General features: G+C 42.4%; 3 protein-coding genes and 1 long non-coding RNA gene across 6 annotated transcripts in view; all 4 read right to left on the bottom strand.

Annotated features, from left to right (window-relative positions):
- Positions 1-11,958: 11,958 nt before the first annotated feature.
- Positions 11,959-15,965, bottom strand: cdkn1bb (cyclin dependent kinase inhibitor 1Bb). Its single transcript, XM_079163611.1, has 3 exons — positions 15,212-15,965; positions 14,852-14,978; positions 11,959-13,492 (listed from the first exon to the last, which is right to left on the bottom strand). The coding sequence occupies exons 1-2, from the start codon at positions 15,651-15,653 to the stop codon at positions 14,863-14,865; spliced, it is 558 nt and encodes a 185-aa protein (XP_079019737.1). The 5' UTR covers positions 15,654-15,965; the 3' UTR covers positions 11,959-13,492; positions 14,852-14,862.
- Positions 15,966-17,326: 1,361 nt separating this feature from the next.
- Positions 17,327-21,141, bottom strand: yars2 (tyrosyl-tRNA synthetase 2, mitochondrial; the record flags this gene model as incomplete). 2 transcript variants are annotated; one of them, XR_013767161.1, is made up of 6 exons in its annotated part: positions 17,327-17,575; positions 17,737-17,951; positions 18,799-18,969; positions 19,192-19,347; positions 19,473-19,640; positions 20,354-21,141. XR_013767161.1 is itself a non-coding variant. In XM_079163608.1 (5 exons), the coding sequence occupies 5 exons, from the start codon at positions 21,139-21,141 to the stop codon at positions 17,792-17,794; spliced, it is 1,443 nt and encodes a 480-aa protein (XP_079019734.1). In that variant the 3' UTR covers positions 17,585-17,791. The 2 variants fall into 2 exon arrangements, 1 of the variants encoding a protein (XP_079019734.1); XM_079163608.1 differs by lacking the exon at positions 17,327-17,575 and having other exon boundaries at positions 17,585-17,951.
- Positions 21,142-21,808: 667 nt separating this feature from the next.
- pparab (peroxisome proliferator-activated receptor alpha b) lies at positions 21,809-52,457 on the bottom strand. Of its 2 annotated transcripts, none has more exons than XM_079162974.1 (7): positions 52,273-52,457; positions 39,515-39,763; positions 37,629-37,792; positions 34,817-34,955; positions 30,661-30,860; positions 25,886-26,339; positions 21,809-25,643 (listed from the first exon to the last, which is right to left on the bottom strand). In XM_079162974.1, exons 2-7 carry the CDS (start codon positions 39,720-39,722, stop codon positions 25,399-25,401), a joined length of 1,410 nt encoding a protein of 469 aa, XP_079019100.1. In that variant the 5' UTR covers positions 39,723-39,763; positions 52,273-52,457; the 3' UTR covers positions 21,809-25,398. The 2 variants fall into 2 exon arrangements, with proteins under 2 accessions (XP_079019100.1, XP_079019101.1); XM_079162975.1 differs by lacking the exon at positions 52,273-52,457 and adding an exon at positions 38,551-39,019 and having other exon boundaries at positions 39,515-39,652.
- A 7,055-nt stretch (positions 52,458-59,512) lies between these two features.
- LOC306698601 overlaps positions 59,513-64,614 on the bottom strand; it is a 14,306-nt gene continuing 9,204 nt past the window's right edge. Inside the window, exon 3 of the long non-coding RNA XR_013767149.1 lies at positions 59,513-60,061. This is a non-coding gene — a long non-coding RNA (uncharacterized lncRNA). The remainder of the gene's footprint in view (positions 60,062-64,614) is intronic.

The raw sequence follows: 64,614 nt of genomic DNA, 5'->3' as shown, positions 1-64,614 counted from the left end.
CCTTCCTTCTGACGATTTGTGCCCCTTTATGGGTCTTTTTCATGTCGACTAAATGTTGCGTTCTCTTCTACACCAGCATTGTGGGCCCTGAGTCTTCCACTGCAGGACACGGTCATTCAAGCAGCGACAGGCTACATGGATTTATTTCCCTACATTAGCCTCATAATCACACTCGTCAGATAATGTTAATTTATGTGTGGCCTGTCACTGAGCTGCATTCCTCGACTCCAAATATTATTCCAAAGCTAACTAACCCAGTAATGAAGTCATAATGCAATCAAAGCACCCGGTTCCCCAAAGACACAGAGAAAAAGTAGAGAGTCCAGCCATGGCCGAGGCATTCCTCGAATCCTTCTGATTATCTTGGCACCATCCGCACGCAGTACACAACAGGGTTATTTCCATAGCCACATATCCATCAGGACTAACTGTACTTAGGCTGCCGTGGGTGTTTGTTTGTAGTGATCGAATAACACAAGGAGGGAAGGGACGATTATCTGTTGACTTCGAAAGAAAGAAATGTGTCCGGGGTGAGTGGCTAACATGGTGCTGATTTACTGCTACATTGCAGCTAATGAAAATAAGCAAACTGCCATGACAGGGCTGGTGCCTCGTTACAGGAAAAAAAGTCTAAAGTTAAGGCAGTTTGCTTCAAGATTTTCACTGAGAGGTTTCATGCATATATCCAGTCTCAAACACTTTTAGCAGCACCACTACTCACTCCACCCTGCTTAATATCCTCTATTACCCTCTTCAGGGGGCTCACGCTGCTGTGTGCAATTTGAAATAAATTTGCCCCATTAAAGCTCTGATTATTTTTGCTCTGCAGAGCTAATTAAGTGCTGAATTCCTGGTAAGGGGAGATTACTCACTGTGAGCGACTAATGAAAAGAAACACTGGAAAATGTGCAGAATTTAAACAGTAAGCTTTAAGGAGCAGGCGCACTAATTCTGTGTGAAAGGTTTGGAAATATCAGGATACCACTGAGAGCACACGTTTGAAATGAAAAGACAATGCGCTCACTTGTTCCCATACTATTTATCTGACGGGACGCCGAGACATGTAGGAAGTAGAAAATAGAGAATAACTCAACTATGTAGCTACTGTATGAAAGGCCTCCCATAATTATAGCATGCACACTCCCGAAGAGACGGATGCTCACACAAAATAAGGGTGAAGAGGGACATGGGGAAAGAAGACGGGCATTCTCTCTCTGCACTAGTATACAGTATATTTTCATATTTTTGCCGTGGTTGAAAAAATTAAGCTATTATCTTTCTCACATTGAATAAAATTGTATTTCAAAGGCACTCTAGTTTTGTGACACTCCTGTACAGTTTTATAAGAGTTGTAAATAGAAACATTGCCTTATTGTACTGTATTTATTACCTCGTGGAAAGATCAACCTGGAACATCTCTGCTTGTTGGAGCAATGAGAAAGACAGAGCAAGGCTCCTGTTGTACAGATGGATGGAAATTATTGCAAACGATATTGACACACACCCTCTGCACTGTAGCTCTTCTGTAAATAATAAAAAAAATCAATTTCATTATGCTCCGGTCTGCTCTCTTGGCTTGGGAGGAATTTGATTACCAGCTCATCTATTCCATGATTTGCTTTCGTTGGAGGGTGAAACCTGTCTTATAGATTTTTCGGGGGCCGTTCGTTCCCAAGCTCAAGCCGAGCTGGGTCAAGGTAAGCCATGGGCCGGAGTTTCCATCCAACTAAAATCTCCTTATTTCACTAAATTCCTTTCACACTGCAATCACCACGAAGGGGGAAGAGTAAGGAAAAATAACACGTTCACCGCACCTACTTTGAACTTCAATATTCCAGAACCCATTGAGGGAGGCATGCAGAGGAAAAAGAGAATACATCTCATATTACCACTCAATTATATTTGCCTTCAAAGGCCAAAAAATACTGGGGATGTCCCAAGATCAGCACGGTCCAGCGCAGAGAGAAGAGGGAGAGAGAGCGGGGAGGAAGGAGGGAGGGTCGTCCCCGGGGGAGGGGTGGACAGGCGGGGGGAGAAAGAAAGAAAAGGGGGAGAGGCAGGAGGAGGACAGCAGGAGCATAAGTGAGGGGAAGAGAGCAAAGGGGAGAGCAAAGCCATTTTCAATTAGCCAGAGAGACTACATGGGCCGGAGGGCCGCAGTGCTCCGCTGCCTTTTGTCCTCCTCTGGTTTCTATCACTGCTCGGGGATTTTGGCAGGGAGATAGAGAGAGAGAGAGAGAGAGGGGAGAAACAGAGACCCTATGGCTACCTCCGTCTGCGGAGGCCACTCTGTGTCACCCCGTGCTCCTCTTTCATCTCGAGACTAGACGGCGAGAAGAGAGAGAGAGAGAGTACCACTTCAAAAGGCAGTTTGATCTCAGAAGTACACAGAAGCACAAGCTAAAAAAAATCTGAGGAAGCAGTTGAAAGGAGAATATAAGGGGCACACTGTCACAGACGCTGGACTCTCAGAGTACATGCAGAGATTGGACTCCGCGAGGTCATGAAAGGCTTGACTCACTGAGCTTTGTCGATCATCCGTATCGTCATCTTTGATTCTGCCACCTGAGCCACGCTCAAAATAGAACAGAACTTCTCTATGCTGCTGAAAATAGGCTCGTAGAACATAGAAATCACACAGATGTATTGTATGGTACTTTTACAGCTTACACATCAGATTATGAAAATGGCCAGCTATCATTCAAAAACATGACCCTTTTAGTATCGGCTGTATTAGAATAAAATGCATCAGAATCAAAGCAATATGTTCTGTAGAATCCTGTTTCTGTTGAATCTAAATCTTCACTCATGTTAAGATGAGTTTGGTTCCCCAACTCCTGAGTTTCTTCACTGTCCTTACCACTCACTTGAGCACTTCAACTGTCTGCTATTTTTTTATTGGGCAGGTGGTGTTCAACTAGCTCATGTGAAGTTTCGGGCTGCCGGCCAATGGTTTTATGTGACTTGCCATTGGGTTGGTTTATTGTTGTTTTGGTTTGTAAAGCAAAGAAAAGACCTGCATCCTGACGTGTTCTCTATAACTGGATTGTGAGGTAAGAATAGCAGCCTTTTTACATTACGGACTCATATAATTTAATGTTAATTAAAAAACAGAATTACAGCTCAAATCAACAGAGAATTATCATCTGACCCTGCGATTTCCTTCTGTTTTGCATTTCAGAGTATTTTAACTCTTTGTTTTGGGTATACGACCGTCAACAGAACTGTTTGGGGTTACTCTCACTGCTCTCAGCAGTATCGTTTTCAGACGCAGCAGCTGTTTTCAGTGAAAAAGCTCTGATAAAACCAATGTACACTAACTGACCAACACTAGACCGCACACAGGCAAAGTTAACGACTAGCTGGTGAACATAATGGAGCATCTGGCAGCTAAAGGGCCAGATATTTCTTTCCCTCAGGAGTTGGTGGAGAACAAAACAAAGCTACAAGTGGAGGGAATATCGGACTTGTCAGCTGGATGCAAACACAAGTCCACTTGAATGCTAATTTTGCTCTGTCTGTTCAATGTGTAATTAAGCCACTGTTTGCTAACACATACACCTTATCAAAGTTAGAAGGTCATAATGTCAGTGCTGTGACTACAGCTTGTTGCCCATAAGTGTAAAAATATATCAATAAATGTCATTTTAAATCCATAAATAAATTCATCTTTCAAATTACTCCGAGCAAAAAATTAGTACTGTAGTAAAAACCTTTATTATAATATGTCAAAATAAATCATAGAAAAGTCATTTTAATGTATGTCATGAAAAGTCATGGTAAAGTTTGTTATAAAAAGCTATAGTATATCATGTTAAAAATGTCACGAAAAAGTTATAAAATAGTATGTCATAAATAATATAAAAGCCATATTCTTGGAGAAAGTCATAAAAAAGTAAATTAAAAAAGCCATAATATAGTGTGTCATAAAACTGTCATAGTATAGTTTATAAATAAGCCATTGTGTAGTATAGCATTAAAAAGCCAATGTATGGTACATCATAGAAAACCATAGTAAAGTATGTCAAGAAAGTCAATAAAAAGTCATAGTATAGTATATCCTAAAAAAATCATATAAAAGCCATCGTATCATATGTCATTAAAAACCCTGAGTAAAGTATATAAAAAAGGCATAAAAAGGCATAGTATAGCATGTTGTAAAAAAGTCATAGTATAGTCAATAAAAGGTTGTTGTAAAATATTTAATAAATAACTATATATATATAATAAGCCTTAAAATAGAATGTCAAAAACGTCTTTCAAAGAGTATAGAATAGGATGTCATTAAAAGACTAAATAAGGTCATACCATAGTATGTCATATGTCATAAAAAGTCAGTGTAGTATGTTGTTAAAACAGCCATAGTATAGTATGCCAAATAAAACGTTACAGTGTCATATCTGGTAAAAAAAGGTATAGTATATATTATGCCATAAAAAGGCATGGTAAATTATTTTGTAAAAATGTCATAGTATAGTGTGCCATACAAATTCACAATATAATATATCATAAAATTCAATGTTTATTATGTCATTAAAAAAGTCATGGAATAGTGAGACATCATTTTTACAATACAGAGGTTGTAAAAAATTCATAGGATACTATGTTGTGATAAAGTCATAGTCTAGTATGTTGTGATAAAGTCAGAGTCTAGTATGCCATAAAGAAGTCATATTATGTTATGTCATAAAATAAGCCATAATACAGTTTGTCATATCAAGGTAATAATATGTCACAAAACCTGTCAGGAATAGTATAGCATGCCATAAAAATGTCATCAAAAAGTCATAGTATAATAGGTCATAAAATGTCCCTGTATACTATGTGATACAAAGTCATAGAATGGTTTGTTATAGAAAAGGTCATGGTATAGTATACCATACAAATCTCATATATATGGTATACCATAAAAACTGACTAGAAAATAAGCAACAACAGTTGTTTACCTTCCTGAGCCGACTCCTAATAGTCATATAACAGTTGTGGATGGAAACGCACATTTGCATTTTCTGGAAAATCTTTTTGAATTTGCAGCTTTAAGATTACTTAATATTGTAATGATAAAATTCAATAATGTATCTTGAAATAACGTGTGTTTCTTTATTGGTGGATATCTAATTTTGAAATTAAACATTTTACATATTAAGCCATAAAAAAAAGATGTTTTCAAAGGAGCTATGACAAGTTCAGAAATTCACAAAGCCATATGTGGCATGAGTGTTGTTCGGCTGGAAATCCAGCAGACTAGTGATTATTGTTGAAACCCACAAAAAAGGTCCCTTGTCAAAAAAGCTGCCAAACAGGCTCAGCTGGGAGGCTGTGGCCGGTGAGTGGGTGGTAGTTGTCAGGCAGTGAGGCCGTGCCTGGCCACCATGGGGGTGCTTGGAGGCCACCTGTCTAGAGAGGCCCAGGCATGGAGGCCCAGCAGTGCTATATGAAAGCAGATATGGGTCAACAGGTGTGTGTGCATGTGTGTGTGTGTGTATCGTATCAACCAGGATTGTGACAAACAATGTCAGCAGCAGCTGATGCCAGCCACTCTGTCAGGAGTTGTCCCTAAATAGCTGAGGCCAGCAGTTGTCTGGAGGACAGTTGGTGCAGCTCCTTGCCCTCCCATGCACCTCTATACCATAGAATATTTGACCATCCCATTTTTGGTCTTCAAGCATAAATTATACTGTTCCAGTTTATTATAGACAGGCTGGCTCAAAGCCATCCTAAAACATCCAATAAACACACACCTGTGATCCTAATAGTGTTAAGTAGTACTGTGCTACCACATAAAAAAAAAAAAAGAGAATACCCAGCTCATACGGGAACTGAAGGGGAGTTGCTTGGAAGAAAAACATTTGTATTGTAGAATTATTGTTGGCTTACGTAAATGTTTGTGTGTAGGCAGTTTGGTGTGAAAGCAGGTCTACCAAGGTCAAGATTAAGTAACAAGAGACACGAGACACCGCTATTCATGTTGAGCCTAACATGAAAAAAATCCCTGTTAAGCCCTATCGTTACTTAAGTATTGACTACATGCCTGTGGGAAATGCAGCAGTGGTTAAGTTCCTCATCTTAAATGGAGCTAGAGTAGTTAAAGCTTTGTTTTCAGGGCCCTCTGCATCCACTTATCCCTATCTAAGAAAAATGGGTTTCTCTGCAACCTTTCACAACAGATACAGTACGCCCTTTGACCCCTCCTCTGTTCGGCCTGAGCAGGGCGACATCACCCCATGGGATTATAAATCAACCAGAGGCCAGGAGGTTAGGTTGACCCCTTGTGACCTTTGACCTTACGCGGTTTCCCTCAGCCATATGTCTGTGGCTCACCGTGCCTCATCCCTCCCTGCGTCCGGAGGAAAGCTCAGCATCCAAGAGCAACAGAACAAACCGGCACTGATCAGATCCAAAGATCCGTCTGAGCTGCTCAGTTTCACATTCTGGTTCCAGGCAGCCACGGAAACCCCGCCGAGGACCGGCTATGCGAAGTGAGACTGCTGCTAATGTGTTGTCAGGAGCGCTGCAGAGGTGCGGTAGGGCGTGCAAAGGAAAGCTGGGGGCTATATAGGTCATATTATTGGGGACTTTTCCCCCAGACAGAAAGAGAATTCCTAGCTAGAAACTGGAAGGACTTCAGTGGTGCGCCAGTTTGGCCAGCCGAGGCAGAATGTTAGGCATGGTGGACAGCTGCACCATGGAGCTACTGTAAGACAGAAAGGGAGGAAGGGGGGGGGTTACTGTAAAACAACACAGAAGTCAATACAGTACAAGCTTTGACTGTCAGTCTGGAGATATGTATAGATTTGTTAAAGTATTTTTAATAGAAAAAGGGAAGTGAAAACAGAACATGAGCATAATGCTTGAGGATTACTAGAAAAAGGTTGTCGTGCAATTCTGTGGAACATGGTTTCATTATTTCACACTTCTTTATACACACAACACAAATTCTCAGAAGAATGAGGTTTATTGGGGAGGAGATGCGGTAGACGCTGATTTCTATCCAACCATCAACTATTCCTAATCCTGATCAACCTCTGTCTAGTCTGTTATTTAGAGCAGTTTTTTTAGAGTAATATGCACAGCTTGGACAGCAAGGTGGCTCAAAACCCCCCAAAACAGCAACACTGCACTGTGCAGTGAGTGAAAATTGAAAACAAAGTGAAAAATTGAATATTGGGAAGCCAGTGGACCACATCCACGGCTGTCCAAAAGCAGAGGTGGGTTTCATATGGAGAAGAGTCTGTTTTTCTCATCAAGTCCTGTGTTAGAGAACATGTTCACTCATTCTTATGGCAGGAATCTTTTCAACACCAGAGCTGAAGACCCAGCAGCACAGAGGCCTCACGGGCCTCCTGATGAGGGCAGCAGAAGCAGGACAGGGAGAAAAAAAAAGACCCATTAGAGAGAAGTCAGGGTATATTCATATGAAATGTGGACCACTTTATTGCTCATGAAAAGTGGAAAGTTTATGCATTTCTGGTACCGATCCAAAAAAACGCTAAAGACAGTTTTCCATTCGGTGTCATTTTTAACCAACAGTGTTCCCATGTCATTGGTTTAGACATTATGGCAAGGCCGGCTGGGTGGATGGGATGTCATTTGATGTGTACTGTGGTCAGGGTTGTGAGATCTATTTTGACTGAATGGAATTATTGCCACATACACTTCTGCAAATGTTACAAAAAGTTGCATCATATGGAAATATTTGGCTTCACGTCAAACTGGCATCACTTCCTAACACACCCGTGCTGTCGTCATCATTTGTGTGGAAAAGCCATTCTGCTATAGTTTACACACATTATGCAGACGGTTACACCACACAAATACATCTGTAGCACAATATTTAAGATAAGAGCTACATTTGATCATGCATTAGTCAAAATCATTATGCAGATATAAGTCGACATAACATAACACTCACACACAAATTAACTTAATATGAAGCCCTGTGTCTCCACCCCAGTGAACTGCTATGTATCACTACAGTTACACACTCACACAAAATCCCCCTGCCAATGAAATGATTTATCCGTGACTTCCACCCTTACTGTTATTAACATTGTATGTTGGAACCTGGCCCTAACAGGTCAAATAAGTCAGGGTATGTATTAATGAATATATTTGAATGCTGAAATGATTGGTCAATTAATTGTTTAGTCAGTCAACAACTAAATGCTAAATTGATTAAAAGGAGGAAATAAAATCCACATTTTTATTAATAATGAAAGTAATCATTAGTTGCAGTTTTTTGCAGATTTTATTGAAACAAGTAATCTCATTGAGATCAAAAGAGAATATATGATCATGCACAAAAACACAGAAATTCACACCAAACACACAGTTGACATACACAGAGTAGTACACATTAAGAAGAGCAATTACAAGTAGCATCCAAAGTGCTTTAGAATGATATTCTAAAATCTTCGAAGGAAATAAGAGACTTTATTTTATTTTTTTTAAGTATTTCAAACCAGTGTATCCAAGTTTTGTTTGAGGATGCAGTATAGCAAAGTTAAAGCGTCCTGTGACCTGATATCATGACTGTATTTAGACATGATCAGAGTGCACATATAGTTGCAGTAGAGCCTCATACATAGATAATCTACGGTGTGACTCCCTCCTGTTGGCTAAAGATATCACAGTGAGATTCTCCGCACAGATGTTCCAGCTGGAAGCTCTGCCTCTATTTCTCGGCCAAATGCATCTAAACGCATCCTCGCGCATTCCTCACAGGATTAACGGGGCCAGGTACCATCCCCTGGTCAGGAGACGCACAGAGAGAATGAGTCAGACTGAGCGTGCAGCACGGCCTGCTTCTTTTCACGTCTCTCGCGCTGCGTGCTTGAGCAGATTTGCCTTGATAAAAGATAAAGGCTCTTTGATAGGCTGCAGGTGCGCTGCTTTAATGAGCATTACCCCCCCCCCCTCCCCCTCTTCTTCCCTGCGAAAACGCAGCACAGACGCACATCTGCACATCTGTCATTCGATGCTCCGCAGCATCTCCCTCTAACCTCGCCTCCCCCTCCTCTGCCTGTCACTCATCCCCCGGAGTCTCTCGCACGCTCCGCACATCACACACTGCAGCACATTTGAGAAACCAAAGCGAGGTCAGAGATTCGCTGTTCAATGAAATTGTTTTTTTTTTTATTTATTTTTTACTGTATTGATACAGCTTTCCTGGCTCACTGAATCCAATTGAGCACCACCCACTCCGGGCATTCTAAAACAAACGCTCGGAGAAGCGGAAAATAAAATAGAGAATTTGAAATGCAATTTGGCCTGCTAGACGCACGACGGAGAGATAATGGAACAGAGGGAACAGAGGGAAGAGAGAGAGAGAGAGAGCGAGAGAGAGAGAGAGAGAGAGAGAGAGAGAGAGAGAGAGAGAGAGAGAGAGAGAGAGAGAGAGAGAGAGACGTTAGGGGTTTGTTTGTGGGCACTTGCTTTCTCCACATTCAGAGCGTGGGGTGCCAAGGGAATAACTTGGTGACGTGGGTTGTGGCCTAGGCAGGAAGCACGGGGAGGAACTTGTGACTTTATATTAAGTGCCGGGGCGGTTAACAGGAAAAGATATAACCTGTTACTGTTGATACAGCAAGGAAGTGTGAATTCTTGGCACATGCGACGATGCCTTCTACGTTCTCTGATTGACTGGCTCACTGGAATTTCCTCGAGCTCACTTGTGGTCGTGTTTGGGTGGCTGCGATGGAGTGTCGGAGTGTTACAGGAATGCTTTCAGGGACATTCCTGCTGTGACAGCAAAGAAAAAGGTGTTTCTTATGCAAGGAGAGGTTGTTGCGTCATAGTGTATCAATGCCCTGCTGAATAACTGACCCTCTTGAAATGTGGTGCTTACAATAAACTGTTTAGTTTAAGCAGACATCATCTACAGGGAGCTGCTCAGCAATGACTCGGTGCCGATGAACCGCTTGAAGAGAATGGAATGATAAGGCATTATCTGTCAATGCACGTGCAGGACAGAAATATATGATAAATGCTATTTAATAATGCTATTAATAAGGACATCTGTCAGACTCTGACAAACAATAAAACATGTTGCAGTAACTGTAGGTATTACATCAGTGTGATGAGATTGCACCTCCCACTGCCTGAAGAAATAAGATAATGGTCGTGTTGAACTTGAGTAATAACAGGTGTTGACGCCACTGATTGCCATACATGCACGTGCTCACTGAATAAATAGATACAAAAATGATGCTTTGTTAATATGCTGTACCTGTAGCATATAAGGCTCTCTGTAGACATGCAATTCTCCAACTCAACCACACACATACACACACACTTTTCTCAAACACACATTTTTTTATTGTGAAAAAAACCCACAGTAATTGTTATAATTACACAAAAAATACTACATTCAAAAGCAAAGGTGCACGTACATTTTCACCATTATAAAAAAATATATTTGTATTGAACGCTTATTATCCAAAATTTGTCAACACACACTTCCCCCTTTTCTGTCTCCATCCGATCAATCAGTCAACCATTCAGTCAGTCAGTTAGTCAGCCAGCGAGCCACCTAGTCAAGCAGTCAGTCAGACACCCAGACACCCAGTCAGTCAGTCAGTCTTCTGTTTGGGCAGGGTGGAGGCTCCTAGACGGGCTCTTTGTCTGAGCAGAGAAGCCCCAGACACAACAGTGACCGGCCCCGGCCCCTCACAATGGCCCTTCACACAAAAGCCCACACACTGGGACAATGGGCCGGGCTCAGAGTGGGGGTGGACGGCTGAGCTGAGGTTACCCACCTGCACACTTCAGGACCAGCGCTGCTGCAGGTGTCTTCCTGTGTCGGTGGCACAGGGAGGAAGCGAGGAGATGCCGTGCAGTGAAAGCATTCTTTTGGGTTTTACAGCAGAAGATGTGCCATGACAGAAACCGAGACACGTGAAGTATAGAGTTACTTCAGGTCAAAGAGCGTCTCGCCACGGATTAGGGCTCTGCTGTTGGCATGTTGACAATGACTAGAAATTCATATGTAAGATAAAACAAAATATTTTAACAATTTTACAAGTTGCATTGGTGCAAACATGATTTTGTTTAAGCAGTTAAGTGACTACAAGGTTGGGTTTCTATTTAAAAAGGTGTTTTTTTCAGTTTTATAATGCGAGTCTATCACTAAATATTAGAACAAAATCAATAATTATATTAACATATTTGAAATAGAAGATGGATTTTTTTATCATTAATTCCCAATTTTAGATTTAAATAAGAGGTACAAAAATACACTTCCCATGAGCACTACTAAGCATAGCACATTCTACAAACATTTTGTTTTCTTCAAAATTTTAATAATGTGATAATCTTATTAATGGTACAAACAATTCAAAAATTAAGATATATAATAATAAAATATATAATAATTTAAAACACACTACAAAAGATTTAAAAGGGAGAGCAGTCTATCCTGCTCTGCTCTTCTCTCTCTCACACACACACACACACACACACACACACACTCACAGAATTAAAGATGCTACTGAGGCCAGTGAACAAGTAAAAAAAGAATTCAACTTGCAGCATTTCACCTTAGAGTTGAGGATCGTATTCTGAGCTCAAAGCACTTACATTTATTTTCCACGGAAGCCATTCCCATGATAAGTCACTAAATATTACTGGCTGCAACAAGTGGTCTGCTTTCCACACTCTTTTTTCATTGGATGACCAAGGTGTCAATCATCAGCCCACTCAAATAACTGGCAGATTCATATTGGGAGTGTCACTACATTGAACCAGGATGCCTCCATGCACAGCAATGCACTCACAGCTGCTGCCAATGCTCTGCACTTCGGACTTTAATAGTGTAACAACATTTTGATGCTATATTTTTTTCTGCATTGGCCAAGCTAACCCACAAAGAGACCCATAGGGTGAGTTTAGCGAATGCAAAGTTTTAATAGATTAAACCAAACAAGCTGCAGCAGGTTTAAAAAGTAACCAAAAGTCAGATAGATTGAATTTTCTCTTTTAATTGATTGCAACACATTTTATAACCACACATTACAAAATGCACATCAAATATTTTATCAGGCTCAGTTTGCAACCTTATTGATAAAAAAAAAAAAAAACTACCAAAAATATGCTTTTACAAAATAAGACAATTATAATAAAGTAAATGCCACTTTGGATAACCGTAATCAAAAACCCATTTTTTTTTTTATTCTACATAAAAAAAAAGCTTGACATAAATAAGTTAGTATAATTTCTCAGTGTTTTTACAAAATTATGTACATAGGTACATTGCAAAGTTGAACACAAATACACAGGCATGGTGACTGCATTTCTGAGAAAAGCTGCTCTCTCTCTCTCTCTCCATCCAGGTGTACACTGGTCTCTTTGAACATAAGCCACACTTTAGGCAAATAAAGGGAAGCTTTTAGACGCTCACGTTTGCATCCTCAGCAGGCTAACAACATTGGTGAAACAAGTACAAACAAATGAAAATTTAAGTCTAGGTTTTCACACAAAAATGTGAAGTCAATTAAGGGGCACAGGCAACCATTCTGAAGCAACCATGTATTTGGTATTGTAGGACATTCAACCCTTTTCAGAAAACCTCTCTGGAGGCTGATGAAACAAAAAGATTATAGTCAAGGAGAGGATGACTTTTTACGCAACCTGTGCAGTTTGTACGGTCTTTGTCCTTCAATATCTGAGTACCTCACAACTCCAAATCAAAACACACCCCCACAATGTGGCCGAGGTGTGCAGGAGAACTTGAGAAAAAAAAAAAAAGTTGATCATATTCCAGGAACCAACCGATGCTAAAAGCAACTCAAAAATAAATAGTGGGCGATGTAAAAGGAAACGCGAGCAGAAATATTACTCTTTTTTTTTCCTGTGGGAAACGGATCTTATAGGAGAACCTGCAATTGGTGACACTGAAGTGACCAGAGGAAGGAAAAATAAACAACAGATGAGCTACATTTGTACCGTTCTTCACTGCGGAGTTGGGAAGATGACGGAGTGAAGATACACTGGTAAGAAACTGTAAGAAGCCATGATTTTGTTTTAAATGTAGCATTCTGGGACTGTGTCAAGAGTCACACTGCTTTTCATAAAATAAAATAAAAACACAACAGCATTTTGGAAACACGTATCAAACTACACTGCAATTCTTCAAGTCAAATCAAAATTCACACCTTTTTACATAAAGGATTGGTGTTCAAATCATAATGTTTTCTTATGTGCTACATATGGAAAGAAATATAATAGAATATGCATATTTATTTACACAGGTAGTAAAAAAAAAAAGGAGCAAAAAAGGAAATCAAACCTAATTGCACACTGCTACATTGACTGCTTTTAGAGGCAGTAACTTTTTAATTGAGTGCCACAACTTTAGTGTTTCTATTCAGTGCTTCAACAGCGTCCTCCCCCGTCTTCAGGAGACCTGATATGTTTCTGATGCTGTGTAGTTCCTCCTCCAATGTCGACCAACACTGAGGTTTTCCCACTTGAAAGGGGAAACGCATCTCCGGCTCTGTGGGGGAAAATTGGATGAAAAAAAAATAATAAATAAGAGCGGGCATGGTTGAGACACTGACTGTCATGCATTACTTGCAGAAAACGTTTGCGAATCAGTGAGAATAGACAGAACGCTTTGTGCAAAGTTTTCAGTTAAACATAAAAAACTACGTCCTCTTGCACTTTGACAAACAGGGAGGATTATCTTCAACACAACAAGACAGCATCCAAAAATACAGTGCGAAAAAAACAAAAAAGCATTGCAGCTTCCACTGAGTTACTAAACTGATGCAAGCATTCATAAGACACTTCGCAAAAAAAATATAGGTTCAAAAATAGCAGAAGGTGTGATTAAACAGCAGCACTTGCACCAATTTCACACTTATAATTTATAACAATAATTTTTAGAAGGTGGCTATCATAAGGCCAAAAACTCTTGATATTTTTCAGAGAACTATAAACTCGTGTTTCTTCTTCAAAAACGCCATGTTTTGGAGACATATTTGAGTGGACTAAAGGAAAATGTTAGCCATCCCCCAAAAACACTTTCTACCAATTTAAAAAAAAACTAAAATATATTCAAAAAAAAAGGGGCAAGATTAGGTGCTTTATCCTGCACTCGCAGCCTTTGACAGTTCACGTCCTGCCACGGCAATGACACATTTCATGCCTGTTCTCCCTCCGCTTTGGCCAACAAGCGCACTAGATTTCAGAAAGCTGCGCGGCTCTTCTGCACACACACACTCTGCGCCGGCAGCAGAGACAGATGTGTGTGTTGTAACATTAGTGTGCACCACACACACACGCGCGTACACACACGGAGAGAGAGAGCGAGAGAGACCTGCCCCTTCCCGTCCCTGCTCTGCTCTGAGGGCAGTGGCTGCTGACGTGTTACTACTACGCTGTTGTTCAGCACACTTGTTGTTTACAGTTTAGTCGGAAACTCAGGCAGCCAGCGGCTGTAGTAGTAAAAAAAAAAAAAAGAAAGAAAAGTGAAGCCACTCATAACTCTTCTTGGATCGATCCTATTGAATCGAGACACGTTTGAGTGCAAACACACCACTGTTACTCACACTATCACTACAACACTCAATGAACTCGACAGCACCGCCAAATTAAATCCAAATGAATTACTATTATGCAAACTACACTGCACATTGGGTTGCATTAAGGACACCGCCTGATTCCATTGGGATATTAAAATAAATATGTTTTTTAAAGTGTGTTTTGTTCAAATTGCAGCTATAGAGCTGGGAGAGGGGGGGGGGGGGGGGGGGTGTGACTCGAATATACCACTAACTGTAGTTACACCATGCAGAAGCACATTAAAAAACACATTAAAAAGTTGCCTCAAAGCAGAAAGTTGCCCCCTTACCGTGCTCGTCCTCACGTCTGCCTCTTGGGACTGGTCTTTCTGGGTGTGTGTTCTGTAGAGTGGCTCAGGCTCGGGTAAGTCACCTCATCTGAGCTGCTGTGTGATCTCTTATTTTGGGTTGAGGGGTCTGCAAAAAAAACAAAACAGCAGTGAGTATTAAAAAATAAATACAAAAAAAAAATACCGAGAAGAAATCTATCATAACATGATCGTCTAATTGAACTCTCGTGCTGAATGTTAGCACACGCCTTTTAGGATGCACATGTTTAAAGGATAGTTAAGTATCTCCAGTGCGTAATGAGCGTAACACAACTGATCTGTGATGTGCCATACGCACCGGTCCGGCTACCAGTAACTCACCGCGACACGCTGGTCTTTTCCTCAGTCCGGTGCACTGTTCCGTGCATTCCATCTGTCCGTCGGAGCGGTCGGTGTCCTCGCTCGAAGCCACCACAACACAGCTATGATTCCCGTTTAGATCCACATTGTTATTCCCGGCGGAGCAGACGCCCTTCTCCCTCCGCGGCTGCTTGTTGTAGAAACTCGGGACGTCTCTGCAATCCACTAATTCCCACTCGAGCCTGGCGTTGACCAGCGGCGTGTGATTGGCGAAGTCGAAGCCCCACTTGGCGGAGGCAGCCTCTTCCATCTCCCGCAAATGTCCCTTTAAATCCCTCTTTAACTCTTCGTGATCCACGAAGCCGAAGAGGCTCCTGCAAGCCGACGGTTTCGGGTGATCCGACACCCGGGAGTCCGTCCGCTCCAACGTCGGGCTCCCGTTTGATAGTCGAACATCTGACATTTTCCCCCGAAAAAAGAAAGACAGGATTTTTGCAAACAGCCGGGAGCGTCCAGTTTAAAAAAAGAAAAAGAAAAACACACACACACCGATCAAAAACAACGGGTATCTCCTCGACGCTGAGCTGGATCCAAAACGAGCGTAAAAAAAGGACTTATGCCATGCGTAAGTCGGGCTGGAAACGGTAACGGTCGCCGTGTTTTTGAAGCCGAAAGTAGTCTCCGCGGATCATCTAGTCAAAAGGTGCCCAGGGAACCGAAGCCGCTCTGTCAATTTCGTCCCGTAGTGAGAGCAATTGCGGACAAACCTCAGTACCCAATATGGCGATTGAGAGATGTAGCGTTACTCGGGATTGAGAGTGGAGCCTGACTAAAGGGAGAGGGGGGGGGGGGGGGGGGGAATGGTGATTGACACACAGAGCTATTTAAATGCGAAGAAGACCGCTCATTGGTCAAGCTGCTTAAACCCGCCCACTTCTCTTAAGGTGGACCAGCTAGTTGCGGCAGGCTTGCAACATATTACACCACCCGCTGATTTGGCAACTAAAATATTATAAATTGAAACAGTCAGCACGTCCTCAAAACCGCTTCAGCACATCACTGCTTTGAGTAGTGTTCCACCTAATCTTTTTGAAAATAATGCATTTAAAATTTTGTCCAAGAAAATATGTTCTCATTAGTTTACTTTTTTTGTTTATTTCAACTGTAAACTGAAAGAAACATTATCTTTGCTAACATGTGAATATTCACTGGTAGGTATGTTTAATGCAATTTAAAAAAAAACTGCATCCTTATGGCAAAACTAGGCTAAACTTCAGGCTAGAGTTTGAGACATTATGTCTTTGTTTTAAATTAAAAAAGACATAACTACATACATCTACTTAAACCTCAACCAAAGATATCTTAAATACATATACAAATCATAAAATACACATTTATATAGAGATTTAAAAAAACAAGTCAAACGGCTGACAAAACAATTAGCATTAACATTTAGAAAAATAAGTAATGGAGGCAGTTTCCAATAAAAATCAGTGAAATGGAAATGCTTATAAATGTTCCTACCTTAAAATAAATTACATTTCTGAATAGACATGGCCTACAACTTCAATATGTCGGCCCTCTGTTGCAGTAGGTATACCCCCTCAATGTCAAAACTATCAAGCAATGGCCGAAAATTTCATCTGTAAATTGGGTAACTGTGTGACCATATGGCAAGGTATTTCCACCGATTCTCTGGAGCTAGAAGTATAAGTCAAGGTTCAGCACACAGCAGACCCCTGTCCTCATGTCCACCAGCCCCCAGGACAGAAAGAGATGAGCAGATGTACAAGACATAGATAGCTACGCACATCTTCACTTTTAGAAGTCTGCAAATGCAAAAAAAATAAATAAACTAAGAATGACAGGCAAAGGCCCTGCATGCTGAAAGTTATGAAATTATTTACACCACAGTGAGAAGAAGTCGGTACCGTGGTGGAAAACCAATGTGGATATTGCAAAAAAATATTCTGCTAATGATAATATCAAATTGATGGAATCTGACAAAAATCTACAAGCAAGATTAGTTCATTTCAGAAATCATCCAAAACCTAGTTTGTTTCTTTCTGGTACAATTTACACCTTTCACCACTAAAGACAGAAAAAAAACTGCCACACCGAGACAGATGTTGGCCTCATGTTCACATTAAATAAAACAAAAAAAAACAAAACAGGATGTGCTTAAGATAGAACTATCACCTATTTGCGAGAAATGATGCAATTTAATTTTACTGTGAGCTATTATTTACCGATGGGGGTCACAGCAGGATATGTGGTGCAGCTGTGGGCGTCTGTAGCATCACCGTCATGACTGGGACAATGCTGCCCTCTAGTGTTCGCTGTCCAAGCTCTCTGTAGCAGCACAAAGTCAGCAGGCGACACAATCTGTATCATCAAAACGCCTTTTAATACCATAGCTTTGGATTCAGTACACATACATATTTATATTTACAACCACAGGCACAAATCCCTACGCCACAAACCCAGTATGTTCCAAAACATCAGTCCATCCACGTCTCCTCCACTGACCCCTGCTGGTCGCCTACCTTTCCAGCCAGTCCATCATTGGTCGAACTGGTCCCCTTGCGAGAGCAGAGAGCCTCAGAGAGCGAGCCACTTGATGATGTAGAAGTTCCTCTTGCCCACTCGGAGCAAGGTGAGTCCGTTCAACAGGATATGGAGTTTGGGGATCAGCAGCTGCTCCGGTTTGTCCGTCCGCTGGTGGTTGATCCACACGGCTCCCTCTGAAACCATCTGATACCTGCACACAAACACGTCAACGGTCCGTTAGTACAGCGTCTCCTCTACATCACCTGTCGGATATAGTCACGACATCACCTTGCATTGCAAGACACATCGTGAACATGCACATGTATCCGATTGTCACCCATCTTTATATATTATACTGTGATCACACTAGACACAGGGTTCATACACATTCTCCAAGTTTAAATTCCATACTTTTACAGACTCAAACATCCAGACCTCTCTGTAGATTTTTTTGTGTGGAACGATTTTACACACAGTTTGAATCTAGCTTTTGTATTCCCATTTCAGATCCTTAGCCAAACAGGCTTTATATTTGGGATTGTCAAGCCAGCTCTCATGCACCCATTGTGGCGATTCAGTCCACACGGCTACGCAGAACGATGGGACGACATTCTACAGTCAAACATCTCGCAGAGCTGTTTTGCAGGCTGCGACGTAATCGAAAGACCCGTTTCTCTAAATCTTGTGTTTACCGGAGGTGTGCTCATTAGTTTCTCGGACATAAGCCATTCAGCATGAAAAAGATTAAAGAATTACTAATCGACTAAGACCAAAGCGACAGAGTAGTCCACTGATCGGCCAAGAAGGGACAGCCCTGATGTCAACGACATCAAGCTCGCTCTGGCTCACGTTCTCTCACACAGCATGTACACGCAATGTTGTGCTGCTCTTCTCTGTTTTATATAATTGGAAATTGAATAAAAGTTGGACCGTTGGTCGGACAAAACAAGCAATTTGGCACAGAGTTTTAACAGCCGCAGCAACAAAGGTGACTGCGGCGCATTTCCTAACGCAGATGTTACTGTTTTGGACCGAAGCGTTAAACCGAGAGCACCTACCCTCTGGGGCCCTCTGGGAGGGCGTTGACCCTGCGACAGGCGTCGATCACGGTGGTGCCCGGCTCCAACAGCAGCTCGTGGAACGGTGCCTCCCCGAAGAGCTCCTGAAGCTCGTCGTCACTCATTTCCTCCAAGGCCTGCACGCTGCTGTGGTACAGTGCGTTGGTACATCTGCAGCAAAAACACACAGTATGACTTTCCTTGTCTGAATAGGTAGATTATCCCCTCTGCACGGAGGTCAGAGGTCAGGGCCAGCTACAGGACAAGGACCCTAGTGGGAGTTCCTTTCTCAGTTAACCCAAATAAAACACAGCATTTAGAAAACTTTAACCGTATTGGATAAAATATCAGTAAATACCTCATACAGAGCAAACGCACGCAGCATGTTCTGACCTCTTTGCGCTCTCGAGGCCCTCCTTTCCGTGCACCAGCTTCGTCACCTCTGCTGCCAGCCGTTTGTGTGCGAGGCGTTTACCTGGGTCCTCCCTCTGCTGCTCCATCAGCCTCTCCACCTCCGCCAGAGGCAGGAAGGTGAACAGCTTCAGGTACCTACAGAAAAAACAAACACACACGCAATAGGTCTCAGCCTCCTGTTACAGTGCACCGAATACCTACACTTTCAGGCCTTGCACTGGTCATCGTGTCTTTCATCACCAGGCTTCATCTTCACCCACCTTTCCACGCTGTTGTCAGGCTGCCTGAGAAAGAACTGGTAGAGCTCAAAGGGAGACGTCTTGTCTCGGTTGAGCCACACTGCGTTGCCTGCCGTCTTCCCCAGCTTGTCCCCGGCAGAGCTGGTCACCAACGGGATGGTCAGGCCGTACACCTGTTCACCGCCCACTCTGCAGAGGAATTAGGATTCAGTAACAAAGTAACAAAAAAAAAAACGGAGTGGTATTATTGGTCTACATTGGTGAATAATTCAATGTTCAGTGGAATCAAATAGGGATATGATTATATTGTGATATTGTTTTACTAAACAATGTTTGATTTCAAGCAAATTCTAACTAAAACCTTCATGTATGAAGAGTTTGCCTGATCTGCTTAATAGCGAAACGCAGTTCTAAACGTCATTATGGTTATTAATAGAGGATTTTGGATACATTTTCCATTTGTGATATATAGAGTCTCATTAATATAGTGATAGACACATAGAAAGACATTTTCACTTTTAGTTCAAGGGGGAAGAAGCTTGATGCTGATTAAAAGAAGATGGCGTCCAGTTCAAACACTACAGAAAGCTATAAATATATATATCAGGGGTGGGAGTCAGGGCTTTCTGAAGACTTAGGTGACATTCTCCACTTCTCTTAGTTTCTGTGAAGAACAGCTGCTTTGGTAGTTTATAAGAATGCAGAATTGAAGAGCGACTCCTTACAAGTCACACAAGACTTTAAGTTAAATATGTTGGTGTGCACGCTATTACCAAGGATCAATGATATGTTATGTTCACATCATTTTCAACGAGGTTTGGAACGATGCCCTCTGACCATACTAAAGGTACTGCCGCTGATATAACCCGTTGTACTCTTGTTTAAGTAGGATGGACATTTACTTGTGAATGTACTCATGGCCAGACATCAAATTGCCCAGCTGGTCGGTGCCCCCGAGCTGAATCTTGCAGCCGTATATTTGGTTCAGGTGGTGGAAGTCATAAGCTTGGAACACCTGGTAGGTGAACTCTGTCAGGCTCATACCGTCTGCGCTCTTCAGCCGGGACTGCACGCTGTGGCGGCTGAGCATGGTGCCCATCCTGAAGTGCCTTCCGGCCTCCGACAGAAAGTCCACCACGCCCCAGTTCTTGTACCAGCTCAGGTTGTTCAGCACGGTCACCGTGCCCAGCTTTCTGGTAGTGTCCTGAAAGTGCAGCTCGTGGTTGGTGAAGATCCTCTGGATGCTCTCGCGGATGCCGCGGGTGTTCGCCTCCACAACGTCCGCGGGCATCCGCTCTCGCTCGCTCGTTTTCCCGCTCGGGTCTCCGATCTGCGCCGTGGCCCCCCCGAGCACGGTGAGGACATGGTGCCCGGCGCTACGGAAGTGCAGCAGGCCGATGATCGCGAGCAAGTTGCCCACGTGGAGGCTGTCGGCCGTGGGGTCAAAGCCGCAGTACACGGTCTGAGCACCGGACTGGAGCAACCGAGGGAGCTGGTCCTGAGCTGCGTCTTCTGGGAAAGAGTCCTTCAGGACACCGCGTTTATTTAGAGAAGAGAGCAGTCCGTTGTGTGCCGGTGAAGAACAGTGCAGTTTAGACCCGAGAGCGAGGCAGAGACTCGTTCGTCTACGCAGAATACACGCTCCATGCCGCGATACATGACAGCAGGTCCTCGCCATGGACGCAGCCATGTTGGACAAATGCGACAGGAACACGGAGGCGGCGTTGAGAATCACGGACAGTTTGTGAGGAGTATAGCGCCTCTAGTGCACTGGTTCAACCGTCTGAGACCATCAACTTTAGATTTACTGGATGTCATTTAGCCACTTGGGGGGCCCTGGGTAAAAAAACAACAACTAAATATATAGGAATTTGCATGTTGTAGGTTTTACCTACACAATAGGTGTTGTGGATGTTACAACTAGTGTTATGGACCCTTATCAAGGATAGAAGCACCTGGCCCTTTCAGTTTAATTTGATGTTGTCATTTAGTGGTGCACACTCTTAATAAACATTCTTTCCCCAGATCTTGGGAGCAAGCTGCAGTGCATTACCCTTGTACACATGCAAGATGTATTTTATTCTATACATTTATTTCTACCCTCCATGGACATTGAAGTAAAATGCAGTATGTGCACTTATTAGTTCACTCAATTGTACAAAGAGAATATACTGATATATGTATTTATATGGCAAAGTTGCATTAGGTCCAGCTGACCAGCCTAAAGATGACTAAGCATTTTAATATTAGTTTGATACATCTTTACTAGAAACCTAGCTAAGGTGTGAGAGGAAAAGGAGGCACGGGAGATATATTAACGCTATTATTGTCCATTTCAATTCAAACAAACAAATATGCATGGATTTAAAAATCATTTTATTTTTCAATGTCAACTTGTTCCATTGTTTAAATGACTAGATATACATTCATCAAACATTTACAGCATTGTTACCAAGCCACATTACACATGAACAACACACCCAAAGACAGTCTGTTGTCTCTTTGCATGACACTATAGCCACAAAAACAAACTCCAGGAAATCCAGGAAGAAAAAAAATCAAATACCTAGTTGCTATGACTGCTGCCCCCCTGGTAACATTGTTTTCTGTCAGTTTTGTAAAATAAAAAATAAAAGGCAATATCAATATTCCTTTAATCACTTTTGTTGTTGGTGTTTGTGTGCTGTAAGGCAGAGCACTATAAGCTTCCTCTTGAGAGAAAAAGACTGAGAACAAGAAGGAACAAAACAGTTTCTTTCTATGTCCTGAGCTAGTTCAACAAAGGAAGACTAGGTTTCCCTGATACAAGTTAAGTCCCTTGTCAATTCAACACAAAACAGACTTCCCTAAGGGTAAGCAAGACATCACAATTTACCCGACTTTTCCTCTAGGGCTCTAGCGTTTCAACCGTTTAGTTTTTAGGTTTTCTTTAACTGTAAAATTAAGCTTTAATATAACGTTTGAGCCTCTCTCTTGCTGTACATTGGATAGTTTCCTAAATCTGCTGTGACATGATTTTCTGTCTGCGTGGCCCTATTGTGTCCTAAACAGCTAATTCTAGCTGACGACACACATAGTTTACAAGTCTAAAAGTGTGTGTGTGTGTGAGCACAAGTCAAGTTTTTTTTCTTCTGAATCTCTAGTGTTTTATGGCATGGGAACACGCCAAGGCACAGATTGTTTATGGTTAATCCCGAAGCGTGCCTGGGAACTACAAGTCCCTGGAATCTTGCGAGGGGAAAAACCGAGCTGCGTCGCATGAATTCTGCATGTGGGACTGACATTCTGTGAGAAGTTGTGAGAAGTAAGTAGAGGCAGCTTGAAGGTCAGTAATCTACTCATGGCATAAGAAAGGTTTGGTGAGTTAGTAGAATATAGCAGCGAGTATGGAGAGGAAAGTCAGACAAAAAGCGTGACAGAAACAGGATTATAAAACAGTACATACTGCATCTTCTTTACTGCATCTTCTTTACTAATAGCATGTGATGTGATGAAAATTACGAGTGCATATCAACAGAGACGTGATGTGTAATAAAATTAAAAAAAACAAGTTTGTTTGTTCAACAACAGGAGGCAACTATGGATGATTTCTGATAATAAGAAGAACATTCTGTGCATATATTACCCTTACTTTCTATATGCAACCTGAGAACAGAGTATAAAAAGAGGAGATCAATATTCTATGATCAGTGCTGGGCTGTAGCTTGATTTTTAAAAATGACAAAAGTCACAGAGGTCAGGTTTTAATCAACCATTTAAAGTTGTGAGCTAGCACAGCCCTGTGCAGCCCACATATGCTTTCACTTTAAAATCACAACAGCTTAATTGAACAAATACAAGAGTGTTGAAATGAACTGAATGCATTGATGGTTCTCTATCTAAAAATAGCAATCAACAAAAGGAATGTCCCCAGAGGGATTCAGATCTATCTATTTAGATTACCAGTTGTCCTGTTACCCTTAAGTCTATTTACACTGCACTCTTCGATCGTGCCATTTCAAATACACAACTATATGATTTAGTCATACATATATACTTTAGTATAAAAATATGATCCAATTCAATTAAAACACAGGTATGTGGCATTTAAGCAAAAAAAGAACATACGGTTGCTGTAAAATTTCAAATGCTATTTTCCAAACGGAGAAATACAAAAAGTTGATCATCATTAGTACCTTGTATACCTCAAGAGTTAAAAAGTGGGGCGAGCAGTCAATGTGATCATTTCAGCTATGTACAGTACACTCTGTTTATACAATGATGATGTATTTATAAAAACTTCTTGTGGCTGAATTTAAATTATTCATGATGATTGTAGGATTTGGGTTGGGGGGGGGGGGGGGGGGGGGGGGGGTCACAGATTTACATATATATAATCCATCCAAAGTATTAGCAATGCATTTCTTTTACCATTTCCTTATCAACATTCCCTTACTGTAGGTCTTCTGTGTAGCATGTTCATTTTCTACAAAAGGCAACATGACAACAAAATACAGGAGTGGCCTCTTCACATGCACAGTCATCGTCATAGATAGGAGGACAAAAACAACTTGTGGAAATGTATTTGGTCTTCATCAATCCCCGGCAACTAGTTAAACCATGCTAAATTGTCAAAGTATCCGTTTAATCTATGAGGGCATCACTTTATGATTTTTCTCTATGAAAAAAAGAGCAATGGTTTTCATTTGCCATCATGTAAAAATGGGCACGTAAGACCCCTGAATCTTAATAATTGCATGTGTTATGAGGACCAAAGAAAGCCTGAGAAATACACTAGAAGGCAGGTAGGAGGAGAGACCAAGCACGACTAACTGGGAGAAACACAATAATGAGACATATTCTGGAGTAAACAGGGCTTCACTGAGTGATAAATTAAGAAACAGATGTATGAATTTCTGGCAAATCTGCTTAAAGTCTGCCTGTATAAAGGTTGCAATGCGGTTTATCTGGGTGTTAACCCTTCAACACCAGGATGCAAAACAGGATGGAGTGCCAAATGTCTGTGCATGTGTTTTGTGAAAAAGGCATTCAACAGAGGTCCAGTATAAAATGGTGTCATATTAACATATCACGGGCGTGTTCATGCTGCGGACGTGCATTGTGGTGCGTGTACACAGTGAATCTCTGCCTCTGATTATTTCAGTCTTGAGAACATTTCTTACAAACTAAGATTTCGCTATCTTACTGTGAAGTTTAAAAATACTATTGCCTGTACAGTTGGTGGACAAATTGAGCAATACGTGATGATAATCCACACCAACAATGTTGCCAACAACCAACAATATTCCGATGTTAGGAAGAGAAAGGAATATGAAAGACATTGTTAATTTCCGGTATCATTACAAACGCAGTATGGCTTAGAAGACTTACAGTACAGCTGGTGCAATTTGGCAGAAGCTGCCCTTCTTGAAAACGGTATCATGTTGCTGCCCACTGCAGTCATTTGGGTGTTGTTAGCTTTGAATGTATAATATGGCTCTTTGACATCGGTACAAAAATCTTCTTTCAAGCATACTGCTGGAGTGGTGACTGTCGAGTTCACTTTCTTTCCTCATTTTTAGGGCTTGTTAAGGGTCAGGATAGGGATAACCATTGAGATCACCTCCGATACTTCAAATTAGCAGTTAGCGTTTGGTCAGTGATTGCATGCACTGGTTTCTAGCTCGGGGCTCAATCAGCTGTACATCACGTCTTTGCATTCGTGACTTTTCTGCCGATGAAGGTCCACACAATGGAGTGGAGAGCACTGTGCCAAACCAAGAGAACCATTGGCCTCTTGCCAGGGCCTTAACTGGACCCGATGTGCTAAACCAGAAGCCAAACTCTTGCTGCATTATGGGGGGGGGTTAGGTGGTTCAACCTAGTTTATGGAGGACTCCTCTTCTGTCCCTGAAATAGAGGAGATGATTTGTAAAGTGCCTCTCCTGGTTATTCCTCCATAAACCCCTCAGTACATGTCTCTGTAGATCTCCTGCAGGAGTGGGTGCAGTGAAGTGTCCTCTGTCTTTTTGATCTCCTGCACCAGCTGGGCATGCTCAGTGACTAGCTGCCGGAGGTCAGCCAGTTTCTGCAGCAGCTTGGGGAAGAGGAAAGAGTTGTCGGGGTGATTGGCCAGCAGATGGAGCTGTAGCACCTGCACAATGCTCTCCTGCATTCGCTCGATGTGCGCCACATTCACCAGGCCTGGGCGGTCTGATCACAAGGGAAGCAAAATAAACTTGAGTGAGACCACCTAACCATAATCTCCCATTGGAATACAAATATTCAGTAGCAAGGTAGTACCAGAACGCTTTCACAATTGCTGCAATTTGTGTAGTATGGAAGCATTTGCTTTGAGATAGATTACAAGTCCTCAAAGAGCAAAAGGAGAAAGAACAGATCAATACAGCAAATTAATAGTTTAATCTTAAACAACGTTTTTCCTGCATCCTCACCTCCACAGCAGATGATAGCGGCCACAAACAGAGCCAGGTCACTGTCGTCCAGCTCCAATGCGTTAAACTTCATTGCAAACTGGAACTTTGGCTCCATCATGTCACTGAACGGCCGCCGCAGGCTCTTGAGGAACTCCCGGGTGATGAAGCCTGAGCCGTACGCTACAAGAAGTCCATCCTTGTTCATACTGGAGGCGAGCATGGCAAAGAGGGCCTCGTACACGCCGTATTTCAAAAGAGTCACCTGATCGTTGAGGTCCAGGCTCGAGAACCCGGGGACGGACTTTGCAAACTCTGTCAGCTCGGTGACGGTTTCCACCGACGTGCACTGGCAGCAGTGGAAAATCCGAGCTTCTGCCTCCCGGTCCTTCAGCGTCCCCACTGAGCCCACCATCTTTGCCACCAGCGTCTGCTCTGCCAGCTTGAGGGTCTCCATGTCATGGATGACGAAAGGCTGTGGGGACAAGGACAAACTTATGTGAGCAATATGTGTAAGGCAAAGCTAAAAATGGGTTCCCACTTGAAATGCAACACAGTCAGTACAGTGCGTGGGCCTACTATTTGGGCATACATTACATAAATAACCCTGCCCTGACTACATAAATATGGAAAAGCTGAGTCCGCAAACCTCTCATCATGAAAAACCATAGTGTATGTGGTGTTTACCCATAATCCTTACTGAAAGGAGAGGCTAAGCCCAGAACAGTCATACCCCTACAGCTACATAGTTGTGGGTCATTTAACACTCACCAGAGGTTTGAGACGCAAATCATTTCCCTATAGGAACAGAGTTAAAGTTGGCGCTGTTGAGACTTGTACTTAATGTTGACAAAGCCAGAATTATGTGCTTCTCATAGTCAGAAAAGAGACAGCTGATGAGGTATTTCAGATTCTTACTGTAAATAATAAGGTGATTGAGCCTTCACTTATAAAGTTTTTCCCCCTAGAAGATCTTATACACATTATATCCAGTGCTTTACTTTCTATTCTAGAAATAAAAATAAAAAACGTTAACTCAAGCAATGCTTCTGTCAGGAATTGATTATGGTGATTTATAATTGCATGCAAGTTCATCTTCTTTGAAAACGTCAGATTCAGCACATCATGCATGTATGATTTATGTCAGATTCGGGTTTCCGCACACATCATTGCAGTTTGTATGAGAAAGTTGTCTCGCCCTCCTTATACAACTGTAGAATAGAACATCGATACATTTTTCTCTATCAGGCCATTTTACACAAATTGCCTCCTTCGCTATGTTCTCTCAGTAGCTGCAACCTCCGATCATACAGATAAATTAAAACCCCAAATTTGGTGAAGCATTTTTAAAGTTTTTTGGACCCTCATCTTGGTGTGAGAGTAAGAGACATTTTAAACTAGATTATTTTATAAGCATGCAAAGATTTTTCAAGGGCATCACTGCTATGGTAGCAGTGATGCCCTTGATTCTACCTAACAAGTGTTTTTAGCTGCGTCACTGTTCCCACCGTGGATACGTTACACCACCCGATGAGCAGCTCCACCTGCTGCTTCCCATCATATCGGAGCTCTGTCTCAGAGTGCTGTGCTAAATGTGTGCTCGAGTAGCAGGATATGGTATTTCTACATCAACACGACACTTGATCACCAGTTGTGACAGATCATTTATAATAAACAAGTTATAACAATCATAATGTTCTTCTGAACAAATTGTTCATGCACATTTGTATAAAGCAACAATCTAAGTTTTGGCCTTGAAATAGTAATCTCCAACTCAGAATGCCTTGAAACAATGTTATGCATACACATTGTGTACTGTAAATATCTTCAGGTTTTCAAAAGGATATGCTTTGCCTCATTTGCCTCATCGACCACTGCGTAATTTGATGCTTTGTGACCTCGCAGAAGCAAAGAAGCCGTCATCTTATTGTCACAACAACCTCAGCCGTTGGTTCTTCAGTGGGTAGAGAAAGGAACAAAGCCCACAGCCCTTGTTGAGTCTTTCAAGATTTCCATGAGGACATAATTACTCTCCTTGACCCTGCAGCTACAACCTTATGGATGCTCAGAAAGGCTTTGCAGACCATTCTTTTGCTACACTTTACCTGACTAACAGCTGCAACACAAATGAGAAAGCAAAGTCCCTTTAGGCTTATCATAACACTGTGTGTGCTGCAGAAGCTGTCAGATGAAAACACTGCAACGTCTCCACAAGACTACAGCTCTTTAACAAGGTTTAAAGACAGCTACAGTTGGCTAAACAAGTATAAAAGAGTATACAGCCATGCTATAGCGACTTTGTGAGTCTGCACAATAATGCTTTGCGCTAAAGGCTAACACCATGGCTAACACCATCTTCAGTATCTATCATGTTAGCATGCTAGCATTTGATAAGCTGTTGCTGATGGAAATGTCTTTAGTTTTGTACAGGTATTTGGTCATAAACCAAAGTTTTAGGTCTAATATTTCTGACTTTCTGACTTCATAACAATACTTTTGACCAAATGCCAGTGCTAGATGAAAAGTCAGGAGATCATCAAAGTAGACTTCATCCTCTGTGGATTTGTATACAAAATATCATGGCAATCCATCAGTATAGTTGTTGAGATATCTCAGTGTGGACCAAAGTGTTGGACCAACCAATGACCAACTGACCAACATAACCATCCTGAGAGCCAAGCTGCTAAATATGAACAATGCATAGCCTTCCTCAGTTATGATTTGCTATTCTGAACTTCCTCATAGAACTCAATAGGAGGATTAGCTGGCGGAAGAATCAATAATGAAAATAATCGTTATGCCCTAGTGATAATAGTTACCAATTCTAAAAGGGCTTCTCACTCTTGTATTATCCAATAAATTCACTGGATCATACCCAGTGAACAGTATAGCCCAGAGCAGCAGCTTGACATTTCTGTAGCCGTTTGTTTTTTTAGGACACCCAGTCAAAACTGTATGTACTGTTAGTACGAATCATAGCTCAGCGAAACCAGTTCAGTCAGACAACAAAACGGATAATCACTGTTCAGAAATCAGAGCCAACAGTGACACAATTATGGCTCAGTATTCCTGCCAGACGTTGAGACGGTCGAGTCTAACCTGACGGAACAATCCTGACTCAGCGCCAAAGAAGTTGATGATGGAGCGTTGACATTCAATACAATAATTAAGTTGAATGTTTTCTATGTCAACCGTCTTCTTGCAACATTATCTTCTGTAGTATTTATCTGTTTACTTAAATAAGACTTAAAATAATGTGAGATGCAACAATATTAGGAAGCCATTCTTTCATGTTCACACCCTGGACACAAGCTGTTCCAGCTGTAAAACAGTGTATGTAAATTCAGAGCGGAGTGGAAACCGGAGACAAATTCCATGTATGCATACGCATACATGGCCAATAAAGCCGATTCTGATTCTGATTCTGATGTTAAACTGTTCACAAACAATCCCAGAATCAAATGTTTGAGACATGTCGGAATCTGTACAGAGCTGTGGGAAACTGTACAATATGACTTTCATGGGAGTAAGGCTGGGCGATATGGCCAAAATCTTCCATCCCGATATAGGCAATTTACTATCTCGACAGCGATATCACAATATAGCATATTTTCTGGTAGGTCAATAAATAAACAGTCTATATGAAAGAACCACATGGTAACTACACATGGTTTTTGTATACTCCTGTGTAAATTAAATACTAAACAAATGAAAAGTTCTAAATGAACATAACTGTTCCAAGTGAAATTATAGAGAAATATATATTTCCAGCTACGCACCAGCTATGTTTAGCTGCAAGCACACAAATACAGAGGAATTAGATTAGACAATAGTTTGATTCAACTGAGTTTGAAACTAAGAAAGTTAGTTAGTATGTGCTCATGATTATCAACTTGGATGATGGAATTGTGTATCACAATATATCAATATATGATTTTATCACGATAAGATTCCATTGAAAGACGATAAATCATCATATTGAATTATCGCCAAGCCCTATTGTGAAGCTCCACGTTGTATACAAGTGCTATGAGTGAGCACTAAAATCAAGGGGTGGATCAAACACCATGTGCATTTCAACCGACTGCTTTCCAACTGACAGCAAAACCCGACTCCCTCTGGACTCTAAATGGAGACTTATCCATCTGAAATCTTTGATCTCCAGAAGCAGAGGGGGAGGTCGGTGTTTGAACATTGAAGTGCACATGGACTGACCTGTCCCTCTTGACCGTATTCACACCTACACACATCCATCCATGGTATTCACAACAACTCTGGGCCGCAGTTCACGACTCTCCGCTTTTCTGATCAAAGGAAAATTAAAGAAACGAGGCTGCGAGGGAATGTTTTCGGTGAGATTGGCGACGGGTGATGAAAAGAGTGCAGGCATGGAGGTAAACCGGCAGTGGAGGGATAAGTGATGGGCTCATACACTGGCTCTTTATACAGATACAGATGTTTCCTTGTCCTTATACAGATACAGATGTTTCCTTGTCCAGCTTGTGTGCTGGCTTGCACTACCGATTGAGCAAGTTATTTCCGTCATTGGCTGGCTGCACATAATCTCTGAGGGGCAGGCTGCCAGGTCATATTGAGACATTTGTTCGATTGCAAATTTTAAATGTGCTCAAAATCAGATTCAAATCACTCCAATGGGGAGGAAATAAACTAAAAACATTGCAAGACAACATGACCTTGACCTGTGAGGAAATTCTGGTGAGGAGAAGAGCCGTGAACGCGCAATCCACACAAGCGACACCTTTCACTCACCAACCCACTACTTTTAATCAACGTACAGGTGTGGTGGTCTTGCCGGTGAGTATGGTTCGAGCCTTGGCCTTGTTCATGTTGAAGTTCTTGAGGTAGGCCTCATAAATCTGCCGGGCCAGCGTCTTCTGGTCGGCCACCTGGGGGTCTCCCACCTCCCTGTCCCCCGTTACCATCTCCGCCTTCAGCTTTAGCTTCTCCGACTGGGGCATCCGGCCAAAGCGGATGGCTGTAAGCAAAGCAGGTAGAAAGTCAGATGATGATTACAGAATTTGTGCAAGTATAAATCTGTCAAGTCACAGATTCATTTTACAGTGTGACAGACATTGCAGAAAATGCAATAAATGCAATGTGAATATTAGATCAATAAAACACTGAGAAAACAACTGTGTAAGAATAAAAAGAGGCCACGGAGTACTTTAAAACAAACACAGTTTAGGAAAATGTAAAATAGCTTGACATCCACAAAACCACAATTATCACATATTTAAGATGCTGACATCTGGAGGAATCATTTTCAAAATCTCTAAAAAGACACCCGGTTATGTCAAATGAATTGATGCCAACGCATCAGCAGATTACGCAAAACATTTAACATAGTATAAAGTATTAAAAATGTCCAAACAAAGCGAGTGGCGGAGTTGCAATGAAATGTTCAAAAATAGCACCACTAAATGCTAAACTAAATAGATGTGCTAAATAGATGCTACAAGAATCTGGCATTTTTTTATGTCAATATAAATAAATGACCTTTACAGCTCAACCAAAGTGCAGCCCCAGGCCTTCATTTCAAAGTCAGAGAAGTTCAATTCTATTATTTTTTTAAACCATGTATTTTCTTTCCGTCTATAAAAAATGACTACAGCAGCAACTGGATCTGCAAACAGCACAGTGCAAGCACTAGACACACACACACACACACACACACACACACACACACACACACTAATTCTAATGTGAACAATATTCCAAAAAGAGACTGAAAGGTCAGTAAAACACAGTTTGCTATAGAAGGTAATTTCAAAGATAGAAACATCACCTGACTGCTTTAGTTTGCAATGTGCAGAGTCTCGCCCTGGCAGTGAATGTATAAAAACAACACTTGGCTGAGCTGCAGGGTCGACTGAGGTGAGCCATGGCCACCGCGGGCTAAAGTCTGCGGGTTGCTTACCTGCCCTGACACAACTTCCACACTGCAGTCAAACTGTCGTTTTTTGCTGCAAAACGGCAGGAATTTTTATGAAGCCTCAGGCATTTGGGGTGGAGAGTGTTGCTTTTTTTAATGCAGTGTGCTTATTTGTTTCATGGTATGAATAATTAAAATTATAGCCATGGGGTGCTATTATTATTATTAATATAAATATTCTAATAATAGTTTCTGAATAAAACATCATAATCAAGTCACTTTACAGCGCCGTGCCACAAAAAGACACCCCAAAGTGAGTACTGACCTCAGCATGGCCAGCTCTATAAAACGCCACAGTGAGAAACAAATTCAGTTCAGATGAAGTCTGAGTCAAAATAGTTCACTTTGATTAAGTCAAATGTAAAATGGTAAAGTATTCAGATCCCTGAAAAACATTGTTAAAAGCCCCAAAGATTCTTTTTCTTGATGCTTTAGTATAAGTTTTCATGCCAATAAAGCACAATTGAAAGAAAACATTAAGAATGGAAACAGAATCAATATCTATTCAACAAAAAAAGGTAAAACAACTTCCTTTTTATGCATTACAGCATTACAGGAAATTATGAATGAACACAAAAGGTTAACTTACTACATATTACAAGGTGTATGCGAAGAATGCTTCAACATTATACAAGAGATGTTTTTTTACGAGAGGATTTCGGCATACTGTATCTCAGACGGCCTGATCCCATTTGATGAATGAGATTAGAGGTGAACTGTTTTCAACCTCTACACGGTAATTTAAATGGGCACAAGCTGATGCACACACACACACACACACACACACACACACACACAAACACACACACACACACACCGCTTTCTGAGGTCCCAACATCCAGCTGCACCTAACACCTGCATTTACAAGACAGTAAAAGCATAAAAGGAGATTTGATTTCCAACGAGCCGCCCGCTGTTGAAACAAATCCAGGCCAACTGAGCAGGACTGAGTGGGGATGAGGACACTGATCCAGCAGACAGCATGAGGGCCCATTAGATTACTGCTCACAAAGTGGATGGATCCTCTGAAACTGGTAAAGCTCATCAGCGAGCGCCTGGGCAGGAGCCACGTCTAATTAAGATGAGAGGAAGTGAGTGATGTTAAGCTGAGCATAAGTCCATTTCCTATAACGTCCACTGTGAGGGGATGAGTCTGCGACTTGATTGTGGAGGGGGCTAGAGAGGTGCGAGGTGGACAGTCTGTCATTCCATTAAATCAACTGTTCCAATGGCTGATTTGTAGAGGAAGATTCCAGCCATCAAACGCTTCCTTTCCTACTGTAAGACTTCCTGTAAATTTCCCCCTTTCTGATGACGGCTGTACCTTTGTTGACTTCAATTTGAAGAAATTAAAACCGTTGAACTGTTTTAGAAAGGAAAAATCAATTGTCCGTCCATACAAACAGAGGGACAAAGCTCCACAATTAGCAGTCTTGTGGTCGCGTTGTCTCTTTGACCACCAAACCCCAGAAGATGAGGTTGCACTGGTCTCAAATCTCCTTCCTCCCCTTCTACGGTTACATTTAAGCTCATGAAACTCCATACTCTTATACCGTTAGAGGAAGTGGAGCTGACAGAAATACTTGAATAGTATGATCATCAAAATCTGGGCTATGTTATATATGTGGAAGCCTCTTCAGTCAATAACCCCATGGGACAAAATAAAGACGCTCAGTCCGGCCACCGGTATGGAATATCTGCAAAGTGTGCACAGTCTATATGTAGCCCCCCCGATTGCATTGACCTTTTTATAAATACCCTGACGGATCAGAAAAGACCACAAACACACATCATCTCCAAAATCAGTTTCAGTGTTTCTTTCCCAATCGGTACATTGGCCTTGACAAAGGATCAGCATGCCATGTTGTAGGTTTACGGAGTAAACAGCATTCACCAGAATCACAAACTTTGACCTCAATATTCCTGCATTCCAAACAAAGATAAGCAGCACTGAGGTGAACATCTGATGTATGGCTTTTAAGACAATATTTTGTTCAGGATTGTTGAACACAATATTGATTGCACAGATGTTGCATGTGCAGGTGTTTCCTCTGCAACAGTCAAGACTGAAACGCAAACCGTAGAAGCATTTAAGCATTTGCTGGTTTAAACGTCACTAAATAGTTTCTAGTAATTTAAGTATTAGGGTCACTCTTGTGGAAAGAAAACTCTTGTTAGTTCTAGAAAATGATGCAATGTTTTGGGAAGAACATTGCAATAAATACAAAATCCGAAAAATTACAAAATTAAAGTTTCCCAAGAAAAATATTCATTGTGAAAGAAAATTCTTAAATTTGACAAGCAAATTTGACTTTATTCTCTTTAAAAATGATGACCTTTTTTAAAATATTACAAATGATTGCTGTAAAACACAATGCAGGCTCTCTTCCAGCGACAAAACAAATGCAACATGGTTTCATTTTTTCAATGACAATGTTTTTTTTTATCACATGTGATTAATTAGCATTATTCGTAATACTTTGTGACATTTTGGATGCTGACAAATATTGGATCTTCGGATCAATGTGAGCAGCAAAGTTGACTATTAGGGTGCTATTAGGGTTTTTTTGTGAGTCACATAATCATGTGGATTGACTCACTTGGTCATGTGATTTTCAATCTTGTTCACATATCTTCAACCAAAAGGGTTCAGTGGGTTCAGCTTTTGCAATTCAATATGATCCAGCGCTGTAAAGGCTGCAGTATGCACAAAGATGGAGAGACCATGTGCTGCACATGAATGAGTTGCAGAAGAAGCTGGATTAGTCCTCAGTAAGAGACTTGTCTTAATATGCAACTTAACACTCAACTGTGGTGTTCGATTTCCTATTCATACTAATTATGTGTGTGCGTAAATGTCCGATCTTTCTTCTGCATCTGCACAACTGTGGTACTCTGTTAAGTAGAGCGTGTTTACAGGTAACAAGAATCTGGCATGTGTGTATGTGTGTGTGTGCATGTGTGTGTACGTGCTGGGCTTGGAGCACCGCAGGACTCACCGTTGTGGGACATTCCCACTGACAGGCACTTCTGGAAGCGGCAGTATTGGCACTTGTTGCGGTTCTTTTTTTGGATCTTGCAGCGACGCTCACACTTGTCATACTCCAGCTTCAGGCGGATGGTCCGCCGAAAGAAACCCTAAAAAGGAATGAGGGTGAGAACATTGTTAAAATGTGAACACGGCTCACATGAAGCAAAAATGCAATTGCTGTTAATTCTTTGAAAATGATGTATGAATGAGACATGAACACCATGGACCAGATCAGAAAATACACAAGCACATTAAACCAGAAATGTAGTAAATACAGGAAAATTACCTTTAAATACAGTCTGCTGTCACCTGAACTCCCCCTCTGGGGATCAATAAAGGCTTAGTGTTATGTATGGTATTTTGTTTGTTATGAAACTAGTTTCAGGATCCAGTTTTAAAAAAAGTTTTTAGGAAAGGAATGATTTATTCCCATATGAATGGTGCGTGACAATATCAGACAGTTGCACCATCAGTATCTCTTCTCTGACACAATCTTGACAAAAATGAGGTCCCTGTGTTCCTTTTGGTCCTGTGTGTTCCTTTGGCAAGGAACACACAGGACCAAGAGGCATGTGTGCGGTAGGCCGGAGGGTAGATAATGTCCTGGGGAATTGCTTAACTTCATTTGAATTTCATCCCAGACTGTCACCCTGTGTGCCAAAATACTCACACAGTGAGAAAAGTGACAAAAATGGTGAGACAATACAACATTACACAGACACGCTACAACCACGTGAGCACATGCTAAGTAACTCTGACTGTCTCACCCACTAACCTCCAACATCATGTGCGCATGCACACACACCCACACACACACACACACACACACCCACACACACACACACACACAAACAAACACACACACACACACTCATAAAACAAGGGTGACATGATGTTCAGGCCAAATGGGCTTCATCAGTGTATTGACAAACCAGAGGTCAGCCTCCTCCCATTACTGTTCCATGATCAAATGACAGGGGGATGTGATGCACAAGAGAGGGTATGCATGTACGTGTGTGAGTATACAAGAATACTTTATGACACAATTAAAACAATTCAGGTAATTTCACATGTGAGATTTTGTTTGTGCTCTTCTCAGTGATTTGACGGGCCGGGTTCTGTCAAGCATTGACATGCACCAATCAGACGTTCAAAAAAAAAGACTTGAAGACGTCAGAAATCTCTTCAAGACAGTCCAGATGAAGCAGATACGCTGGGGTTTTGTTTAATATGCAACAATAACTAAGGATTTTCCCTAACTTTAACGCTGATTGTTGCTTATTTAGTCATGAACATTTAATGTTGCAGAGATTTAACTTTCATTTTAAGTTTTCAGGGCTCTTTAAAAGATGAGTTTGTGCCAATAATTTATAATCTTCTCCTTTACTGTCCACCATTCACACTCACTCTGCACACAAACCCAAACACTTGGTAAATACAGGTGGTCACATGGTCATGTGATGTTTTTAACTTCAGGAGTCGCAGACAACCACCCCCAACGCTATTTTACAAATATTTATAGGCACGCAGCAGGGCTGCTTTGAGGCGTTGCAGTGGCCTGGATGTTAAAACGCATTCCAATTACTGTGATTGCAAATTCCCTCGTTCAATTTCCATTGGGCGACCCATATTTTTTCAATTTCCTGTCACCTCTCTAACATCTCTGTTAGATTTGGAGTAGAGGCTTAAAATCATGAAAACATAAAAAATTCCGGAGGAGCCTTTGAAATGTGCAAAGCCTCGCTGGCCCATCGAGAAATGCTGACTTCAGCTGATCCAGCTAATGCTGCAGGAAAGGGGCTTCACCATTACCCTTTGGCACATCTGATAGATGCACTTTCAACGACTCCCTCCTAAAGGTAGGAGAAGCTAAACCAATGTACCTTGACTTTGTGATAACCTATTTTTTTACAGCCCTACGGCTTCACCCTGCATAAGTCACATAGCTTTGGCTCCTGCCCTGTGGACCCACCAAAGCCTTTGTTCAGTGTAGATATTTCTGTATTGATGCAAAGACGCAAATCCACATGAAACAATCATTCTAGCACTGCACAGACTCACATGTCCTGCTCCGATGTGAATGTTTATGTAGCATCATGTTGACATGATGGAGTGGCTGAGTTTAAGTATTACTTCCTGACATTCATACTCCCACTGCTGTCCTGGCAGCACTTTATTTAGCTGCACTGAGTGGATTCACAGTGCGGAGGTGTAAAAACGTCTCTCCCTTCAGCCACTTTTACAAAAATATAAAAGGAATACAGTTTACCGACACACCAACATAGCTTTAAAAACACATGCACACACACTTCAAGTCGGGGCTATCTTTGTCCTTCGGCCCCTCTTAAAAAACAGCCTTGGGTTGCTCTTCAACATGACTGGTAAACAATTAACTGAAGGATTATTGAGTGACCACGTGTAAAGGCTGAGCCTGGTAGCTCTGATGCTTTTAGGAGTTATCAGTAGTCACAAGACACACTGGCCATTTCTGGCCAGGCATGTTTTCCGTTGTTTAAAAATTGTTTATTTATTATAGTCAGGAGGCTGTTTGGGATTCTTGGCTTGTCTGTGCTTGAGTGTGGGTGACTTTGGGAGGAAGTGATTGACGGATATTGACAGAAAGATTGACTGAGGGAGAGAAAAGAGCAGTAAGTAAAACACAGTGTCGGGTGACAAGATAATGTAAGAGGGATCAGTTAGTTCACCAGAGCCTTATGTGAAATATAAAGACAGAACCACTTGTCGGACTGTATAAATTATGTGTGTGATCGTCGTCTCACCTTGCAGCCCTCGCAGGCGTGGACTCCATAGTGGTAGCCCGAGGCGCGGTCAGCACAAACTCGACACTCCAGATTCAGCGATGAGGAGGCGGATGAGAACTCATCCTGGCCCGCTGCCAACCCGTAAACAACCGACGACGGGCTGGATGCTGGCGTCAGGGCATCTGCAAAAACACAAGCACATGGGTGATTAGACGTGTCATAGAACAAGCGCATCTTAAGACACCGATGACACTGATGGCCGGTAAAATGAAATGTTTCACCTGAGCACCAAATCTGTGGCTGGAAATTGATACATTTTAAATAGCGCTGGCCTTATTTTTTTCAAAAATAGTATTTTATATTAAAAAAAAGATAATGGATCCATGTTTTCTTTTGCAGTGTAAAGGCAGATCCAGTGGAGAAAAGAAGTGGAGGAAAGGCTCATCTTTGTGCACAGAGCTTCTCACAATGGTGCCACCTGCAACTGGACATTCAATCAGACGAGATGATGGTTCTTATTGACCCCATACGCTGTACAATCATATCTGATTTGAATACCTCAGTATGTATAATTTCATTGGCACTGTAGACCTACTTTTAGTCTCATGAGTATGAGTTAAGAGAACGTGTGCACACTCATGTAACTCTTTATTTGCAGTGTGTATGGAAAAATTTGCCTGAACGGCTGCGAATACTGTCTCACCTCCCTCAGGCAAAGAACTTGTGGAATGTAAAGTACAGCTTGACCTTGACCTCACGCCTGTCACTAGCATAACACTGATGGAGTAGTATTACTTATCCTTCTCAGGGATGACAGGTCATAGGTGTCCAACAGTTTTCTATTTCCACCTTGTGAAGGTCACATGGTTGGGTAGAACTTGCTTGCTACATAAATAGCAAAGACACAAGGGTACAAAACAGTGGCACTACGTCAAGTCACATGAGTTGGTCGGGAGACGCCAGAACGACAAGAGACATTTGGCAGCGGACATGGAGCTGTGGTTCCAGCCTGATGCACATGTTTCAACTGAGTGTGGACAAGAAAAGTGTGTCAGTGTTTCTTCTTCTCCCGTTGCTCACTCCTAAACATACATAAATCCTGAACATCCTCTCCCGGACATCATCAAATGTTTCCACAATGCCTTCTCCCCATGCTTCCCTCACTTTTATCTTCTCCTTCACTCTACCTCTCTCCAACCCTCTATTCTTCCATTAAATGTTTATCTTTCTGGACTATTCACGACTTCTTTACTTCTTGCGTAATCTGGTATAAGGATACATTTCCCAGAAGCCCATGGGACTTTTATTCAGATGGAAACACAGTGGCAGAATGGATGTTTCCGGAGAGGTGGTGCATGGTGGCTAAGGAATGTGTGAATTCCTCATTGGATATGGGGCGAGGAGAAGGGCTGGAGGAGGAAAGAGAGGCTAATCAGGGAAATATAGAAAAAATATAAATAGTAAAGAGGAGGAGAAATAAGGGAGAAATATGGAAATAAATTGGCAAAAAATGCATCAAGACACAGGAGATCAGAGACACGGATAAACCGATTACGACCAAGGGACTATTGCCATGAGGGGTAAAGTGGGTGAATCAGACAACCTGAGTAAACAAAGTGCTGTTAAAGGATTGTAGAGAAGATTTGTTGTCGTTAAAGGCAAGAGGTTAAATTAGCCAAAGTGTATGCCCTCTCTGTACATCCAGTTGGCGCAAATCAGGGATTAGGGGTTAAACTGAGGAACCCATGCTATGACAACAACAATGGCAAGGAGATTACACTGAGCTGCCAGGGACACTTTGAAACTGGGAAATTAAAGTATGGGAGCAAACCCCACCTTATTATTTCACTAGATTATCAATAACCTACATAGATCATTTTAATTCACTGATAATGAGACTTCACCTAGAACAGTGGACCCTTCCGAGCCATTGCTGGAGGACTGGTATTCGGGGACATCGAAGGAGCTGAGGGCGTCGTCGTTGATGGACTGGGAGATGTCCTGGAGTTCCTCCATGCCGCCCATGAAGTCGTCATCGGCGCACAGGGGGCTGCCCAGCACCGAGTCCTCCAGGGGTGAAGGGGGATGGTAGTGGCTCTCCATGTCGACCATCGCGGTGCAGGAGCGGGCTGCCGGCACCTTCACTCATCAGACTGGAGAGAGAGGACAGGGGGAGGATGGAGGGGGAAAATAAAGACCAAGAGGTCAAAGAGGTGATATGGAAACACAAAGCAGCAGACAGAGGAAGACACGATGATAACTCCTTTCTAAGGTCACCTCTGCCTGAATTTCTAGGCTTGCTAACATGTGTAATAATGACAATGCTAACATGCTGATGTTTAGCACATACTAAGTTCACCATTATAGTTTATTTGTTTAGTAGTGATAAATAGAAAGTGTATGTCATTAAATTGGAAGTATTCATAACCCAAAGTTTATGGAAAAGTTTCAGTTATTTACAAATACAAATGTTGTTCTGATGATGGTGCAAAGTCAGGGCATCACCAAAAGGATTATAATTCATCCTCAGGGGGACATGAATGTCTGCACAAAATGTCATGCAATAGTTACTACAAATGACAACTTCACTGTGGCACTAAAGGAAATTATTATTATTATATTAGTCATTAGGATCATCTGAGAACCATGAAGGTTTCTACCAAATTTCTTGCCAATCGATTGAATAGGTGGAGATATTTTACTGGATAAGTGAACATTTTAGCTGGTGGCTCTAGAAGAAAAGTTAGAGTTAGAGTCACCATAGTTGTCATGATACATCCTCTGGGCCTCATGAATGTCAGTTTTGTGGCAATTCTGATAGCTGCTGAGATATTTCAGCCTGGATAAAAAATGGTGGACCAACTGACCATTGCCATGCATAAAGCCAATCCTTAGCATGGCTTAAAAAATGACCTAATGAGTAGTGCTGATGCAACGTGCGGCCATCCACACTAGCAGAAGTTGCATGTTGCTATAACGGGTGAGCAAGGGAATGAAGGACACGGAGTATCGTATGACATAACACAGGCCCCCTCCGCTCATGAGCTAGTCACTCCAAATACCGTAACCATATCCTTGTAAACCTCATAGCGGGGCAGAAAGAGAAAGACAGAGGACAGAGAGTGAAGCACGGGGACATGTGGGAGGAATGTAGGTCACTAGGCTGGTTCAGGTTGGGCTGTTATAGGTCTGGGGTTGGCTGGAAGAGACATGACAGACAGTGCCTTGAACAGTAGATGGGTGAGATTTTGCTGAATTGCACAGTGGAAAGTGGGAGGAGCTTGTTAGTTAAGCTTTATAAGACTAGCAGTGGGAAAGGCCCTTACACCACATATTAGAACTTCATACATCCGCATGTAAACTGGGTCAATCTTCAGTAAGCCCTTTCCATCAGGCCCCGCTAAGAACATCAAAATGAGGGGGCGGTGGGAGGTCGGAGGTGCGGTTGATGGGTGGCTAGCCACAACACAGCAGCTGCTGCTGCTGCTTGTTCTCAGCCCTTTCACACCTTTACTACAGGCAGCCTTTAGTTTATCCCTTAGATTTATCCCTTATCTCACCCCTGTACTGTGAAATTTACTGCAGGCTGTTTGACGCATGCTTAAAACGTTTCTGCCCCCAGTGCTCCCTGTGAGTCTATTTTAAAGCTCTAATGACAGACATCATCGGTATTCCATTGAAGGAGCAATGGAATGTATAGGTCATTTGCATACTCAAACTACGCAAACAAACTAGATGAAGCAAACGTGATTCTATGTGTGAAGTGGCTGTTAAAAGGTGCAATACGGGATTCAGAGCATTAACAGAGCAGCAAACTATTTGCTATGTAAAGATATAGTGGAGTAATGTCTATCAGCAGAGAATGATTGCTCTCCCTGTGAGTGTGTGTGTCAATCAGAGCTTCCTCTTGCGTTGTCGTAGACTCGCCATGCAAGTCTTTTAGTGCATGTTCGTAAATGTGAACGTGCTCCACTGGCTAGTTCACCGCCTCTGCACTGTGCTCATGGCGCCGTCGCAGAAGAATAGCATCCACCCTAGGTTTCCCCTCAGGTAAACACTATAAATTCTTTTAGCACTTTTGCCATAGTTTGCACTGTTCGGGCTGTTAGCACTTTATAGCTGCGAGCTGTCGGCTCAACCGTCACTATGTTGAGAACCTTTGAGAGGCAATAGAAATACTCCCAATCTCGTATAAAGTGCCTTTAAAAACAACAAAAGTAATTTCTCCTTGAAAAGTGACATTTTAAAAAACTTCAAATAGGAGGGAAAAATGTAAGAACCATGGGAAGGTCCCTACTGCTTCCAGGCTTGTAGGGGGGACTAGCATGACTAAGATCAGTAACATAACTGAAACTTTAACAAATAACAACAACAGCACAAAATGAACACCTGACTCTATGTCCGATCCTATGGTAACCTATGGATGGATATCGATGAGAAGTAAGCCAATCTTTAGAGCTCGTTGTCTAATACAAATCTGACTTGTTGAAAAGTAATACAAGTCCATTTTGGGCAGAGGTGGAAAACATTGTTTTTAGCATATTAAAAAGGGAACTTCATGGTAACATGCCTGTTATGCCATATGGAGGTTAGGAATTTTGGAAATACGACATCCCAATGTTTTAGGAAACACAATACAGCAAGCGATAAACATGGCAGCCTTTTTAGTGAAACAGTCAACATTTTCAGCTTTAATACAGGGTCCAGAATGCAATGCAATGAATACAGTTTTAACGTCAAGAACCACAGCCCACAGGAACTAAACTGAATCCAAACTGAATCCAACAGTTAAGGAGCTGAAGATTCTTACTTCACAGAAAAGAAACCTGGCATGTGAGCAGGCCGCTTTACTGAGCTACTCACTCTTCAATACACTTGGAATTGTGAATGGAGGCAGTGTTGGCTCAGCTAGGATAAAGCAAACCTCTTTAGCATTCCGCCTCTAGCTCCTGACCCTCAGGTCTTCCTTTAGAGGACATCCTGTTTCATACACTCACTTCACTCAGCACTGTCTCATCATAGTATCGCTTCGAGGGGGAAATAAAGAAGCTTCTTGGCTACAGCTTGACTAACCTTCATGCTCTCTATTGAGATTAAACCCCATTAACCTGGATACATTATTATCTAGTGGTAAAATTAGACACATTTGGACTTACAAACCATCCCAAACCTTTTTTTTGTTGTACGCATAACTTTCTACTCAAATTACATACATGACACAAGTCCTTTTCTGAACTCATGACCAACTTCCAGCAGCTCTGAAGTCGAACAAAATAAACCAACAACATGGCAACACATACTAGAGCTGCTGAGCTGCAGAGGTCTTGAGGACTGAGACAGATGAAGACAGAGAGAGAGACATGGTGGGGTGGAGAGGAATGTCAGTTACGCTACATTACAGGGTCTTTATCAGCGACGTGCAAGACAGAGTTTAGCAAGTGAGGCAGAGCGAGAGAGAGAGAGAGAGAGAAAGAGAGCGAGAGCGAGAGAGAGAGAGAGAGAGAGAGAGCGAGAGAAAACAGTGGTTCCTACGGTAACAGCGAGCCTTTGTCTTTTAGGTCAAGACCTCTCTTGTGCTCACTGAACCAAGCCTGCTGAGGGCACTGCACACACTGAGGAAGAGGAGCAAGGTCGCATGTGTTTGTGTGGGTTAGGGTTGGAGTTAGGGTCCAAAAGGGGCGGAGGGGGGAGGGGGGGGGGGGTTACACTGACAAAAGACCACTAACCAAGGGCCGCCGAGGTCGCCATGGCGATGCCATGGCAATGCCGACACACAGACTTTTAAATCAGCGGCAGAGGGCGGGCAGCAGGCACGTGAAGAGAGCTACAACCTACTACCCCTGGAATTCAACCCCTCATCATCGAAATCGATAAATCCCATTACAGACTTACATGTTGGAGAGTCTGTGCCAGTGATCACCGGGCCGGATGTACGAGTGGAGCATAAGTAATCCATACTGTCCGATGGATTTCTGCACAGTTTGCTTAGCATGTTCACCCAGCCCCCCCCATGTTACGCTCATCCATCGCAGTGAAGACCCACATTAGACAAACAGGCCACGAAGCTGCTAGTAAGCTCCGGCTGAGGCGTAAACAAGCGGATGAATGAGACCCAGGCATGTAGACAGCCTCTTACTCCACCAACTTGGAAAACATTTAGAACAGAAATCAAGTTAGTCAACACAGCCCTCTGAGCTCGTCGCGAAAATGATGTGTAAATCACTTGAGCTGACAGTATCAGTAGTGACATACGTCACTCAAGAAGTAGTGCACTTCATGTAATCCAATACTGTGGCACCTCCATGACTAACTATTGACTCAAGGGTATCCAATAAAGCTCTATGCTTTCCGAATCCATCATCGGTGAGGACAACAAACAGCAAAGAGTGCGATGTTAAGAAACCACAGACAAAGCTGGCAGCGGACCAGCACATTAGAGATGTGTACGGGCTTGTCTCGCCAAGGCGTGGAGAAAAAAGCGTTACTGAAGAAAACATTGTAGTCCTTCCAAGTACAGGGGAACATACCTTGGCAATGAGCGTAGATAGAGGAGAGATAAGTTCTTTGCGTACTATTTGTCTGCAGTCTGGCTACTAGTCTATAAAATGTGTTTTTTCAAAGACTACTGATATATAGAATATGGAAACCCAATAACAACTTCAGTAAGTAAAAGCACTACTGCCCTACCTTCCTTGTCTTCCATGCAACTTTGGTCCCTGACAATATGACATCCAGCTCTTCCCATGAGATTGTATTAACATTCAGTGTGTGAGAGAGCGAGCAGACCACATGTTAATGTTTAATCCACCTATCCTGTGGTCTGAGTGCCAACAGGCCTGTCAGAAGAAGGGCTCTAGGGGGCATAACGGTGGTATTAGAGAACGAGTATGGGGTGATGGGGCTGACCCACCAGCTCCGCCTGTCCATTTGTTTGAAGAGTTCACTCTATGAGCTCAGTCTGGACCGTGCCCACAGTGTAAACACTCAACTGAACCCTTATCACTCAGGGGCTGATATGCTGGCCGGCGCCCTCTTATCATTTTGGAGATTGACCAAAGTACAGGTGGAAGCGATTGACATTGGACTTTAGATGTAGTCTGCAACAGATGAGCCGTGTGATGGCTAACAGTTCAATCGTTATGCTTTCAGGTCACTAACCTTGTCATTTCAGGGTCAGTGACAACACACAGCAAATTGTGGCTGCCATTTTTAGACTTGGGAGGGTCCAAACTAATTTTTGGAATGACCAGACATCCATTGGTTTCCACTCATTTGTGTACATAATGAATACCTAGAAGCAAACTTGCTTGAGTTGCTAAATCCATCACCATTGACATTAAGCCTGCATTAGGCTTTGGCAATTTACATTATCGGTATGAGGTAATGCAGTTTAAGAGCAGATTGATTTGATACTTCTGCACTATATTTACTCCTAACGGCAATCTAGATATGAGATCAGACTTGATCTGAATGATTACACAACTCAATCAAGTTGCAAAGGTCTGCTAATAGATGTTCACGTCATGGAAATGGGTGGAAACAATGGCTCATGGAATGGGAGGCTATTTTACTCAATATGTCATATTTTCAAACTATTGGAGTAATCTATTCCACTCATGGAGGATAATGCATGTTTCTCTGGTTTCAGACTTTTGGGTGGACAAAAAAAAAAATGTAAAGATGGTATTTTGCTATCTGGCAATTTATTCTATTTTCTGAAATGTTATAGAGTCAACAATTGATCATAACAATAATCCACAGATTAATCCACAGTGAAAATAAACACTAGTTGCATCTCTACTTTAATAAGGCCACAGAAAATGCAGTCTTCAAACTTCTCCAATGCTACCTTCATCTTTGCCCACAACAAGCTTTCCAAAGAATGTGTCAAGGGAGTTACTGCATTACTAATTTCTCAATTATTTTATTTCTAAATGGACATGACTTTTTTTACGAGACAAGTGTTACTCAAGATGAGCGCCTTCTTTGGCCGTGAGCATATTAAACACCCGCTGCTGCATCGAGTTGATAAATAAACAGTAGGTTGCATAAGCCCCAGTGGACTCTGATCTCTGCAATGAAAGCGTGTTCATTGTCAAAATAATAATTAAATATTTGCACACCATGCTGACCATAAAACACTGCAGAGGGTGCAGTGTGACATTGTACCGCGTTACCTCAAAAGGTCGACGTTGACCTGTCCCTTCACGCTGGCTCTTTATAGCACATCATTACGGGGTGGAAAGTGTGCCCATGTTTTTGTGTGGAGTGGAATCTAAACAAGCACATGGAAATGTATGTTAACATTCTCCATATGAACAAAAACTTTGTGAAGTAAAAAAAAAAAAAATAAATCATTGCCACATGTTTGGTTTCTCGTAAGGCTGAAAGGGACTGATGGGATTGTTTGGCATTTTTCGCCATCAGTATTAGATATTGGTTTTCAATAACCTGTTCAACACTAAAGGGCAATAAGGTTTTATAGTGAAGCATTGAGCGATGCACTTACGATTTACAGTAAATCTAATTGCATCTATGTCTGGGAAAGTTGGTGGATTGGTGGTCATGATATACTGGTAGTTGTTAATAAGACTTTAGTCTGTGTTTCCTAATTTGGAATAAGTCTGAAGTGTCAGCAACAGTGAGGTCATATGGAGAAATGACACAGCTGCTGTGAGACCTTGACATGCAGTGTAGCGACAGCTTAACGTGCTTCCCCAGTGCGTTAGATGTATTTACAGCTGAACAAATGACTCAACCCTCACTGTTGCCAGCTGCTAAAAATCACCAATCGGTTACAACACCGTCCTTAAGCAACACCTCCGTTCTGTGGCCAAACGCTGGCCCCTGGCTGCCAGTTTTGTGCTTAATTCCAAATCAGTCGCAAGGATCAAGCAGGCCACCGTTACAAAACCTCCCTGCAGTACATCCAAACTGTACATTTCAGAGGGGGGAAACTGCCGAAATCTGGTTCAGCTGCTTTTCTCTCTGAACAGATGTAGAGCTGGGAATGACAAGACAGCAAGCAGCACTTGCATGTATCAAACTGGGCTAACAACACCATAACTCTCTATGAGTCACCTTAACTTTCCCTGTTTTTATGGTCCATACCATTGTTGATCTGGGTTTATCGGCTTAATTAAAGTTTCCTCCCATTGCGTACTCATGTTCTGACATGCAATGGGTTGGACTGACGGGCTGGATGGATTGCAGAATTTAGCATTTTCCGCTGATACTATACATGAATACAGCTTTTTATCCATAACTTATATGAAAGTGCTTGTATGCACTTTTAGAGTGGGAGAAATTCAAGCTCAGAAGTTTCTGGGCTTGAATACAGAGACAGGCAAGCTTGAATATTATGTAAGTGTGCTCTACACATCATCAGTACAGACACAGATATTTGGAAATTAAAATATTACACGTGATCAGCACAATGTACATACCACGGCTAGTGCCAAAGAGAAGGGAATGTCCAAGTGAGTCTGTACTGTTCTACCAGTTGCTCTGACCACTGCGGCTCTGCCAATATAAAACCAGCATCCCCTGGTCACGCAGGGACATCAGGACAGCAAACAAAGCTCTCTGTAGCTCTGCAAATGTTGGCTGACCACCTTGAGCGCAGTGCTGCCATGAAATATATAACATTTTACATGTTGTGTTTTGATTTAAGAGGACTTTTTAAATGCTTAGTATGATGCTAGATGATTTATAGGAATAACTCTGGGAAAAATCGTAAACTACAGTTAGTGGCTGAAATGATTGCGTCATTTGAGTCAATTGCATACGTGTTGCTGACTACAGCTTCATGCTGTAGCACATTTAATATATTTGGGTTTCGGACTTTTAGGTGGACAAAAAAAAATGTAAAGATGGTATTTTGCTATCTGGCAACTTACGATGGGCATTTTACTCTATTTTCTGAAATGTTATAGAGTCAACAATTGATCATAACAATAATCCACAGATTAATCCAATAATCACTAGTTACATCTCTACTTTAATAAGGCCACAGAAAATGCAGTCTTCAAACTTCTCCAATGCTACCTTCATCTTTGCCCACAACAAGCTTTCCAAAGAATGTGTCAAGGGAGTTACTGCATTACTAAAAAACAACATAGCGGGGATTGCCAGAGTGCAGAAATCCCTAAAACTGAGATGAGAACAACATGAAGCTGCAAGCAGCTCAGACAGCTGGGTGTATCCGATTACGTTTTCCAGCATGACACTGGAGTCCTGAGTTCCCCCTTTCTGGCTGCCAAACCAGCCTACGTATTTGTGGGGAGGCATGCAGCACACAGGCCCGGTGACAGAACAAAACCAATTTGCTGCTGTAGCGGGATCACAGATTATGACAAGAACCCAGAATGTTCTTTTGGCTTCCGACATGCAGCAAGTGAGCAGAAGCTGCGATAAGCAAATCTTGAAAATGACATTGGTTTTCCCAAGGGCCTATTCATCCAATTCATACATACACATACTCTGCCATCAGCTCGTAAAATACAACCAATAGTTCACCAAAAACACCCATGTAAGCTGCAAAGCTTACACGTTATGGTTATGTTGCTTCTTGTAGTAATCTCCCTAGAAAAACGTCTTTGCCCTGTCACGTTAATAAGCACTGGCAATTTCCATGAGAGTGTCAAAGACCTCTGTTCCACTAAAACAAACAAAACTGACATCCGATGAATACAGAAAAGGCCTTGAGTAAAATGAGGCTAAAACCGATGGTGCTTCTGTCTGAGCTTGTGAGTGGAGCTGAAAGAGAGTGGGCTTGGTCGGTAACAGAATTAGAGTGGGAGAGTAGATAAGACCAGGGAGAGGTCATTGATGAGGATTTCTACAGGCCGTCGCTAACGAGGGTGAGGATCAGACCACATTGCCTCAACTACAAGTTCCAGTCCAGAGCTGCTTACGGTAAGTCTGGCTGGAGGGTCCTCAATCCTATTCAACCCAGAGGGACTTTACCTAAAGGAAAGCTCAAAGGGGAATAGACCTGCTCAGAGGAAGGTCACACCTGGGCATTAGAGGACACGAGTTGCAAAACAAACAGACCTCAGGCGTGTCGACAAACAGCCACGCAAGACTGAAAATAGCACAGCGCAACAAAAAAAAAAGCCTCGATGTGGGTGTGTTACTACAGATGCCAACGAAGAGGGTGAAATTTCGGTCCAGGCGAGTGCAGGTTAAATAACACATTCATGAGTTTGAAGGCTTATCAGACACCAAAACACTGGTCAGCTGGGGGATATTACAACTGTAGAAAGTAGGACACCCCGTTGTGCTAATTCAGTGGTCTCGATGCCATGGACGAGGAAGTGGCGTTTTGTGAGCACTGTTGTCGCTCTGAATGCAGCGAAGATACAAAAAACTAAATGCTTCTCGGATCCTCACCTTTTGTCTGACTTTGTTCAAATAAGTACAACACCATGGATTTCTTCAAGGAGAGACGGCCTCAGAGTGTACCCTGTTATTCCCATTGGAATGATTAGCACATCTTGTGCTATATGTTGGCAGTCCTTTTTCGAATGTAGCCATCTGGAACTGCTATCAACAACTTTTTGTTGAAATGTGCTTGGAAGATGATTAGTAAAACCTGTACACTCTTATTTCATTGGGGCTCTGACGGATTAGAAATACCAAAAGCACTCTTGAACCCGAAGAGCCAACAACAAGGCGCTGGTACCCTTGATTCTTGCCAGGGAATGTCTATAATATCTAGAATCACATTCCCTTTAAACTATGTACACACATAACAAATGCTGGATGTTAAGATCTAAGGCAGTGTCTTGTCTTACACATGCTTTCAAAACTAATACTGATATTTTTTCCACTGCTCTTTGGCCAGTGGCGATGCAGGGACTTGAGAAATAGGTCAGTGGAGCTACATTCTTGTTGCTAAACATACAATACGTCCCTTTACGGACCCACGACAGTCACCAAATGATGAACGCTTGAGACCGTGCCTTTGAGAACAGAACCTGAAAGTCCGGTTGGGGGAGCAGAGATGAGAAAACTCTGCCTTTCACTCTGTTCTTGTTCAAACTCTTGTCATTCCAGGCTGTGAATGCAACCAGTCAAAAGCTGATTACAGGTCTCAGGTTCCTGGAGACAAACCTGTCAGAGTGCAGCAGCATTGTTGAACAGACGCTAACTACGGAAAAAAAACAACGTCAGGGAAAGTTCCCTTAAGGCTGCCTTAAAGAAACACAGACACTGGTTTGAGAATGGGCAGTTCAGACAGTTTGGTTAAGACATTCCTGCATTGTGTGTGAGAGATAAGGGTATCTTAAATGCATTGTGTCCCTCTGATTACATAGTGAAGTTTGAAGATGAATTACAAGCACTGAAAGACTCACCACACCTTTGGAAAAGAGCAAAAAAAAAACCACATGCCTACTGTTAAGTGTAATAAAATTACACTTTTTATTTTTCAGTCTAAGACTAAAAATAAATATCCTCAACTTTTTGTTTCAAATTTGCTTTACTGAGTCAACACAAATAAACAGTGTCGCTTCTCTGTGTCAAACATTATGCGATTATTTATGGATTTCTAGTCACACTCAGCAGAATGATAAGGTGGTTCTGAGGAAAGACCTTTGACCCCAAGGCAAATGCCACGTCAATGTGGAGACGGGCTTTAAGGGTCAGGAAACTGAGAGGGTTCCATGTAAAAGCCTGGTACACAGAGAGCCAAGTTGTAAATCAGTGTGTTAAGAACCGGACCGCAGAATGGAGCGTCTGTCTCCAGATCACCTAAAAAAGTCACTTCGACAAGAACTGGAGGAGTAATATCAGTCAAAAGTAGAATGTTACTTTATGTTGGCCTCAATAGCTACAACGTTTACTGCTGCTTGGAAACACAGTCAACTGCTCCGGCTTGACTCTCTCATTGGCCTTCATGGTGCCGCTCGGCCCCAAAACTCCTGTTTAGTCTGAGCACGGCTAAAGGCAACATCAGGCTCGACTCAAACATTGCTTTCCTAACTTTGTGAAACAAAATGTAGCAAATAAATACATAGATATTGTTATAATAAATTGTTATTTATGATTTCAATTATAACTCGTACACCAGCAACCGGTAAAAAGAAAATCTGTACATTAATACAGCGAGAAATTTGTCAAAACTTAAACAGGAATTAGTTTGAATTGAATTGAATAGAGTAGATCAGTCACATTATCACCGATACCCAATCCAGCTATTTGAGGCAGTATCCGCCTGATATCCGATATCGGTGCATCCCTACCTTCAGCCACCACATGCAGTCAGTCCTAATGTCATATTATAATAAAACAAAAACAAAAAAATGATTTAAGTTCAGTGAGATGTTGGTTTTTGGTGAACCGTCAAGGTTTTTAACTTTGGAATCCCTTTGAACATTTATGTTAGCCCATTTTAGGTCTTTTAACCTCAAACACATAAAAGAGTAAACTTGCTACTTGTGGGGGAGTAAAAAAGGCTACATTCCTATATTGCTTCAGGCGAAGTGAACAGGTAGAGCAAGATTTGGCTCACATTTCCCTTCCACAGAACAATAGTGTTGAAAAAATACAGACTGCGAGCCTGTCCATTTTCTATTGTAGCTGTTGAGCGGCAGAACGTTGCACATTATTCAGACAATTAGTGAATAATTATGTGACCGAGTTCTTGTGAGACTTCTGTTAGCTATGAATGACCACACACAGGGAGGGAAGGAGTCACTGAGATGAGAGAGAGAGCGAGAGAGTGAGTCAGGGTTATTTTATACTTCACAGCACCTGAAGCTACACATTAACTACTGCTTCACCCATTTGTCCATCCAACACTTCACAGTAAAGCCTTCCTGATGCAAAAGCACTGACCACTGGCCATAAGAAATCCTAAAATCCTATGATTTCAAGCCTGCCCTTGAAGTCTGGTTCAACTCCAGCCGGGGAGCTTTGCTGCATGACATTCACTGTCTGTCTCCCCTCATGTCCTGTCAAGGTTCTTCTGTTTACTATGAAATAAAAAGGCAAACAATGTCCAGAAAATCAAAACAAAACAATTTTGAAAACTAGATAACACGTTCCAAACTCCTTGGTACACCATGGAAACAATATTTACACTCAAGAAGCCACATGCAGGTGTCATGCAGGTGCTTCAGTTGGAGCACAGCGTCTCCAGCGCTTCAGACCTGACAGAAACAACGTTTGCATCACGTCCAGACGTTGACATGCTTTATCCCACAGCATTGAACTTTGGACATTATTGTCACTGTCACCATGCTGACCAGCCTCCATGACAAGCAATAAGCAACCCACAGCTTCTTAATAACCGCTATGACAGTAATAGGGGCGCACCAGCAAGCCAATAAACAGTCGTTGTGGCTTACCAGTGAATAGAGATGTTGCCTATTGATAAGCAAGCGCCACTTTAGCTGCGCAGGCGTGCAAACTGAAATCAGATTAGCCTGCCTCAATACAATAACAATGGTCCTATGGTCGTGGAAGAATGTCTTCATGTTGCCTGTAGACAGTCGTGTGCAGGTGTCGGGCTCTCGTTCTAAAACGGGAGACTATATGCGCCTTTTCTAGGCTGCAAGCATCTCTGTGCATTGAACTAAATTCCCTCACAGACAAGTCTCTCAGCTGCTGCAGGAGGGTGCATATTTTGATTAAAATGCCAAATGAAGACATCTACCTTACGATGGACAGTCCAATCCGAAGCCTCCATGTCCTCTGGAATCACGCTGGGTTGAGAAGCGCTCGGTGTGGGATCGAGAGAGGAGCGCGGAGGGGAAGAAAAAAAAAATAGTCCCCGACCCCGAAAAAACGTCCTTGTTTGTCTCCCGGCAGCGCTGCCGCTGTCATAAATCCCCCACCATGTCCATACAAAGCAGAGCCATGAGTTCACACCCGCAGGAAGTGACATCATGACGGACAGCTGGAGGAGAGAAGGCGCACACCCCCTGACACACCTATAGTTTTAGCGAATGGAAGGAGCGCAGCTGATTCCTTTGAGACGGACGCCCCCTAACCATGGTGACAGCAAGAGAAAAAAAACAACCTCTTCCTCTAAACGTGCTCTGCGCACCTTCCTGCCGTGCAATGCCCAAACAAAAGATAAAAAGGCACTGATTGCGAAAATAGTACATAGTGTAAGACCGGTAATCAATTACAGTGTGAGAGTCAAATACAATGATGCTGAACTGAAGGAATAGAGGCTGGCAGCGTTCGTATACCCGGGACACCGTCCTCATATGACCATCCTCGGGTCACCCAAGTGTTCCCTCTCTCTCTTGCAGCGTTTGCATAGCCGGGACACCGTCCTCACATGACCATCCTCGGGTCACCCAAGTGTTCCCTCTCTCTCTTGCTCCCAATTGAATGTATGATGTTCTGACCACACAACATGTTTCCAAAGCATACACTTAAAACATTTAGTAATACATACTCTGTCAGTGTTGCATCACTATAGTATATTAGGTCTGACTGGGAATTTGGGGATCATTTTTGTTGTAGTTCGGTCATATTTTGCCTAGAAATTGATCTCTCTCTCATCATTGCTGATGTACAACCATCAATATACATTTCACTTATTAAAGATCTCCTCCAAACATGTTTTAAGACATATCAAATGCTTTACTTTGAATAATAATTTGACAGTTCTCTAAACAAAATGAGGTACATTTACTGCTTCCTATCATTGAGAAATAGAGTATCTATGAATATGTGGCTGGACATGAAGTGCAATGGAGGCTTCTACATCACACTGCTGTCAGTTGCATTTTGGGCCAAGATTGGCTTCCTAACTGGTGGCGATGTCGCAAAGTCTTGCTTGTACGCATGTAAACTTAGATTTAAAGTGAGTACAGAGGACCTTCAGCTGATGAATGTGAAAAAGCCTCCGATCAAACTCTGCACATGAAGCATAATTAAGTGAAGTTAAAAGCAAAGTGACAGAACTGAAGGGACTCTTGACAAGATTTGAGTTGACCGCACGATTCTCTCACATCTGAGCAAAAGGACGTTTGTAACTTTCCAGATGCCTTGGCAGCATGGTATAGTTTCTGGGATGTTGACCAGTGCATGGTCCCACTAATTTAGCACAAGGAAACCCATGCACTCGTCAGGAGAATCACATGGCAGCTGGAGAAAACATTGCATCCCGCACTGACAGCAGGCCAACTTGTGAGGGTCTCCAGTCAAACTGTTGCAATAAACCAACCCATTAATGAAGTGGCTCTGTTTTCTCCAGCCATGCCAGATGCTGAGTGTGCAACCCTGTATGCAGATTGCATCTCTCTCTCTGCTCTCTCGTTTCTTCATCCAGCTCTCCGTCAAAGCTCCCTCATCACATTCTGTCCAGGGCTCTGGCAAAGCAATGTGGGCGTCGCTCTGCTGCTCAGCCTGAGGCCTGGAAGCAGATACTGGATACTAGAGCTTCAAAAAAAAAGTGGAGTGAAAAGTATATTTCCTTCTGAATGGCTGTGAGTTAGCAGTAAGAACTACTCAAACACAAGTAAAGCATGTCGGATTTTTTTTTTACAATGTATGGTATTTACTTCCTTCCCAAACACACAGATACTGCATGAAGACGACTCTTCAGATGTTCTGCATAGAGAAAGGTCTATCCAATGATCTCGTCAGACTGGTGATGGGAGTAGGAACTCTGGAGGATCCAACTGGAAATTCAAAGCCCATTTCAGCCAGCATCAGCATAAAGGTTCACCTTTGTCTTTTGCAATCGTGATACTGTATATCACAGTAATGTTTGACTACAGGTCACTGTCCACTAAGACCAAAATCATCAAAATACAGCTTTTTCCCTTATCCACCAGGACTCTGAACTCCTCCCTCCCCACATACCAAAAACATGCATGACTAAGATTGTCTGATGTTGTCTGTTTATGTATTCGCGCTGCAGAGAGTAACATTCTGGACCAAAAACAAACTCCACCGACCAAAGCCGCGTGGCTGATAAACAATCTAATCTAATCTCAAACATGATATATGATTCAGTTCACTGAGCCTCTCTATGGTCTGTAGTAATCTTTAACAATGTGACAAGAACATGAAGAAAGATCAGAACAAAGATATACAGTAGAGCAGTGGAAGTATTCAGATCATTTCTATGAATAAAAATACTGGTATTATTAAAGCAGATACACTATATTATCAGGTAATTTTAACTACTTTATGTACTAAACATGGTCGTTCACTCATGACTTTGGGAATAGTATATAAATAGCTTTCTCCCGAGCTTTCAACCATATCCCATGATTTTCATCAGCAGATGGAGTTTACTTACGTGCTGATTTCAAGACGTATACTGTCGGGTAAAAAATCTATAACAATGGATCCTATTTTATGGGCTGAATATTTTGTATCTTATATATGAATCTGCAGAGTCATATAGTACCTATATAATAAGTACCTCAAACCCGTACTTGACTACAGTGTTTGAGTGAATCTATTTATATTCAACCCCTGCAGTAGTTGTAACTGCTACCAGAGCATCAGGGAGAGACACAGAACAGCTCGACACTAAATATAAGATCTGTCTTCTTGTAGAAAGGGATGACTCTCAAACACACACCCACACAGATGTCAGCTGCAGTGCACTTGGAGTTCCTCCACGGCAGCTGGTGATTTCTCCATGCGAGGAGGACATGGAGAAACACTAGACCCATGAAGCCACGGCTCGTTGCGACACGACTCAAGAGAGCAGGCAGAAACAGGGTTGGCAGCAACGGGCTGCTTGGTCAAGTCATTCTGTCTGGACAACAGCTGGTTTCCCAATTAAGGGGAGACTCAGAATGCTTTCCACATCCAGATGACTTAATGACAGATGCCCCAATCGCTTACAACACGTCTGTCCCTCAACTGAACCTGGCCGAAATAAAAGAGACTATGAAGAAGCAAACACTTGATGAAGTCATTTATGGTGATGCAATGGCACCTGTCCATAGAACTACAGTTCAGGGGAAGACTCACTGCTCCACTGTCCACCTCCAAGAGATGGATTTTTCCAAATGTCAAACGATTATGCCAGAGTTTATGAGTTATCCTCTGGTACAAGCATGAATGCACATTCCTAGTGTATTACATTGAACCCAGGAGTGAAGCATAAACGGGTTAAATCAAAAGTTTGTGGGGGGGATGAACACATCATGTACTTTGTTTGACATTGGTTACATGATGACACACTGAAGTACAGTAAGTGGGTCAATGTTGAGGCCAGATCTCTGCTGCCACCTGCTGCCTAGAAACTGCAAATGGGTGGAGCGTATACAGTCTTGATCTCGTTTTTTTGACACACTACAACTTTTTGCTCAAATCATTAAAGTTGCATTTTTGCAGCTAAGTCCAGTTTATTCTATTTATAGACAGCCGAAACCCACAAATGGCACACACACATGGCTTTTTTGCACCCTCTGTCCGCTGACTCGTCTCCAGAGTAACCTCTGGAGAAGCAATGTAAGAGGGATCCCTCCCACAGGATGATGAACAGACAATCACTGTCACATGTAGGTAGAGCTACAATGAGACAATAAGTCAATATATCCATTTGGTGATGACAGAAAATTAATAATAATAAACTGTATTTTTGAGAAGAAATGCCAAAAATCAATCGATTACAGGTTCAGAATTTTCTATTTTCTTCATGAATTCTAAATATTTCTGGATTTTGGACGATCAAACAAGACATTTGACGACATCACCTTGGTTTTCAGGTAATTGCGATGGCCATTTTTTATTGTTCTCTGGTGTTTTATTGAAACGACTAATCGAGAAAACAATCTGGAATAGATATTTATTGGTTTCAGCTCTAGGAGTAGGCAGAAATCACACAGTAAAATAACATTATGGAGAAAGAGGATTACAATATTGGGCAAGTTAGGTACAAACATATTGCATTTGACAAATGTTGAATGAGCATCCACTAGGAGGCGCTTTTGCCACATCTACAGGTGAGTGGGGCCTGAATACTGCTGTTATCGACGTGATATTGGTGAGTCACTATATCAAATTGATTTGCTTCTATGTGCAGAAAATCTAAATATGAAAATGGAAAGAATATCGCAACAGAGACACACAATTTAATTTTCTTGCCCTACATTTCAGCCTGAATAATACTTTTTTTAATCACTGTTGCACAGATTAATGTGGTTGATTCTATTTAGAAACCGGATTAGCTTTTCTTCATTTCAGCAAATGCACTCTGCTCAGTGGTTTATTTGAGGGTCCTGCCCACATAGAGCCTTCAATCCTATCCACTTACATTCGATCAATAGCACTTTCCCATTTATACAGCCATGACATCATATGAAGGGTTAGAAAAGCAATGCCGTGAGTGTTGCTCTTGTCAAATTCCTGGCAACTTTTGGACAAAACAATAGCAGATTATTGAATTCTGACTCAAATGTTTCAGATGGAGCCTCAAGATCTTTTCATTAGTTCCTTTCCTCATGGGGGACGAATATCCCATGGTGGACGTTAAAGCTTTTTGCAACGTTTTCGGGGAAGCGAGAGGAGATGAAGGATGGAGCACGGGCTTTAGAGATGCTACCCCAGAGGCAGGATGCACACAGAGCCATTGTCTCAACCAGGCTTTAGTATTCAGCTCACTTTGCTCTATCACCAGGGCCAAGGCTCAAATCAATTCAATATGGTGGCTGGCGTGGGACAGCGACACAGTGGGTACAGCCCACATACAAATACATCCAACACTTGTCTAGACACATAGGATACAGTACAGTGGGATTCTTTTCTTTACTTCCCCCACTCTGCAATGTTGCCGCTCCGTGCTGTGCTACTCCACTGATGTACTTCACATGATCCTTCTCACTGTGTGGCAGACATTTGGTGAAGGTGTAATTAGCTCAGCACGTTTGGTATGACCGATATGTGTGAAGCCGTACGAGTATGTACAGTGGAATAGTAACGCGCCCGTTACATTCTGTCTGAGCATATTTATAGTGAAATGCGTGTTAATAAGAAGTTCCCTGCAACACAGTTGATCACCGGTTATGCGACTGTAGAGGGAAGATAAAGGGGGCGAGCGAGGGGGTCTCACTGTGAATGACAGCCGCCAAATCTGACCTTGATATGAGATACAGGGCTGCAGGCTCAGACAGTGAGGCATGTCTGATGCCCAAGTTGGCCTGATACCGGCTGGCACTCACCTCGTCATCCATCTGTGTGTGTGTGTGCGCGCCGTTGACCAAAGAGGTACTGTAACCGTCATCTGTTGCCATATGAATCATGCTGCAGCGCAGGAGGTGAGATTGTGCCACGGCTCTTCTTTCCATCTGCTCTGCTCTGCGCTGCTGGCTGATCCCAGGAAAGGATGAAGGTTGTCAACTCAGGTTTTTTTTTTTCTTCTTTTTTTCCAGAGATGTTTCCAAACATTTCTCAAGCATTCAACAGACGATGATAAAAATGTTGGGTTGTGTTTTATACCAGTAAACTGGTCAGGACCAACTGAAGATTTATTTGAATTTGGTACTTGAGAAGAGCGAGCAATACTTAAAAATATACTGTCTGTACATTTCTTCACAGGGATGGCAATGCTTTGGAAACCATTTTGCACCAATGCTGTCGTTGAACTGCAAACAGTCCCAAAGTCGAAGAGATTTAAATTGACACTTAAAGGACAGAAGAAATTAAAGAAGTGAAAAAAAGCCAAAGACACACTGATTCTTCTTCATATTCTTTATTAATATTCGGAGCAGAATAAACAAATCAAAGACAGTGAACAGTATTTACCTGCTGACCCCCCATTGGCTGTGCTCATTCCAGGTAAGAAGCAGACTGGTGACTCAGGGCCAGAGAGCTGACCTGGTTTGTTGTTTTTGGGAGGTTTTTCTTTTTTCTGATGCTTTGAACTAGATGCCCCCAGTTGTCTCTATGGTGAAGTATTGCTGCCCTTCAGGGAAGGCAGTAGGTTGTATAGTTATCTCCTGATTGGGCAAAATCACTACCCTGAAACCACACAACCTACTACCTCACCCTGTTCGAACATCAGAAAGGTCGGATAGGTTGGCGGAACTGTTACCAAACAGCATTAAGGTGGAGTGACATATAAACACTGTACATTTTTGATAACACCCACACCCCTAACAGACTTCATATCTAAACACACATTGACAGAAAATGACTTGAGTGACTTTATCAAGTTTTAATTCTTAAAAACACCAACATTACAAGCAGTGAGATCTTAACAGTTAAGAGTAAAAACAGCTTTGACAAAAGTCCTGTGATGATCATAAATGACCATTTAAAAAAAGACAAAGGAAAGAGAATGACAACTAGATAAGAGAAGTAAAAGTTAACACATTACATTATTGTGCTGTTGTTTGTTTGGTACACAGACAACCAGCAAAACATTACACTTCTGATGATAAAGTCTTTAAGTGCAACCTTGACAGTTCTGAGAAAACAACGTTAAGCAGCTACAACCCTAAATGATCAACCACTATCAAATGCTGTAAATGAGTTATGTTCTTAGCAGTCAGTGGTTAAACACGCACATCCAGCTCCAAAAAGCTCCAACAACGGCGTCCGGTGATATTACAGCCACTTCAGGAAAGACAGTAAGTTGTATAGTTATCTGACAGGAAGGGTGTGACCCTAAAACTATACAACCTACTACCTCACCCCAAAGGACAGTCTTTAAAAAACAAAGTCATTTCAGGTCCCCGTTCATGCAGGTAATCCGCTTCGACACACCTTGATGAATGCAAAAGAGCGGTTATGATTCACTGAAACGCTAACACACACATGCCACTCTCCTCTGGGACAGCTCACCGGTGTGACCGGAGTCTGTGTGTTCAGAACACAATGTGTTCAGGACACAATGTGTTCATGCCTTGAGCTCGGGGGAGGGGGGAGGGGAGGGGGGAATTCAAATGATCCAATGAGACGGATATGTCCAAAACAAATTGTATGGCTGAGATATTTCCATATTCAAATGTGCCCAGCAAATACCTTGGGAGGCTTTTATGGAAAATTGTTTAGCGTCAAAATTAAAATATTCCATTAAATAAGCTGACCATGTTGTTAGTCTGCATTCAATTGGCTTATGATCAGAACTGAAAGATGGTGGCACATTTCTGTTACCGATCCACAGCATCGCTTGTCAAAAGAGGTCAAGTGATAATTAGAGAAAGAAAATATATTTCAAGCAAAAAAAAAAAGAAAAGGAAGGGTATTAATGTTGTATAATGCAGGTTATTCCACCGTGTGTTATCCCTTTTTTTCTCAGTAGAGTTTGTGCACTTCGGAGAGGAGAGTGTTAACATCACCAGTATTGACAGTGGGCGAGCTCAAGCTAGCGTATCCTGGCCCACATGTGTGGAGCAGAGGGCCGCGGCTGCTGCCGCTGTTAATGTTTCTCACCTGCACTGTAACACGCAGCTCCCTCCATCACGGTTTCGGCAGCATGTCAGGTAACCGTCGTCTCAGAGAGGGGGAATCTGTTTCTCCTGCAACAAAGGGAAATGGAGAAAATACTTCAACACAATGACTTTTAGATATGCCTTCTGTGAGATCGACAGCAAACACACCAGTGAAACAAACACAGTTTTACATTATCGGGTAAAAACATAACTTTTTGGGGTTTGCTTGCAATTTGAGTTTGCTGTTAAGTGTCTTCCCAATATGCCTGTATGGAATTCTATATCGCTTATGCTTCTGTGTGAGCAAACCACACCATCCTGCATGTTTAACTGTCACACGATCTGGCGAAACAAATTCATGTCAGTGTAATCTTTGTCAGCACATACAGTAATATTACTCTGTCTGTGAAGGCACAAATGTACAGCACAGCATAATACAGATGGTATTTCTTGAGCTGAGAGGCCCCATTGTGTCTGCTCAGTGGTGAGTCTGAGGCGCTTTGCATTATTCAACACTGCCGTACTTACACCATAGCACTGGATGAGTGGACTGTAAGTATGCGCAACCACACACACACCCTTAAAGGCTAACAGACAGACGCGAGGGGCACACAGACACTTTGCAGACGGAAGGAAAGATACAGTATGGCAACACATGCATGTACACACAGACAGTAATGGCAAAGAAATGAGCAAAAAAGGGGTGCATATGTCTATGTTCAATAAAAAAAAACAAAGAAACTAATTGTGTAATTGGAAAATACATTTTTCTTCATATTCCAACCAAGCACTGTTCAGGTTTTACTCTTGATTTGAATTCTTTCAACACTAACTACATACAGAAAACTGTGGCGATATGCTCAAAGCTCCTATCACGGTCTATTCTCATTGTGCAGCCCTGCAAAACGCTCAGCGGTGTGGGGTCCACACTTCATAAGGTAAGGTCAAGGCACACTGTCCTCTCAAGTCTGCTGACTGGACATACTTCAGTCTAATATAGTTGATGGCTCTGGGGCCCTGACCAACAGAGTGCATGTCCAGGAAAGCTATTGCTTTCAAGTGAAGCCAGTTGCCATCATCCAGTGACAGGGAGATATTCACACTCGCACCCACACACACACACACACACACATACAGGTACACACACACAGACCCTTGTGCAAGCTTGTTTTAGGCTGTCTACACAGTTAGGCAATACAATCTAAAAACGGCTCCTTTTAAGATGAGCTTGTCCATCTGAAAATTCAGCTTCTTGAAAAGTGTGCAAACACAGTAAGCACAGAGTCTGTAACTGAGACGCCGCTTCGGCCTTGCACCTCCATCAGCTGCTAAGAAGGGCCGGCGTGCAAAGTCGAGCTTTCTACACCTCATCGTCGTCTCCTAATGCCACACAAGCAGGTACCAGTGCTCTGGGACATGCACACATAAACAAATACATACACGCACACAAGAATGTGGTTTAGAAGACACACACACACACACACACACACACACACACACGTGCACACTCGTTCACACACTAACATGGAAAAATACCCTTTCCACTGAGGGACGAGGCAAAACATGATATTCATTTACCTCGTCACATTTTCACACAGCAACAGGCGCACAGTACTTGAAAGGCCACTTTGATTCAATCACACTTCAGTCTAAGTGCTACAGTGGCCATCGATCAATACTCAAGCTTCTCTGCAGTAATAGTAAGATGGAGCGATGTAAGCTTGTAAACTGATCTTTAAGGCTCTGGTGGTTTTGTGGTTAGTCAGTGCGGCGAATCATTTGGAAAAAGAAGCTGGACATTCATGTGCATCCACAATCTTCCCCTTTTTATGTCAATTTGTACTCATCCACCACGCTATATTTAATATTACATTTGTTTAGCGTATGTGGCCACTTACTCTACGTTCTAGACTCTTGACCTGTGTTTTAATGGAGTTTAACGCATTTAACATTTTCTTAATTTAATTTTACCACAACAGATCAGAATATGTCTATAGTGAGAGACAATTAGCCAAAATGCCACCACAGTTTATATTTCACAAATAATGTCATCTTCTAGGCAAGTGCAGGTTCCATGAATAGGCCTTTGTATCAAAGTTCAATACCTTTTGGGGAGACAGAAACGTGTCTGTGGGACAGTTTATTGCTAAGTTGTCATCCAAAGGCTTATTCAGATTCCTAGTTTTGTTCACTTATTCCATCATCAACAAATGTACAGACTGATATTGTAACTTTATTCAGGGTATTGTTGAGCTGCTTTGTGTTTTGTAGAAAACACAAGATATATTCCTGAAAGGTACTCTAAGTTACAAGTAACAAAAAACAGGTTTTATATTGGAACACACCATTCAAATTATATGTCGAGCAGAAAGTCTGCTCACTGTAGCTCCCTCTTCATCTTTATTTTAGCACTTATCTCGGTGGGTTTCAAGAAACAGCACTCTTCAGACTCTTGCTCACATTTACCCGTGTCCTCAGCCTAGCCTTGGTGGATGCCTGTTGGCACCACCAGATTATACGAGTGCTTATGGTTGAGTTGCAAGTATGCGATGCACAGTACATGTGCTCATTAGTCCTCGTGTTTATACATGTGTGGCCTCCTTTCTGTCAGGGAAGTGGTCAGGGAATACTTAAGACGCTTGTGTGAATGTACTTCTCTCTCGTCTGTGTACGTATATGTGTGTGCCCTGAAACAAGTGAAGTGGTGACTGGGCGCAGACAGGAGGAATCCAGCACGGTGGAGCATTTATAGAGGGGAGCATGGCTTCTGTGCCCCCCCCCCCCAGCAGGCATGACCCATCTATTTATACCAGGGCCAGGGGAGATGGGGGGGAGGCAGCGGGAGGAGGGGGAGGACAGGAGCAGGGGGAAGAGGAGAGGTTGCATGGGCAGGTCCTGTTACACATGCCAGGGGGGATGGCTGGGGCAAGCCACAGGGGGATTCTGCTCAAAGTCAGACAGGCTGACCTCCCCGTCACCTCTGCATGAGGCCGATACTGAGCTCGCAAACCGGGTGTGAGTGAGGAAAGAAGAAGATGTTTGAGTGGACAGTATGTGCCTATGGGCGTGTGTGTGTGTGTGTGTGTGTGTGTGTAGAGCTACAAGTAAGTATTAGTGCATGCATAATGTATGCGTGGTGTCTGCGGATCAACATGTATGTACGTGTGACGGAGTGTGCATGTACTCGCGCCTATGTGCATAATATGCGTGTCTGCCTGTCAGGCTGTGAGACGAACCGGCCCCAGTGACCTACCCTCACCCGCCCCCATCCACCCCTCCTTACCCCCAGCACAGCCGTAAACATGCCAGGTGAGGAGGGCTGGATTAGGCAGAGTTAGCTGATCCCAGTGCAGCCCTTCCCCGGCCACATCCTTAGAGGTAAAACAAACGACCCCAATCACTGTAATGACAGGGCACGCAGCAGGGGGCAGGGGTCGCCCAGACCACTCAGTCCAACCTTGCCAGCTGCTTCTCATCGCTCACTCGCAGTTTACAGTCACATGTATGTAGAGAAACATGCACACGCTTGCACGCACATGTCTGCTAACAATACACAGATTGGGGGCTTTTTTTTTTTTTTTTACACAATGCAGAAATAGAAATACATCAAACATCGTCACGTAAAGACTCACAGGCTCAGCCTTTGTGACTCCACACTAATGGAAGCTGGTGAAACGCACACTGCCCTGCGGCTGCTGGTGACCTGTCGGGCCTCTGTCTATTAGGAGAAGTCTTTAGTCCCGACACGTCTACATGCCCAGCTCTGCTCTGGCCTGCCTGCAGGGCCCCTTTCAGCTTGGGCAGTGCCCCATCGAGCTGCATCTGTCGCCAGCTATATTTAGAGGGTGGGACGAATACCTTTCTCCCTGGATATGAACTTCAGCTGACAGACAGAGAGGCAAAGTGGGCAGACGGGGATCTGTGCAGTTTGTAACCTTGAAGAACTCGTTAACCCCATGCTACAGCTGGCAGCAGTCAGACTCACTACAGTGGTTAGCAGTCAGAACGAAAAGCTAAGGCTGTAAATACAGCGTAGTTAACCACAGTTAGCATTGAAAAGCTTGATTTGGCAGCAGCTATTACCGCCAGTGCTTATAGTTCCAGGACTGCTGCCAACATGAAGGAGAATATGTAGCGAATGTGCTCTGATAAAGATATTTAATGCTTCTGTGGATTTGAATCCCCTTCAAGTAGTCCTACATTTCTGCATACAAGCATTTGGTGTGTGTGGCAGTGCCAGCGAGGCAGCCAGTGTGTAATATGCGACCATGTTGCATGGCCATCTGCTCTATATAATCATAAACAAACGCAGACAGGCCAGCCTCACAGTATCATTTCCAAGAGGTGTAGGCCGAGTAAATGTATTCATGCTTTGGTCTCTGGGTAGATTGCTGTAGAGATATGCCCTAGAAACAGACCGCGGTTATGCAATAGCATTCATAATTCATTCCACAAATACAATATGGAGGGCACTCTGTCCCATACGCAAACACATGGCCAGATTAAGGACTGGTGAACCAAAGGGGACAGAGTGCATTCTGAACGTTAGCAAAGCCATTGACTGTATGTCTGTCTCAATGAGAGTTTGTCTGTGACAGGCCTAAATAGGCCAGGTCCTACTGCTGGCGTGACCTCTGCTA

The sequence above is a fragment of the Pholis gunnellus genome (genome assembly GCF_910591455.1).
Source record: "Pholis gunnellus genome assembly, chromosome: 7".
Lineage (NCBI taxonomy): Eukaryota > Metazoa > Chordata > Actinopteri > Perciformes > Pholidae > Pholis > Pholis gunnellus.
Note: the sequence above shows the minus strand (reverse complement) of the source record. Positions and strands in the feature narration are given on the sequence as shown.

Coding starts and splice junctions, on each gene's coding strand:
- cdkn1bb (XM_079163611.1), bottom strand. CDS start 15,653: ATGTCAGATGTTCGACTATCAAACGGGAGCCCGACGTTGGAGCGGACG. Junction 14,979..15,211: donor GAAAAGACCAGCGTGTCGCG/GTGAGTTACTGG, acceptor TTTTTTTTGCAG/ACCCCTCAACCCAAAATAAG.
- pparab (XM_079162974.1), bottom strand. CDS start 39,722: ATGGTCGACATGGAGAGCCACTACCATCCCCCTTCACCCCTGGAGGAC. Junction 34,956..37,628: donor ACGCCTGCGAGGGCTGCAAG/GTGAGACGACGA, acceptor ATTCCTTTTTAG/GGTTTCTTTCGGCGGACCAT. Junction 25,644..25,885: donor CGCTATCATCTGCTGTGGAG/GTGAGGATGCAG, acceptor CCTTGTGATCAG/ACCGCCCAGGCCTGGTGAAT.